The sequence below is a fragment of the Camellia sinensis genome, chromosome 6, assembly GCF_055761805.1.
Source record: "Camellia sinensis isolate YWXY chromosome 6, ASM5576180v1, whole genome shotgun sequence".
Lineage (NCBI taxonomy): Eukaryota > Viridiplantae > Streptophyta > Magnoliopsida > Ericales > Theaceae > Camellia > Camellia sinensis.
The window spans coordinates 44,759,281-44,831,369 of NC_138966.1; the positions used below are offsets into that span (position 1 = coordinate 44,759,281).

Here is a 72,089-nt window from a genome sequence, read left to right on the forward strand (position 1 = left end):
TGCCATAGAAATCGGCGCCGTACCAGGCACTAAATCAATAGAGAACTCTATCTCTCGGTAAGGTGGCAAACTAACAAGATCTTCGGGAAAGACATCCGAATACTCACAAACCACCCTCGGTAACACAATCTGGGTCTCATCACACTCACTACTCTCAAAGCTAGCAAGTAGACCACTAAGCTCACTTCGCCCTCGCGAATCAAACCCCGGTGGCAAAACACTACCAACCCGGTCTCCCAAGAAATGGAACCACTCCCCGCTCAAGGTACACAACGTAACCCTCTGGCGGTAGCAATCAATAACAGCCCGGTATGACGATAACCAGTTCATACCCAAAATAGCATCAAAACCCTTCATGGGCATGACAACAAACGGAAAAGGAAGCCTATAATCGGCGACCTCTATATCACATCCTCTAACACCCTGTTTCAGAATCAACTCACCACCCAAAGGCGATACCACACAAATAGGAGATGCTAACTGTGCTAACTCCAATTCCAAAACAGATGCAAATGCAGCAGATACAAAAGAATGAGATGCACCCGTGTCTATCAACACATTAGCAACTGAGTTGCAAAACAGAAAAGTACCTCTCACTACTGATGGAGCCGGTACTAAATCCTGCGCGGTAACAGCATACACGCGCCCCGTAGGCCCCTGGTCTACCTGCTCACCTCTCGGAGCAAAAGACTGCTGCACAGACTGGGATGACGAAGCTCCCGGATTGGCCCTCGAGGCCTGCACAGACTGAGCTGGTTGAAAACCCTGCGTCTGCCTAGAACCAGACGCTCCCGAAGTGGCACTCAACTGTGGGCAAAACCTCTTCATGTGCCCAGGTTGTCCACACTGAAAACAAGTCAAGAGCTGCCCCCTGCCCAAACTCTGACTCTGCGGTCTAGCTGAAGAAGAAGCAGCTTTCTGACCCCCACCCTTCTGCGGGCAAACAGAAACCTTGTGACCCAACTGGCCACACTAGTAACAAGTGAATTCTCCCTGACTGCCTCTCCCCGAGCCTACACTCGGCACTGGAAAGGTCGATCTAGAGACTGCACCCTGAGACTGCTGAGGGTTATAACCCTTCTGTCTCCTGCCATCACCCTGACTATCCTGGCTCCTCTTGGAGCCTCTCTGACCCTCATCCTCCTCCTGCATCATAAGCTCCATATGAGCTGCAGCATCCACTAGGTGTCTATACTCTCGAATGTAAGACCCACCAATTCTCAACTTGAGGCCCCGCCTCAACTTCCGCTCAAACTCATAACAACGGCGTTCCTCAGACGCCACCAGTTCAGGTGCGAACCTGGACAGACTGGTAAAAGTAGCCTCAAACTCGGCCACTGACAAGCCCTGCTGATTAAGCCGGCTAAACTGATCCCTCAGCTTCTCCCTAGCTGCTGCTGATAAAAACCTCTCCTGAAAAGCATTCACAAACGCCTCCCAAGTACCACCAACACGAGCTTTCTCGTACTTCCACCATTGACCCGCATCTCCCTTCAGCTGGAAGGATGCCAAGGTCACTTTCAGTGCTCCGTCCTCGATGCCAAGCATCTCAAACGTCTTCGTTGTCTGTTCGAGCCATTCATCTGCCTTAAGCGGCTCTTTAGAATCCCCGATAAACTCGTCCGGATTACACCGAAAGAACTCCCTCTTCAAGAAGGAAGGCCCTGTCTCAGCTGCCTGATTCCCAGCTCTAAGAATACCTAAAGCTCCTGCTATCTCTCTGGCCAAGGCACCCATAGCCTGCTGACCTACTGGCTCGGCCACATTGGCCTGCCCAACTCCCTCCTGCACTGCCGGGATCTCACCCTGTAACGGTACTTCCTGCCTCGCAGGTCTACCACGCCTAGCACCTCTTCCTCGTCCTGACATCCTAATAAAGGCAACACAGAACGTTAGCACATTCATAGGTGTGCCGAAACTAATCACTCACGTCCTAATGCATGGACAACTGTAATTCACTCCACATAAGCACATAAACACATAAGCACTTACGAACTTCATTTCCGGATAATGATAGTCCCGAGACGTTACTAGAGTTCCGGTTAGAAACAGCATTGATCAAGTGCTTTTCCAACAAGACTCCCAGAAACTCAAGGATCCAATCAACATCCTAGAAATTAAATCCCATACCCACATAGTCACATAAGCATGTTATCAAATAAGCACATAGCATATGGTACTACATCTAAGTCTCTGTCAAGCGAGACAAACCCATTGTGATCCTAATCACTTCCCACGTACCCAAAGTATTCGAGCCCGGTACGCTCTGATACCAAGTTGTAACGCCCTCAAAATAATAACAATAAACCCATCAGATAAGACATAAGTATTACATGTTAACCTCATAACAAAATGCCCTACGGGCTTACAGCTTTCCAAGTTAACACTTGGTTACAACAAAGAGTTCTAACTCGTTTACACATTAAGCCCTTGGCTTGAAATTACATGTAATACATCAAAAGTAAAACGACAAAACTATGCCCGCCACTAGCCTCCCAGCTACGTCCTTGGAGGTGGCATGCTTCCTGTACCTGAAAATGATATTCCCATATAGGGTGAGCCACAGCCCAGTAGAAATACACTAAACCAACCATGGACAATGACTAAAACATTAGCAATTGATAGTTGGTCAACACTGATTCAATCACATAAATTACATATTTATGTCAACGACTTACAAGTCCCAATTACTTTTCATTTTCCCTTTTTCAACAGATAAGCATGCTAGCTCTATCATCATTTCCACAGATATGTATAAAAACTATATCTCACATTCAGATAAGCATAAAAGCTATATCCACATTCTCAACAGATATGTATATCAACAATATCCACAGATAAGCATACAAGCTGTATCCACACTCTACAACAGATATGTATATCAACAATATCCACAGATAAGCATACAAGCTGTATCCACACTTCACTTCACAAAGATAAGCATATGAGCTCTATCTTCACTTCTCTAGACAAGCATATGAGCTCTGTCTACGGAGTACATCCCCTATCTCCTCCAAATACCTATCCGGTTTAGAGGTCCATCCCCTATCTTCCCCTAAACCGCGGAGTACATCCCCTATCTCCTCCTCTACACATAACGTATATAAACACATTGGTTCTATATACAATCACACAATACAAACAATTAATGTATTCTAGCAACTGTCAAGTTCCATAACACATTCCATTGATTAGTTTCAGTTTGCCTAATCAACATACATTGTCTACAACAATCACGACTATCCTCCACCGATAGCCCAAAGCAGTTATTTCTAAAACAGAACATAAATGCACAATTGGATATTCAATCAACATTTCATTTCCTCATTTCTCACCAATTAATTATCCCAATTAATTAAACAATGTAATTAGGCCATTTTCCATAATTACCATTTCAACCCTTAGGTCCCATTTTCGTCAATGATTCAACAATCATTCTATTTTTCTATGCCAAACATGCATCTAGGTTTATTATGAATAAAACCCCAACTTTTGTAAAATTACACAAAAGCCCCAAACCTTCACAAAATTACCAAACCAAGCCCAACATCTCAAAATACCAAAATTTAAAGACAAAACCCATAGAGAGGAGTAGGTTATCCCTACCTCAAATTCGGAGTCCCAAAGGAGAAGACGACAAAACCCAACGTGCTCCAAAACCCGAGATTTTCAGATTAAAATGATGCCCTCGACGATCAACAACTTTTTTGTAAAGGCCAAAGGTGAGTAAATCACTCCTACTAGATCAAAACCTAGAGAGAAGGTAGAGTCTAGAGTGAGAGGCTCAACAATGGTGATTTTGGAAAAGTAAGAGAGAGAAGAGAAAGTGAAAAAGTGATTTGAAAAGTCACAATTTCGGGACTTAAACCCAGTCTTCCGCTCGAGCGTAAAACACCCCGCTCGAGCGGCCACTCACAGACTTCCGCTCGAGCGGCCAACCTCCCGCTCGAGCGCAGAATGCTCTCGCCCAGCACTTTTGCAGAACCAGGCCTCCGCTCGAGCTCCCAACCCTACGCTCGAGCTCACAACACTGCACAACAAGATACTGGATGGATGTAATCTACGCTCGAGCGCCAACACCTCCGCTCGAGCGTACAGGCCAAAAATCTGGGCAACTAGTTTTGGTTTCTAAACTCAACCAACCTGTAACAAACCCGCTCAACACATCCTATAACTCAAATACAAAGTAAGAAAGGATGTAAACAAGATAATAAACAACTACCAACATCCACGGACACATGTCCGGATCACTATACAACAAGGGTAAACCCGGGATCGCTCTATATAAAATATGTAACATTCCCACAAACTGGCATAAAAAAATGTTCAGAATTTTTGTGGTTGATGTTGCAAAAAATTTTGTGACTTGGCTACGATATTTTTTGTTATGCCAATTTGTGGCAATGTTACATATTTTGTGTTTGATGTTACAAAATTTTGTCATAAAGTTATACATTTCTATGGTAAAGTGCATATGGCTTGCACCCTAAAGAGGTGCACACCACAACATTTCCCCAATTGTAAATAATCGAAGCTAATAAAGCTGACGTGACACAGAATGTTCATGGAACCTTTCATAAAGCACACCACTAGGTGCACAACACAACAACTCTACCTCTTCTTCACCCCAAACATCATTACATATTAGTGCTAAATTTTATAAATATTAATCATTAAAATCTTAAATTTTTTTCAAGAAAATTAGAAAGAGGTCCTCCGTATATGTTTGTATAAGAGTTTTAAGTACAACAAAATTTTGGGCATACAATCCTCATAATAGGGGAGAAATATACCATCACAAAGGCTATCAAACTTTTATCTATCGGAGTTGAACCTGAAACCTCACACCACAAAAGGTAATATACAACCATTAAGTCAAATGCCCTAGTTGTTAGGTTGCATTAGTTAAAAATTTATTGAAAAAACTACTGTTTATTGTATAACATTTTAACTTAATAAGTAATTTAGTAAAAGGCATATATATGATTCTATGATGTATAAAATGGAAACAAATCCAAATAGGAAACACATCGAACTACTTTATCTGCTCTTTCATTTTCACGCTTTCTTGGTTGTTTTATCCAACCTTCTTCGTGCTCTTCCATCGTCAGCTAGTGTAACAAAAAGATATGAGGTAATTAATGAAATTGAATAAATGTGCAATGATTCTAGATCTTCAAAGTTAATTTAACAAGCAAGAACGTTTTTAATGAATCTCATTGATAATATACAAAAAATAAATATATAAAAAAAATAAAACAAGATGTTATTGCTTAATTATAACATAAAAATGACCCTTTTTTCACATTGTCTTCTCCAAAATTGTCTATCAATTCATTTCTTTTGTATTAGTTGACGTGTGTATTGATGATGGATTAGTAATACCATATATGCCATAGAAAATAAGAAGGTAAAGCTTCTCTCTCTATTTCTCTCTTTCTCTTTCTCTTTCTCTTTCTCTTGGTGTTGTTCTCTAAAATGGACGAATGCATTAATAGAGAGAGAGACGAATGTATTATCACACAGAGAGAGAGAGAGAGAGAGAGAGACAAAGAGAGAATCCTGACCTTCTCATTTTCCATGCCATGTATGGTATTACTAATTCATAATTAATACAAACATTAACTAATACAAAAGAAATGAATTGATGGACAATTTTGGAGAAGGCAATGTGAAAAAAGGGTCATTTTTATGTGATAATTAGGCAATAACACCTTGTTTTATTTTATTTATTTATTTTGTGTATGTTATCAAATGCAATTCACTAAAGGCATCATTACTTGCTAAATTAACTTGAATATCTAGAATCATTGTACATTTATTCAATCCCATTAATTACCTCATATATTTTGTTATATTAGTTGACGATGGAGGAGCACGAAGAAGGTTGGATAGAACAATCAAGAAAGCGCGAAAATGAAATAACAGATAAAGTAGTTGGATGTGTTTCTTATTTGGATTTGTTGCCATTTTATACATCACAGAATCATATACATGCCTTTTACTAAATTACATATTAAGTTAAAATGTTATACAAAACATAGTAGTTCTTTTAATAAATTTTCATTTAATGCAACCTAACAACTAGGGCATTTGGCCTAATGGTTGTGCAACACCTTTTGTGGTGTGAGGTCTCGGGTTCAAATCGTATAGGTAGGAGTTTGATTCCCTTTGTAATGGTTTATTTCTCCCCAATTATGGGGTTTTTGAGAGTGCAATGCAAGTGACTGTGATAGCGTGTAACTACTATAATGACAAATCAGTAGTAAACCCTCCTCGGCTAATCTATTGCAACACTAAATCGAGCTTGGCATTGACTTCCACGCTATTAGGCTCCAATTTTTTCAATCTTGCATTCAATTCCTTATTGATTCTCTTTTGCTCTTCAAGCTCCCTTCTAGTTTCCTCATTTTCTATCTCAAGAGTAGCACCAGATAATGTTGTACTAGACTTCAAACCACGTCTTGAAACCACTTATGTAGCCTGACCTACGCTCAAACACCTCAATGGAAAGCTACTTATCAAATAGTGGGCCAAATCCATCTTCTAAAGCTTTATTCTCCTGCTCTTTAAGTTTTATCTGCAGTTGTTCATAAGATAAAATAAAACTAATTGTCCATATATATATAGCATTTGTTTTCTTTAGATTCACTTCTAGTGCCTTAGGCAAGTAATCATGAACATGAAAATACTTAAACAACATAGAAAATCTTACATGTCTAATGTTAGCTTCATTGTGCACTCATGCTTGCCTGTGTGTTTGGTGATACAAATAACAATTCAAGGCTCCTTTTCATTTTTGTCCTGCTGTCAAAACCTTTATAGTTAGTACCCTACGGAGTACATATATCACCAAATAATTAAAAAAAATTAAAAAAGAAGAAGAAGAAAAGAATGATAACATGTTCCAAAATCACAATCAATTTTTTTGTATGACAAAGATAATATTTCTAACAAGAACCATTAACATTTGTTAATCTTAAGACACAAAATAGACAATATGGCAGTCACTTGAGAGTAAATAAAGAATTGCAAATTCTTAAAAATAGGTTGTTAATTTATACCTCATCATATTGCATCTTTACAAATGCTGTTGAGCCAACAGTGTGGAGGACTTTTAGTTCTAAATGATCTTTCTTGTTTTTCTCACATTTCTTCTGCATGAAAGGTAAAAATGTATTCAAACATAGAACTAACAACCCAAACAAAAAAAAAAAAAAACATAAAATAAGACAAAAAAAAGAAGAAAAAAAAAAGAAGAAAAAAAGAAGAAGAAATGGGCCCTCTAACAAGAAGTGGCAGGAAGAAGTAATAACTATTGTTAAATCATATTACAGTAAAGAATATACTCTTTGAAGAAAACCTCTCTCTCTCTCTCTCTCTCTCTCTCTCTCTCTCTCTCTTACTTTTCAGCAACTAAATTATAGCTCATAATAAATAGTTTAAGCCTCTAAGCTTAAAATTCAACTCCTAAATAAGTTAATTCAACAATTAAATCGAATTTCTAACAGATGTAAACATGGTATTAACTTATAAGTTAATTCAACAATTAAATCCATTTCTACTAGATGCATAAATGGTATTAGCTTATAAAGATCAATTTTAACATCTAACTTCTAAAAAATAATTTCAATATTTAAAATTTAAAACATTATCTGGTACGTCTCATACCATAATTCACACAAGTAGCGTCACACCTCTTTTTCCATATATTCATGTGAAAAACTTCTAAAATGTTGGTGTAGATCATAACGGTAGTTCTTGTTCTAGAGAGAGAGAGAGAGAGAGAGAGAGAGAGAGATCTGATCTCACTATTAAAAGCTTTGGCAACCATGCAATGGCTGCTTCTTGACGAAAAACATGGTTACAGTACAAGATCGATATCCAAGATACAATGCTATAAATAGCTAGATCTGAATGATGGGAATGAAGATCGGCGATGGTAAAGGAGGTTGGTGAATTGTAGCGGTAGATCCATGAAAATAGAGTGTAGATCAAATATGGTAAGAGTATAAATTAACAACGATGAAGTATAGATCGATGATAGTTGAGGTGGTTAGTGAATGGTAGCGGTAGATTGGATGATGATGTTTTTTGTGTTTTAAATGGATTTTGTTAAATTATAAAGTATTACAATTATATATTTTTGAGTTATTGCGATGGTTTCTCCTTCTCCCCTTGGAGAAAATATAGAAAGAAAAGAAAAAGAGTTTTAAGGTTTAGATATGATACTTTTGAAAAGATTTAGATGTGATACTTTTTAAGAGTTGTAATGGTTTCTTCATTCTTGAATTTTTATTTTATTTTATTTTTTTGACCGGGAAGAAAATCTTCATTGTAAAATTGATAAAAGATCGGATCAATCTGGTACTGCGATATCACAAGATCTCAAAATATGAGATTTAAGCCTCCATAGATGAGGGAAAAAAGCCTTCACATGGAAGGGAAACAAGCATTTACACAAGAAGGATTATTCCATTAACAAACTAAAAATTAATAAAATCAAACCCAAAAAAATCAGATCCAAGTTGTTACCAAACTCATCTAAAACTCCACTACTCAACAACCTTCACCTTGGAATCTAAAAGCCCCATCTTCGCTAGTCAAGAGAGAACATTGAGGTTGAGCACATTATCCATCATTGATTTTTGGACTGTGAGAAGATCTTAAGTTAGACTTTAAAGTTTTTGGCTCAAGGGTGGAGAAGGTAAGGCAGTAATGGTCAGATTGGTGAAGTAAACATTAGATTTGATGGAGGATCGAAAAGATGAAGAAAAAAGGGAGATCGAAGAATTGGGGAACCACCATCTCCCTCTCCTCTTGGAGAAAAATATAGAAAGAAAAGACAAAGAGTTTAAGATACTTTTGAAAAGGTTAGTAACAATCCTTCATTCTTGATTTAAGTAAATGTAATAATTATACATGTAATTAGAATTTGTGTGGGTATCACCAAATAAAAAAAAAATTATAAGTACTCACTATTTTGTCAACAAAATACAAAAATAGAAAATTAGAATTTTATACAAATGGTCTTATTTTAAAATTTTGGCTAGAGCTCCCACCAACTCAAGACCGGGCATGATGTAGTAGTGACATTTTCATAATTTATAATCATCTTGGTGAGTTCTTTATTTTAAAATGATAAACTCCCAATGCAATAACCATATCATTCTATATATATATACTAGTGTATGCCCATTCCTAAAGGCACAGCGTAAATAATGTTTTGTTTGAATAATTTTCATTTATCATTCTCTCTTAAGTTAGGAATTTTGAGAATCAAGTATACCAAAAATTTTTTTTTGCCATGACACACAAAAAATGAATAGATAGCATGCATTTGAGCAAGAGGATCCCCTTTATTATAGACACAACCTCAAAATAAAAGGAACAACAAAATGGTGTTGTCCCTTTGGAGCACTCCATACCAATACGAAAATAGTGTTCTTGATCAAAATCTAAATAGCAAACACCTTCAAATGTCTACCTCTCAAACCAAACCAAACCAAATAACATAGGTTACACCTATAAAACAACAAACAAAATCATATTGTAGACACCCCATTTTTTACTGTCCCCGAGACTTGGACGTCATTGCTCATGCACTCGATGATTGTGACTATTTGTGCTTGTTTTAGGGCCCGAAGTCCTCAGTGGAATGCCCTATCTTAGAGCCTTCAAACCCTATCCATTATGTGCCCTGTTTTGGTCCAAAACCTTCAAGCTTGCAACCCCTGGTGGCTGCTGGCCACCAATTCAGGTTGCTGGCCACCAGTGTCTTTTTCCAGATATTTTGTTGACAGTTGTTCCAACTATTGGCACAATTGGTCTCTTCTCCATACACGTGTATGGATGGATTTTTCTCAGCCAAATGCTTGTTTATATATATATATATGGGATCTCCTCCCCCATTTTTAAAGGTTAGAAATTTTGGAACAAAAATCTCTCTCTCTCTACATTTCTTTCTCTCTCTTGCAAATTTGTACACACTTGCCTAGTTACACTACACTTTTGCATATATTTCCTTAACCAAAGTTGATCATTTTTTAGCTGAGGTTCCTTGAAGCCATCTTGGAGCTCTTGAAGGTGGTTTTAACTTGAGTTAGTGCTTAGAATTGTTCTTTTCTTCAAGAGGTCTAATACTTGTCTTTTAAGCTTGCTTTGTATGCTTGTTTTTCTATCTCTTTCCACAATTTTTGGGCTGTTCTTGGGCCATAAAAAATTCTGCTTTTGTGGGCAAAAATTGGTGTTTTAAGCCATTTAAGGTTAGGGGGGTATCTCACCCTTCTTTATTCCTTGCTTTTAAGGCTTTTTCACCTTTGTTTCCCAACTTCAAACTATCTTTTCTTGGGCTTTTAGCACTGAATTTTAGAGCATTTTCAGTGAGAAAAATCATGTTTTGAAGTCCAAAATTAGAGGGGTTAGCCTCCCCTCCTTGTGTCTTGCTTGCTAGCCTAGTTAGCACCATGTGTTAGCTTAATTTTCTAGCCTTTTGTAGTTTAATTCCAGTATGTTTTAGATTCTATTTTAGACTATTTTAACTATGTTTTTGGTTGTTTATTGCCTGAGTCTTGTTTTGCATGCCTCTAGTGTAATAGTTCTTACAAGCTTGGTATTTTAGACCTTTAAACACCACTTGTTTGAGTTGATTGCATGTTTTAGTGCTTTTCTTACTTCATTTCAGCACTCATAATCTCTGCAATCTCCCTCATTTATTCACTCTTTAATTGCTATGAGGGTTGTTTCAACCTTAGGATAGTTTAAGCTTGAGATTGAGGTTCATTGCTTAATGGTTTAATCCTTTTTTGAGGGTTCATTACCAATGGCATGACATCTCTCTCTTGCCTTAAACTACCCCTTATTTGACACTTCCTTCCCTTTAGAGGACTTCTCACCAATGGACTTAATTGGTTAAAAAATGGTTGGTAAGTTAAAAGGGGTAAACAAAATGGAAACTAAAATTGTGCAAGATAAGATTTGGTTATGTTTTGATGTGTTCAATCGGACGTTAATTGAACACAAGGAAAATTGGGGTATTTCATACTCAAAGTGATGAAATGTGTCAAGTTTCCAAGGTCTCCATTGCCCTTGATCATGCATGATAGGGTGATGGTCTTTTTGGTCTTATTTATGCATTTATTAACTTGTACATCTTGGTTCCTTAGCCATCATGCAATGAAATTACTTGACTGATGGTTTAAGGACCAAGAGTGTCACTTCTTTGAGATGTTTTGATGATAAGGAGAGATACACAGTACAAACAACCTATGAGAATACCCTCTCTTTGCCGTATTTACTCTCTGTTGCACCAAAAAAAATGAGTCATCAATGGCCGGCCGGCCATCACTGTTGGACGGCAACCCCTCAATGGTGGCTGGCCGACCACCAATTCTGGCCTGCCGACCACCAGTGAAATTTGGGCAGTGTGGTTGTGAAGCATGGCAAAGTTGATTTGGAGAAGGAAACAGTGCAAGGGTTGTGAAAACAGAGGCTTTAGAGGGCAGACACCTGATATTCTTCGGGTGGAAACGAGCATGCATGGGCCTCCCTCGCTTCTCGGGACTAGTTAGCTAGTTAATTAGTTTAAATTAGCATTTAATTATGCATTTGTTGTAAATTGATTAGTTATAGCTAATTGTAGACCGCCCGAGAACTCCCTGCTCTGCGCGCGAGGGCGTGAATTCGTTTGTTCTTAGCTACTACAAGTTCGTACTCATGTCACGGTTCTGAATCTAATCTCACAAAGTGCAATGTAAGACTAATAAATCACCAAAGAGTCCAAATCCGGCAAATCATTTTGGAAAACTGATCTTTATAAAGAAGTGCCAAACATGGACTGCTTTACCAGATACAGAGTCGCCACCTAAATGTTTTAATTTAGGGAAATTTAGGAAACCCTGACTTGTGCCTAAGGCCACGTGTCCGTCATCACCAAAGTTGCCTCAGCTCGGGAAGTTGGGTACGAGAGGGGAAGGTCATGCAATGAGCACCCCCGCTCGCCCGATCAAAGATCAGCCTTTACTAACATGATATTTTGTTTTTGAAAACACATGTGTTCTTATTCTGGTTATTAAACTAGAATTACTATGTGATGCGCACAACATACAAGTATAGACTAGATCGCCTAAGTTGGAACAAAACATTGCATATTCGTTTGTTTGAAAACGGTTTGAAGTTGCTACTCGCAAGTAGGCTAAGACGCGGATTTTGATGAATTGTTCCAATTCAAGCAATCCAACCTTCACCCACAGGCATTCAGGCAGTTAATCACTTAAGCAGTTAGCCTCATGGCAAGCATGCTAACATGGAAATCAATAACACACATGCAGTATGCTAAAGCGTAAACACTCACAGTGTACTCCGAGCCAAAACAGAGAACTAGTTAGAAATCATACATGATCCTAGTTCATGTTAAGATGACTAATGCAACACATGCAAAAATGCAACTAGAATAGGCTCGGCTATCCTAAGATGGCCTGTGAAATGCAACTTGATAACATGATGTTGAACACGTATTCAAGTAAATGTATTGAAATACAATGTAGTTAGTATGATGCGCCAAGCCCGGTGCATGCAATATAGATGAATGAATGCACACATGCGAAGTATAAGGATGCTAATCGAAATATGCCCTAAGACTAACCATCGTAAGCGGTTAAGTAAAAGGGAGAAAGAAATGGGGGTTGGAAGACATGCATCACACACACACACGCTTATTACAACAGTTGGCCCTCTCGATGGAGGGTCCGAATAAGAAGCTAACTAGCTAATCTAAGCTAATTAAACTAATTATTACAAAACGAAGCTAATTAACTAATCCTAGTTAACTAACTATTACAAAACAATCTCATTAGCTAACTACACTAACTAATTCAACACAAACAAATAGCGAAAGGCATTAACTATTTAAGTACAGAACCCAAAGCATAAACTAGCTAAGGAAAGCAGTAGAAAATGGTCCTTGGGATGAGGAGCATATGCATGCTCGGTCGCCTCGTTCGGAAATCCGTCGCGATGCCCCAACTTGCCTCTGTTTGTTACTGTTCTCAGAAACTTGTACCAAGCTCCAGATAGCTTCTAACTCACCTTGGGAACCTGTATGAGGGTGGCTGACCAGTTATTGATGTGGGAGACCAACTGCCGACCACTTTTCTTTGCTGCAGACCTGAAAAAGTGGTCGGCCAGCCACTTTTTCTAGTTGGCCGACCAGTTGTTGCTGCACTTCTTCAGTTTGCTACAACAGAGAGCAAGAAAGGGCATGGCAATGTATTTGCAACATATGTGTGCACAACCACCCTCCCTATCATTTCATGAGCTCAAGGGAGTGCGGTTCTCGACCCTCGGGCCACCAATCACGCATCTCAATGCATGATGACCGAGAAGCCAAGATTGCACGAATCAATGTGAATGAATGCACACATAACACATAAATGCCTTTAACTCTATCATGATTGATCAAGAGTGTCGGCGACCGAGAATTGAGGCACGTTTCATACTTCGAGTATGAAACGTCCATCATTTCTCGTGCTTGAATTAACACTTAACCCGAACAAATGCAATGCAACTAAGGCATGCAAACATGTAATGCAAGATGGTATGCACAATGTGAAGAACATGAGCAACTTATCAATGCTAAGGACATGCATACTCAATGCAAGGCAATGTAAGCAACCTATCAATGCTAATGGCATGCATACTCAATGCAGGGCAACATGGCATACATAATGCAATGTAACGTGGCATACACAATGCTCAATGGACTTAAACCAAAATGGACAAATCTCAATCGTGCCCAAATCAGTGGCCATAATGCTAAAAAGATGGCATGAAGATCAAGGCAAGCATGCTCAATGCAATGACCCATTGACTAAGCATAAGAGCACAACTCTCAAGAGTGCCCAAGGCGCGACAAATGTGGAAGTGTAACAACACCATAGGCACTGAAATTAGGTATGAAATAATGCCAAATCAGTCAAACAACACAAGCATGGCATGCTAGGGTCCTTAAGGCATAAGGCTAGCAAGGAGGACTACAAAGGGGGCATGCAATGCATGGCACAAATGCATGAACCAAACATGGATAGAGCTCACATAGGTCTAAACAAGGACCAAAACATGCTAAGATGGGAGCTCAAAAGTCTAGGCATGCGAGCATACAAGCTAGGCCATAAGCTAGGCAACAATGTATAACCCTTAAAGGAAGTCAAAGCACGAAAGAAATGGGAACATGGCAATGCTACATGCTCTGAAATGTCATGTTAAGTGATGCCAAATGATCTAAACAACACAAATGTTGCATGCTATGGTGCTCAAAACTCGAAGCTAGCATGGGCATTTGTACTACAACTGTGCAATACATGAAGCATATGGCAAATGCAACCCAAAACAGTCCTAGAGCATGTCAAAATGATGCTAAAACATGTATGGAAGGAAGCCAAAACAAGCTAGCATGAAAGGCATAAGGCATGATGCATACAAGGCCAAAAAGAAGGATTACACTATACCTATCAAGACCAAGCATGAGATGACTTAACTAACAAAAATCAAAGTTATATCATGGCAAAATAACCCCAAAACCACACTAAAATGATAGCTCGCAAGCTTAGGCATGAAGACATACACAATGACTCATGTTAAGGGCATAAAGCACCAACTCTCCAAAGCATGGAAAGAGTGACAAAAGTGAGTGTATGGCAACACTATATGGACTGAAATAACATTTCAAATGATGCCAAATCATGGAAATAGTCCAACCAATGCATGCTAGTGGACTCAATACACAAAGCTAACAAGCTAGAATGCACTATAGCTATACAAAGCATGGCATGTATGACCAAAACAATACAAATCAGACCTAGAGCATGCTAAAACATGGACAAAAGCTTGCTATAGTTAAGCTAAAAGCATGCTAGAATGATGATCAAAAGCATGATACACATTAGGCTAATTCATGGAAATGCACTACAAGTGCAAGGAGTATGCAAGGGGCCATCAAACCAAACCTTAGCAGAGGTATATCGTGGCAAAACAACACCAAGAACATGCTGAAATAGAATCAAATCATGCTAGACAGGCATGCTACTTCATGAAGCATACAAGACTAGTTTGTGAGAAATACACTACAAGTGTATAAGGCATGTATGAGGTGACAAAACCAAGTAAAAAAAGTGGTATGCCATGCTAAAATAAGGCCTAAAATAGGCTGAGATATGGCCAACACAAGCTTAACAAACATGCTTAAACATGAGGCATACAAAGCAAGCATACAAAACATAAGGAGAGGGGATGACCCTCTCCTATTTGGGACCTCAAAACACCATTTCCACCACTGAAATTCCTCTAAGTTTTAGTCATGAGAAGGCCAAAACAAGGTGGTCCCAATAGCTTAAAAAGATGGCACAAGAACAAGGCCAAACCACCCCCAATACAGAAGTGACCTTAAACAAACATGCTAAGGACTAAAAATCAGAACTTTTTGTAGTAGAAAGTCAAGCCAAAAACATCATGCAAGTAGGGCCAAAAGCTTAAGCAAAAATAAGGGTTTAAGAGGTTAGTTTCTCACCCTTGTAGAACAACTCTAGAGCAACAACTCCAGCAGCTTTTTCTGACCAAAATCGGTCCAAAAACTTCAAAAACAACTTCAAGGGACCTCAGCTCCAAGAGTATGGTGTTTGAATGTGTGTTTGTGTGTTAAAGTGTGAAGAATATGCACTTTTGAACACAAATATGAAGAGAATGTGCAAGATAGATACAAAGGTGTATGTATAACTCTCAAGCACAAAATTTTGAACCTGGAGGAGGGGGGAGGTTCTCCTTTATAGAGAACAAGCCTCAAGCTTGTTGAGGAAGCTAAGGGCTTAAAGTCATCCCTCCATACACGTGTATGGAGGATGGCTTCTGTGCTTTCCAGCTGTCACAATTGGCAAGAAAATATCTCCAAAAATGTGATGAAAAGCAGCCGACCACTTGAAGTGGTCAGCCAGCTACTTTGACTGGTCAGCCAACCACCTTAAGTGGTCTGCTAGGAATAAAAGTGGTCGGCCATGGTGGGAGGTGGTCTGCACATTGAAAGAAAGCCAAAGGTGTTGTGGCCGACCACTTTTGATGGTCCAAAAACCAAGAAGACCAGTTGGTCGACCAGAAAATTGGCTAGCGGGAAGAAAAGTGGTCTCCAAGGGGAAAAACTGGTCTCCCACCCTTGTACCACCTCCTAAATAAGGAAAACAAGGTTTGTACCAAAAACAAACCAAAAAGGATGTAAGACGAAAGTTCGGGAGGCAAGGCGCGCAGTTGTAAGCCTCGAAAACTAGTCTACCAACACCAAAAGTGGTCTCCCGGACCACAGTGTCCCTCTAGGCAGAGGCAACAAAGCATGGTTCAAAAACCAAGCCAAATGGAGAACGTTAAGCAGTCCCAAGACAAGGCACGCGGCCGAAGGCTCTGAAAATCGAAAACTAGTCTCCAAGCAGGAAAAGTGGTCTACGACCACAAAGAGGTGGTCTACAGACCACTCCCTCCCTCCAGGGAAGAGAAAACAAGGTTCGGTCCACAAACCAAGCCAAAGCATAAAGAGTTCAAAGGCCTGAAGGCAGGGCACTCAGCCGAAAACACTGGAAACTCGAACGAGCACAACATGCACAATCACCGAGCGCTCAATTGATGACATCTGAGTCTTAAGGTCGGTCAAAAATGGGGTGTCTACACTAATTAGTTTACTCATTTAATTATCTTAGATTAATTAAATTAGTTTGTGTTGTAATATTTAATTAGTTTAGCCTAGTTAAATCCATGTTTAATTAGCTTAGATAGTTAATTAATTATTCATTCAATTTTTGTAATAATTAACTTAATTAGCTTAGCTAGCTTATTCGTTTGGACTCTCTTTCGTAAGAGTGTAATGTAATAATGCGTATTTTTTCCAACCCACGTCTTTCTCTCTTTTATTTATTTGCTTTTGATTATTAGATTAGGGACATGTTTGAATTAGCATACCTTATGCTTGCATCCATTCATCTTGTATTGCATGCACCGAGGCTAGACGCATCATTCAAACTGCATTGTCATTTCAATATTTCTTTGAACACATTCTTAGACCGCATGTTGTTAAATTGATCCATATGCCATACTAGTAGCCGAGCCTATTAGTTGCATTTTCACATGTGTTGCATTAGTCATTTAGCATAGTTAGGAATATGCATTTTTCTAACTAGTTTCTTTTCTTAGCTTGGAGTTCTAGGTGAGTTTTTTGTACTTTAGCATACTTGCATGAGTGTGAGTGATTGCCATGTCTAGCATGCTTGCCATGAGGCTAAGTGCTTACTTGCTAAACTGCTTGAATGCCTATACATGAAGGCTTGTTGTTTGAATTGGAACGATTCAATAAATGTACGTTATTTTAAGCCCACTTTGTTGAATAGGAAATTCGCAAACTTTAAGGCCACTTGAGGTGGCAAAATCAAACCCTTTTCACAAAACAAACATGAAATTGAGTTGTTCTAATTCAGGAAAACTAGCCTATACTTGTTTATGTGCATCACATAGTAATGCTAGCCTAATAACCGGAACAAGAGCACATAATGTTGATAAAAATCATATCATGATTAGTAGAGGCCGATCTTTGATCGAGCGAGTGGGGGTGCTCAATTTATGACATTCTCCTCTCGTACCTAAGTTCCTAAGCCAAGACAACTTTGGTAATGACAGACACGTGGCCTTTAGCACGAGTCATGGGTTTCCTAAATTTTTCCAAAATAAAAAAATATTTAGGCGGCGATACTGTATCTGGCAAAGCAGTCCAATTTTGGTATTTTTTATCCTAAAATCAATTTTTCAAAACGATTTGTCAGATTTGGACTCTTTGGTTTTTATCAATTTCACATTGCATTTGTGAGATTAGATTCAGAACCGCGGGAGTCCAAACTGTAGGGCTTCTTTCGAACCTTCTGAAAGGGGGCGCAAAAAAGCCGAGCTACACATATGTTCCAAATGAGTACAGATCATGAATTTGGAAAGGAATTTGAAAAAAAAAAAAAAAAAAAAAAAAAAAAAAAAAAAAAAGGGAGGTAAGGGGAATGTCAATGAAATATAAGCTAAATTTTTGTATCCATTTCTCTCACCTTTCCCTTTTACAATGCAAGGGAAGGGAAGCCTCCATCTCTTTACAATGAGGTTACTTCTTTACAACTACCAATAAGTAACCAAACAAATGTGATATCACAACCCACAAATATGAGTGCCAAAAAAGCACAAAATAATTTCTATGAGCATATAGAAAAACAAACCAAGCACTCTTGCTAGGGTTATTACATTAACACCTCCCCCCCCCCCAAAAAAAAAAAATAAATAAATAAATACATAAATAATAAAAATACAATACAACACACTAAACCAAGCATGCCAATCAGTTACTAATAATCATGCTAGAAAAAGGCAATGCAAAAACAAATTTTCAATGTCTTTCTAAAAAAAATTCAATTATCTCAACTATCTCAAATTTTCTTGGTCTTTTCCACTATCCAATCTAATAGATATCTTTCCCTCCATCTATGATTCCCATCAATAGGCAGTAAATAGCAATTAATCACAATCACTCTGATCAAAAAATAAAATAAAATACAATCACTGTTTCAACCTGCCATAGTGAGTGACAATTTTTTAACATGAAAAACCCAATCACTCTTGCAAGTAAAATCTATTATATCATCACAATTAGATGACAATGTTGCAGCAAACAAAGATAACTCCTCATGGAGTTGAAAACAAAGTAATAAAAAAAATTTAAAAAAAAATAAGTAATAAAATAAGAATGAGAAGGGAATGAAAACAAAGAAAAATTCTAGCACTTGAAAACAAAATCAACAACCATGGGTACATTAATGGGTTTTAGAGGGAGAAAGCACACATGGGTACATTTCTTTGAAGTATAAACTTAGATATGCCAACTCAGGAAAGAAATTTCAGTACACACAGTACCTCTAACTATGGTAGGGAGCACACATGAGTACATTTTTTGATCTTGAAACTTTGCCCCTACAGTCAGAAATTTCAATATACACATTTCAATACACAGTTACAATGTCAATTTCTATTTAGTGCCAAAAGGAGTTATCAAAGTTCATCGATGTGGCTTCCACTAAGAAACTATGATATATCACATAGTAGAAGATTAACTAACACATCCATATAAAGAGAGAAAGAGAAAGATTTACTGACCAAGAAAAAGGCTATCTCTTTGATAACCTTTGAATTGGCTATAACATGGATATCTTTAGTTTCACAATGCGAGGAGCTGCCATTTAAAAATCAGCTATCTGTTTGATAACCTTCCAAACCACAAAATCCCCAAAGTGAAGCACACCAACTAATGTAATCCAAAAAGAGTGCACCAACTAATAAAAACCCAAAGATATCAAAAATTAACAACCAACATAAGTGAAGAAGAAAAGAAATACAAATTAATGGAAACCAAAACTTTTCAACATGAATGTCCATAATCACATAATTAGACCAAAACAATTAAAACAATCTATATATAAAATAACTTGGTGTATGCACAAAGACACACAAAATAAAAGAGCTTGGCTGTACCAAAATAGGCAAAATACCGATAATGAAATTCTCAAGTTTAAATAGAGATGAAAGAGGAACGGTGTAATTCATAACCCATATCTAGATTAATTAGTGGGTGAATCTCTGTTGACCTCTACTACCCCTGCAAAGTTTCCAAATCCAAAAACCCAATCTCTAGTTTTCAGAAAATGTAAGGTTATTTCATCTAGTTCTCAACTACAATGGAAAGAAACAAATAAATAGAAATTGATAAGACATGGATCATTAGTTCAGCTATCCTTGTCATGTGCAAATTTAAACTTCTAGGAACACTCTGTTTTCTCAACAGCCATAAAAATTAAATCAAAACAGAGTTAAAACTAATAGCAAAACAAATAGCAAAATAGGTTTAATAGTTAGTAATCAAAAAGAGAGAGAATGGGAGAGGCAAAACAAACAGACACAGCCATACCCAACGCAGCCCCATCCCTCCCCCCCCCAAAAAAAAAAAAAAAAAAACAGTCACAGGCATTAGCCAAAAAAAAAAATAGCCATCAACATAATCAACTGCGACCAAAAAAAAAATACTGAAATTACTAACTGAATGCGAGTTCGAAGGGAGCAGCGTCAGTGGTACTGAAACAACATAATCAACACGACATAATCAACAACATGTTAGGATCAAAATGTAATTGTAATTTGTGAAGTATGTGAAGGACAAAATTTGAATAAAATAAAACAACAAAAACATCTAATAATTTATTTTCTATAATAAACTAAAGCACGTGACAGCCTGATTAACGGTTTGTAGCATGTGGAAATTAATAATTTATTTTCTATACTAACATATTAATGTCTTTGCAACATTCAAAGGACAATGACAACAATTTCATTAGGCTTTTGTTCATTCCACTTTCAAACTGATCCTAAAACAACCAAAATGAAAATGAAGAAACTGCAATGCCTTTATCACTATTCTCCAAAAGGAAAATAGGTTTAAAACTGATAACAAAACAGAGTTAAAATTGATAGCAAAACTGAGAAAGAAAGGGAGTGGAAAAACAAAGAGAGAGAGAATGGGAGAGGAGAGGCAAAACAAACAGACACAGGCCAAGAAATTCTAGACAAACCCCAAGAATTCCATGACTAAACCTTTGGATCGTACAAGAAAGTAAAATTTTCTATAAACGACAGACTATCTTGATAATGAATTAAAATCAATCAAAAAATTTTGTGATTTTTTTCTTTTCAAAGAGTAAGGATTGAATTCACTGGAAAACATGAAACTCGAATGAATACAATACTCCAATTTATTAGTAATCCAAATAAACTCCAAATTCAGAAAATTTATTAACCGATAGAAAAAGTTGTTTATAGAAACAGAGCATTGATTTCCCAAGGACATAAACCCTGAATTTTGCCAACAGCCTCACTCAAAAACTTCATAGTAAAACAATCCAATTTTAACCCAAAAATAAAACATTTCATAGCACCAACACTTCAAACATTCCGAGAAAAAAAAATTGCAAAAAATGTAAACACGCAAACTTCATACTCAATTACTCTTCTTTTTTTTTTTTTTTTGGGTACTTAACAAATAGAGATAGAGAGAAATTAAGAGAAAGAGAAATCAAATTACCTGGTGGTCGAGTTGATTGAACCGTGGTAGCCAGTTCCAGCGGTACAACGATGATGTGGTTGTGGCTGGAACACATAGCTAGGCTTTAGAAATCTGGAAAATGAGAGCCAAATAGAGATAGAGAGAGAGGAAGAGAAAGTGTAGATAAATATACATACATTTACAATCAACACATTTTCTTCTTCTTTGAGAAAGAGAATCAGATTCGTTGTTGAACATGTCGGATTTTAGAGAATAAGCTCTGACCGAGACTTCCTTGTCGTCTTGAACTCTCTGTGTGGTTTCACATCATTGAGGTGTTGAAGAGTTGAAGTTGATCTGGGCCCCACCACTATGTGCGGCGGAGCGAAACTCCGTCGCTTTGAGAGAAATGCATAAGTACGGTGAAGATCAGTCCACCACAATCACCGATGAACTTTAACAACTACTAGTGTACAGATCTCTGTTCGGCAGAGATTCTCTGAGGCGGTGGTGGTGAAATCATCAATTGTCTATATGTTATAGTAGAGGAGGAGTGTGTGAGAGCTATGGATCTCACGAACGATGGCGATAGTGGATCTAGATCTAAAAGCAACGACATCGAAACAGCAGCACCATCGAACGGTGAACACAGAAGAGAGCAGCAAACGCAGACTACGGCACTATTACAGAAAAGAGAAGTGGATGAAGTGATTGTGAAGGAGGCGGTGGTTCTGGTAACGGTAGTGCGACAGCGGCGTTAGGGCAGGTTTGGCCGCCTCGGGGGAGAGAGAGAGAGAGAAAGAATGTGTGTGTGTGTGTGTGTGTGTAAACACAACATCCATCTCTTTCTTTGTACTACAACCTCTTGAGAGAGGTTCACCGTAGAGGGAGTTAAAAAGTGAACGTGGAGAGAGGGAGTTGAAGAGACGTGTTTGGCAGACGTGAAAGAGAGAGAGAGAGAGAGCAGAGGGTGTTTGGGCGGGAAAAAAATTGATCTCAATCATTAGATATTGATTAGGAATCATCTCAGCCATTCAAACGAAATGTATCTCTGATACATTTTATATATTTTCAAAAATCGTTCTACTTTATTATATAGATATATAAAAACATATATTTATTTTTTCTGTTTGTATAAAATTATAGTTGTTTTATTATTTTTCTCTATTGTCTTCACCCAACCACTAATAATTGGACAAATTACAAATACAACTCATGAAATTTACTTCAAATATAAATTGTCCCATATGGTTCTGAAAATTACATCTCACCCCTTAAAGTTTCTAATTTCGTAACAAATGGCTAATTTTATTAATAAATTATCAACTTAATTAACAATTTTTAATGATGTCAAAATTTTATTTTAATTAATAATTCAAATAATTTTATTATTGAATATGAGAATAGTTAAAAATTTTATTTTTTTAGTTAATTCTGTTTTTTTTTTTTTTAATAAGGGGGTATTTGTAACTTTTCAAATTATAAAGGACAATTTCTACTTTAAACAAACCTCAAGTGGTGTATTTTTATTTGGGAATGGCTTGTCTCCAGTTGAAATTTCAATTGGACCAGACAATTGAGATCTCTGACCAATAAGAGTTATTAAATGGAAAACTTTTACCAGTCAGAGTATTTGAAAAAATTCAACTAGGCCATATTTTCATAAATTCTTACCGGTAAGAGTCTTCTATTTAATGATTCTTACCAATCAGAGACCCCAACTGTCTTGTTTAGGTCAACTTTTAACTGGAGACAAGCCAAATCTTTTTTATTTTACCGTTAATAATTTTATGTAACTAATTTTTTCCAATTGTGCATCAAATAGGTGAGATCCTATTGAACCGGTCCAAACCCTTTTCATTTGGTAAAGATTTGTTTAATAAAACATTCATACAAAATAATTCAAGATTGTCAAACAAATTATATAATTATTTAATCAATTTAAATTATTTTACATGAATCCCCCACAAAATAAACCATATAAAATCATCAAAACAATCTACAAAACAACAATGATTTATCCCACTAAAAACATCACCACTAATAGCACTAATGCATTAAAAAGGTAAAAAAAAAAAAATACAACTCCAAGACCAAAACATCACATCATTAATGACGGGACCCACTGCCACCTAATTAGTGGGAGCACTAATTAGTGCTCCCAAGCATTTTAGATTCACCAAACCCAACGTCACCCCTCCAATCAAATTGCCAACAGACAATTCCATTTCATAATTTTTTACACAATCGATACTTTTAGATCTCTTACGCCATCAGGCAAATACGTTTTTAATAATGATTCATTCCACTAAAATATCACCATTAATAGTACTAATACATTAAAAAAAATAAAAAAATAAAAAATAAAAACACAATTCTAAGACCAAAACATCACATCATTAATGGCGAGACCCACTACCACCTAATTAGTGGGAGCACTAATTAGTGCTCCCAAGCATTTTTCATGCGTTTTTAGCCCCATTTCTTCTTTCCAATATGAATTTAATTATTGTTAATTCAGACTGCATGATTTAAATAGTGGAGAGTAAGCAACCAAATACCTTTATTTATAGAGTAATGCTAGAGACTCCAAATATTCTACCAAAAGTTTTACCAAATGTCTCACATGGGTGTGGGACCTACACAATGTGGGTCTCATGTGGGTCCCACACCCATGTGAGACATTTGGTAAAACTTTTAATAGAATTTTTGAGGTTTCTAGCATTTTTGTTTATTTTATCATACAAATTTTGAAGGGAAAATTACCCTACAGCAGATTCAGAAGATATCAATCACAAATTAATAGGGAATTTTTGAAAATTTCAACAACAATGACGAGTAAAAAATATATTACGAAGACATGAAATATTAGGGTTGGTTTAGGATGTTTTAAAAAAGTGTATTTTTTGACTTATTAGTTTATATGGGTTGGGTTTGGGTTGGATTTGATGTGATTTGTTAGAGAGGTGATATGATTTAAATAGAATGATGTGACTTAAATAGAATAGTAACTTTTTGACTTTTTGACTTTTTTAAGTTATGCCAAACCAACCCTTAATATTTGTTTACCATTTTATCCTTAACTCTCAAATCTTTCTCATCTCACGACACCCTTACACACTCACCAAGACACACCTCACACACATCACAATTCTCTCTCTCTCCATTCTTCACAGCATAGTCCTCCTCGTCTTTTCTCTCTCTCTCTCTCTCTCTCTCTCTCTCTCTCTCTCTCATCACATCACCCACCTTATTATATAATTAAAAAATAAAACAAATTTTATTCTATTTTATTTAAGTAAATTATAAATACATTATTGAGATTTGTTTGAAATATGAATTACACTTTATAATTTAAAAAACTATAAATACCTCCCTATTAAAATTTTTTATTTAACAGAATTAATTGAAAAAATAAAATTTCTAACTGTTCACCTATACAATAATAAAATTATCTGAATTATTAATTGAAATAAAATTTTAATATTATTAAAAACTGTTAATTAACTTTAAAATTTATTAATAAAAAGATCTATTTGTTATGAAATTAGAAACCTTAGGAGTATAATGTAATTTTTAGAACCATATGAAGTAATTTGTAATTTAAGTAAATCTCAGATGGTGCATTTGTAATTTACCCATTTTATTTTAATAAAATAAATTCTGGAAATCTCTAGGTATATGTCTACCAGTAGACTATACAAACACTGGGAATCTCTAGGTATGTGCCTACCAGTAGGCTATACAAGCACTACCAAAGCCATTTTACCGGTACTAATCAGAAGAATCGGCACCTAACCACGTGGGTTTCTAGACTTTCACCAAAGATTCACAAGCCAACATAATAACCACAACCACATCCCCTCACCAGATTCACCAAGGTATTCACCCATTTTTTTCTCAAAACAATACATTTTCAATATTTAAGTGTGATACAATGCTCAATACAGGATGTATGAGTAATTAGTTTCAATTCACCTAATTCTCATGCAATTTCTACAACAATTAAAGTTATCCTCCACCGATAACCCAAAACAAATATTTTTATTCAATAGATAATTTCTAACAAAAGATATAATTTTATCATTTTCAAGGTGGAAGTGATATTATATATCCAACTCCACCATCATCATCAACATACACATTCATTCCATTCTTTCAAAACCCAACATCATTTTTCATTTTCTTTCACAACCAAATATCTATGATTTTATAACAACACCTTCATTTACTTTTAGAATCAATTTTAAGTAAAGAAATCCACTATATTAACACATCTCGCCCATAAACACATCTGCACAATCTTTTTCAAGAACTCATTTGAAAATCCCTCTTTTATATTTTAAAATTAAACCCTAGGTTTAACCTAAAATCTGTAACGCCCCGAAAATATTACAATAAGATCATCTCACAACAAATATTAATTAATAACAAATGACTGAATATAATATCCTTCCGCTCATGAGGTTTCATCTCTTTACAAAAGTGTAACACATGCAGTAATACATTCACAAGTTCTAACCCTGAATCTATAGCATGTGTCATCAGTACAAGATATGAAATAAGAGTAAACAAATATGGTAATGCCCTATTGGCTACAACTTTCCAAGACGGTACTTGGTTACAACAAAAATGAGTTTAAACTCAATACAAATAAAGCCCTAGGCTTGTATAAAATAAATACAACAATAACAAAAACAGAAGCTCATGGCTTCCAGTCCTCCCAAGCTATTGCCTTGGCAGAGGTATGTCATCAGCACTAGAAAATAGTTTTCCACATAGGGTGAGTCAAAATCCAGTAAAGATACAATAACAGAGTATATGAATCTTAACAAAATTATATGGTGAATGCATATGCATATGCAATGCTCGTGTCAAAACCTTTTATATCTCTTTCCAAAACCATGTAATGCCAAGTTCACGTCTCAAATTTATGAATTTATTTCCTTTACAATAGAAAACAGGGCAGTAGATACAACACTGGCAATCTCTAGGACGTGTCTGCAAGTAGGCTACAAGCACTACCAATTTGTCATTTTTACCGGTATTAACCGAAAGGCTTGACACCTAACCGCACAAGTTTCTAGACTTTCACCAAGGACACATAGGCCAACATAATATCACAACTACACTCCTACCCAAATTCACCAAGGTATTCATCCATTTTTTTCAAAACAACAATATTTTCAACGTGTTAAATATGTCACAATGCTCAATGAAAATGGTTGAGAAAATAGTTTCAATTCACGTAATTTCTACAACAATTATAGCTATCCTCCACCGATAGCCCAAAAAAGATATCTCTAAATAAATAAATAATTTTCAACATAGATATATTTTCTAACATTTCCAATTATGAATGATAATTCATATCTAACTTCGCCACCATTATCATCATTGTTCCAATTCCATAAAACAAACATCAATTCCATTTTCTCTTTACAAAAAATCAAATTCTCACAATTTAGGACAAAAACCCCCTTTCTTTAAAAATCAATGTCCATGGATAAAACCCACCATTTATCACAACCTAACCATTTTTACAAAGCCACAATTATATACAAGAGCCCAATTTGAAAACCCCTCTTTTGATTTCAAAACCAAACCCCAAGTTTTATCCAAAAATCCCCAAATCATTTTCTTGTTTGGAAAAGCAAATAACTAAGTAAAAAATCATAAAAATGGTTAAAGTAATCCCTACCTCAAAGACAAGAATCAAGAAGAATTAGAGTTGAAACTTGACGAAGCCGAAAACGAACTTTGCTCCAATCAAAACGAAGCTCTAAGTGAGCTCTGCCTTTTTATCAAAGGAGCTATGATGTAGAAATCAACGGATCAATATGTATTTGAGTTTTAGACAGGGTTTCTAGAGAGAGAGAGAATAAGTGAATCTAGGTTTTGGAGTGTTTTAGAGAGAGAGAGAGAGAGAGAGAGAGAGAGATGAGCAAATGACTCAAAAGTGACCCCCTTCAGACTGATATACGCACAGATCGCTCGAGTGCAGAAATGATAGCTTGAGCGACCAGACACGGCGAAGACACCGCTCAAGCACAAAAATGGTCACTCGAGCATACAATGCATTCTCTTAGTAATTCAGACTTGCAAAAGTTCGCTCGATCGCCAGAAGAGCCGCTTGAGCGTAGATATTAAGCTCTCAGTAGTTTGCAGGCTGTAAAAGGCCGCTCGAGTGCAAGAAGTGTCGCTCAAGCGAACAGGCAAAATTCTGGGTAATCAACTCTTTGAAAAACAAGCTACCCACTTGTTCTAAATATGACAATGATACTCCAATAGCCAAACTCAATGAAGTACAAGATGAATAAGGAGTTGAACAACCAATAAGACGAGGGAATTTCGAATCCAAAACAATAAACGGGCTGAGTCCAAACTAGAGTTGTTATAAAATCTCCAAATCACTAGATTCTTTCAATAAGCAAATAGCTAACGTAAAAATCATACCGAAGGTTAAAGAAATCCCTACCTCAAGAATAGAAGACAAGAGAGAGCAAATGTTGAAATTTGGTGGAGCCAAAAAAAAACATCTCCTCTGATTAAAACAAAACTCTTGACGTGCTCTACCTTTTTATCCAAAGGACTAGGGTGAAGAAATCAATAGATTGGAAGTATTTGGAGCTTAAATGCAAGAACTGGAGAGAAAGAGTGAAGATCTAGGGTTTTAGAATGTTTAGAGAGAGAAAAAAATTAAAAATTAACTCAAAAAAACCTTTTTCCCAAACTGATTTGCATATAGACCGCTCGAGCGACCAAAAACACAGCACAATAACCCTTCTTAGAAACTCAGACCTGCAAAAGACCGCTCAAATGCAGGAAAAACTGCTCTAGGGAAGATACTCCACTTCCATAAGTTTTGCAAACTGTAAAAAAACGCTTGAGTGCAATAAAGAACCGCTCAAGCGCACAAGTAAAAATCTGGACAACAACTCCTTGAAAAGTTAACCCCCAACATGTTCCAAATACAGCAGTAACTCCAAAACAACCAAACTCCACTAGCAACAAGATAAGAATGAAATGAACAATAGTTATAGATATGGATGTCCGGATTCAAAAGTAAGAAATGAAAATGGGTTGAGTTTAAACCAGAATCGTTATACAAACTATTCATATTATCGTAGTACATATAAATTTTTATTCATGTCAAATCATCACTCATTGTATAACTTTTTTTTTTTTCCCTTTCCTATATATTAAAGTGAATTTTGAGAAAAAATAAGGACTCCATTAACGTAATATAGTAAACGATATAAATTTAACATAATTACATTTAGTTCCCTTATTTTAATTTGTGTAAGCACAAAATAAATAAAGTAAGATATATAATTTATTTAAAAATGATGACAATATTATTTTTTCATCCATATAACTAAGTCTTGATGAAAATTAAATATTATTGTTAGTAATGGGCGCCCATGTGGCATGACCATTTGTATTTGAATTTGAATCTTATCCAAATAGGTTTTGAAATTGAATTCAAACCTATTTAGGATAACCACTCAGGATACAGATATTATCTCCATTAACTGATATAGATAGATAATAATAACATATTATATATCTGGTATATGAGTTATGGGTGAAAAAAAAGAGAGAAACAACGTATGATCTGAGTTTTACCCATATACTGACTCTCTCCCAAGAAACAACGATCAAAGTCATTTGCACTGTGATTTGTGTGGGTGATATTCAATCTGTGATATCACTTCACTGCTGGGTTGGTTTATCAGACTCTGGAAGCACGTGATTTATCCACGAGGTTCTATCATAAAAAAGGTATGATCTAAATATTTTATCCGCTGCATGTTTTATACTTTGATTTACATTGGTATCAGAGCCATAAATATGGGTATTTTCGTGCTTATTTTTGTGCATTAAAATATGTGTATATTTTTTATATAAATATATATACATGTATATGCATGAATATTAATGGAGGAGGAAGATGAAGTGCACGGTTTTTTTTTTTTTTTTTGTATTTTAACTCTATTAGATTGAGAGAGTGATATACCTCAATTTTATGTTGTTTAAATGTCATTTTTAATGCCATAAATATTTTCATTTTGAAAAAAGGAGTCTGGCAGTACAAAAATCGGACCAGAAAGCACCCTGGAAGGCGGCACGTGCAGACCACGCGCCACCTATCGTCGTGAGCCGTTTTCCACGCGTCCCACGCGCAGCCACGCGCTCCCACGCGCCGGATGCCCTGCTGACGCGCCTGCACGCGCCATCACGCGCGCGTCAGCGACGCTGTCCACGCACGTGCGCCCTCCGCGCCACGCACGCGCGCCGTGCTCTGAGCCGCGGGTTGAGCCGCGCACCAAGCCGCGGGCTAAGCCGCGCTCCGAGCCGCGCCGAGCCGCTCCTTGAGCCGACTCGCGCCGAGTTGCGCTGAGCGGCGGCGAGCCGAGCCGAGCCGTTTTTCCTGCCTGACTTGGCTCTAAGGCTCTGTTTTTTTTTTTTAATTCTGAATTGCGTTAATTGGCCATAATTTATTCGTTATAGCTTTGTTTTAAGCATGGTTGGTACCTTTAGACTCATAATTAAATTTTATATCTTCTGTAAAATCTTGAAAATTTTATGAAAATAAAAAATATTTTTCCTGAAAAAATAATGCATTATTTTTGCTTTAAAATGCATTTGGTGTTGCATGATTAACTTTCTAGGGCTGAATTTTTTATTGTAGACTATTGATGTAGTTTACTATTTACTGGTATAGTTATAGCATTTTATCAGATTCTGGAATATTTATTTCTAATTTTATGTGTGTTTATTAGTTATTTAAAATTTCAGAAAATACCAGAAAATTCCAGAAAATTTCAGTATGATATACTTTCTGTTATGGCATAATTTAAATATTAAATACAGCATATTTTTTGGGTTTGTAATATGTTGTAATTAGAGGAGCATGATTATTTATTTATTTATTAGAATTCCATTATTAAATGAATATAGCATGAGTTATTTGTAAATTTACATTAAGATGCTATTGTATGGAATTTATCATGCTTTGTATATGCCATAGTCAGTGGGAGGTTATTCGGTTGAGAGAAATCTTTGTAGATTAACTCCCGAAAACCAATATTTTGCGCATAAATTAAACTAAATTTTGGATAATTGTCACTTGTGGCGCAAGAGATGATTACGAACATAGCGGATTTTTGATCTTGCAACTTGTGTAATATTGTCACTATTTAATTTAGATTTTTGCGGCAAAATTATATTATGCTAATCAAATTAATCCTAATACGAATTTCTCTCTAAATTGATTTAGCTTATGGAAGTTAATTTGGTTGACCTAGACTTAGTAAAGATGTTCAAATGTGAACAAACTAATCACATTCTTTAGATAAGCAAAAGTCTTTGAGACTTTAGGTCAAACCTTAATTGAGCCAAAGTAAGGAAACATGACTCAAAGTCGCCGTGGTTTTGTTGCCTTGTTTGGCATAATAAAAACTAATGTGTGCGCTATGGTTAGCGGCACGCTACGTAGTTTTGGTTGGCGAGTTTTGGAGTTATGAAATTAGCAAGCCCTCAATAGATCTGTATATGATCTTGACTATTGAGCTGCGCGGATTGACTTTGTAATTTGACTTGTAAATAATGTTACATCATTGGATGAAGTAACATTCATGAGTCACGTCATCCAAGAAATGCGAGCTTAAATAAATTAGTCATTAAGTGTAAGACGAGTAGCCAGTTTGAGCAGTGTTTTGCTCTCTACCCAATTATTGGGAGTGGATGGAGCAAAAAATTTCGTGCACTATAATAGTGTGCGTTGAAATATCACGTGAAGTTAAAAGATTAGCGCTTAGAAGCTGCAAAATCTATTAACACTAAGTGAAAAGATTAGCGCTTAGTGGCTGCAAAATCTATTAACATTGCCAACTTGTCTAAGTCTGGACACTTACTGTTTCCACACTTGAGTGTGAGACATGGATGAGGTGCTTCTTTGTGTGATTCCTTTACTAGGCTAACGTTTTAAATAACATTTACCACTAAGCGCAAACATTGCAGCATAGTAATGAAAAGGTCAAGGCCGACAAGGTTGTTATGACTCTAAGAATTTGACGCATCGCTTGTGAGAGCATTGTGTTGAAATTAGACTCTTTAGCCTCATCCGCTTTTAAGTTACTTCAGGAGCTGCCATAGGTGATAGCTTATTCTCTCCTTCTTGTGGATAGTAGAATTAATTGCAAGTAACTATGAAGCGAGAAATAGATATGGCAAGAGGAGTATCGTCATCTTTCAACTAGATGTATTAAAGTATATGGAGAATAAAATTGACTTGAAGGTGTAGGGGATTAGCACTTACTTGTTAAATTTGCGACTTAGGCGCAGTTGATATCTCCATGACATCTTTTTATGATCTAATGAATATGAATTAGTCCTGAGTCATTACCTAGTTGGGCTTAAACCTTTTAAACTTATCTTCGAGAACTCACACATTAAGATGATTAGGAATTAGTTTATGACATTGGTCATGAACCAGTGGCTTATTATACTTAATCACATTAATGAGATGATGACACAATGGTTTGAGTAGGCCTTATCGGGCCCACTCGCTTATGACATCCTACTCTTATATGAATGTGTAACTTTGTTCGCAATGGGTGCGCACAAGTAAGTAGGAAAGCCATAGAAGGTCATTTGTTTTGGCACATTTAGTCCACTATGATATTTTGTGACTAGATATGTGTGAGGGTATGATAGCTAAGCCTCAATCTCGACACATTTATAGATTACGATACGCATCTGAGTCAAGACTATTTGATCTCCCATAAGTCAAAAGTTTTGAGATGATTTTTGACATTGCACATATGAGGTCGAGATCAATTAGATAAGAGTTTTTTGTGCTTTTAGTTTTGACCAAGGTGGCGAGTATCTATTTGAGTTATTTTTCAGAAAAACTCTGTGAAGAGAGATGGATGCTTAGAAAATTGATTATTCCTAGTACTCAACAACACAATGGTGTAGTAGAGAGGAATTAAATATTGTTAATGTTAGGTGGATAATGGCGCAAAATGTTTCCCAATTGGAAATTGCACTAGTTTGTTGCCTATATCCCTAACTAAGTGCCCTCCATATCAGATTTTACACTCCATTTTGAGTAAGAGGTTAGCGGAGAGCCATCAATGGGCGATCTGTAACCGTTAAGCAGCTTATCTTTATTTTACTTCTCATAAGATTGCGAAGTTAAGACCTAGGGTTCTATAGCGCATTATTGTATGCTATCTTGTAAACACAAAGGGTCGTGTGGCGCATTATTGTATGCGGACATGCAAACCCTCCGGGTCATGTGCATATAGGTAAGCAGCTTTGTGGTAGTGTAACTAAGTCACATAAAGTTTTATTAGTAAAGGTGACGTGAATAGAGTTTTCGGAACTCTATAAGATGGAGAATTCCAAGCATAGCGCTCTATGTAGCCTAGTTGAGAATGGAAAGAAATTTCTAATATCCTAGGGACAGTGGGAGCGATGTGCCTACTAATGAATTACTCCATTAGAGAAGAATACTCTACATTCTTAGTTGCGTGGTAGCGAATGCGAAAATTTTCCACGTCATCACTGGGTGATTGAGAGGGAAACATTCATGATTGCTCCGCAAGATGATAAAGAGCCTAGGATAATGCCTAAGGCTCTAGTCCCCTATTTTTAGAAAGTGGATCAATGTTGCGCAGTTTAAGACAAAGTCTTTGAGGATTAACCATTTTTTATAATTTGGTTGACTTTCCATTATGACGCAAAACTGTTATAAAGTTATGCGTAATTTGGATAGTCATTGTTGAGGCATAAGGCTCGCTAGATACCGAAAAGTCGCACCATTGAGGAAAGTGTAGACCATGAGAAGACTTCCTCCTGGGAGTGAGGTTATTTTGACTTAGGCTATGATTGACATAAGTTCGGAACATTGATTTGTGGATATTGTGACCCAACATTCTCGTTAGAGAATTATATAAGTAGATCTGTAGGGATTTACCTTTTGCTTTTATGGTGAAAAGTTAGGAGCGCAAAAAGGTTGCTAGCTCTAATAAATCTTTTACAGCCTAAAACAGTTATCCAAATAGTGGTTCTTAGATTTCGTCAAGCCATGATAGGCCAACGATGATCGATGAAGACCACTGAGGCATGATCAATGGTCAAAAAAATAAGTTTTTCCTTACTTAGTCATTATGAGCCAGGAATTTATAAGGTTGTCGCCACCTAGGGTGGGCAGTCCTCTATTTTAGATATGATGGACATGGGTGATGTAATTTATATGCTCGGATGTATGATCCTTAGGGATTGTTTTAGGAAAATTCTCGGTTTGTCTTCGATGACTTACATAGAGAATATCCTAGAATGATTCTAGATGCAAAATTACAAATCCATTGACCTACCTATCGGTAAAAGCCAGAGCCTTAGCTATTGAGTGAATCCTCGGATTGTCTTTGGGAGAAACAGATTACCTATATTCCTTGATCTTTTCTTTGTTGTGGGAGCCTAAAGTACGCTATGTGGGCGTATTCGGCATGATAAGTGTTATCTTTGGTAAATGGTCAACTGAGTTGTTTAGACATTGACCTTGCTCATTAGACTGTGGATAAAATGCTTTACTAGTAGTATATTAATTTGCTCATTGTAAGATTCAATGCGCTAGTTGGGCGCATCTGTGCTAGTTGGGCGCACTAAGAATGAACGCAAATTGGTCACCAAAATATCTTTAGAGAAGTTATTGCGCAAGAGGTAGTGATCTTAAATCATTTCATGTGAGGCGCACATGGTAGATTCCGTTGTATATACTTATCGCAAGAGGTGCTGATAAGGCTTATGTTTGGAATCTATAATTGCGCAAGCTGTGGTCAATTTTTTTTTAAAATCGATCACTTATTTTGAGATGATGGGATGTTGACACTATTATGGTTTGTGTCATAATGATTAGCGGATGATGATGTCAGCAGGCAAGATTGGCTCACTCACACAAGCAATCGCCCTTGGCGTTTGGGAGCGAGCAAGGATGAGACTGGTGGTTTATTTTTATTTGGAGCCAAGAGAGGCTTAAATTATCCACTATGTATGTCGCCTTGGTTATAACCAAGATTAGGTCGTGTTAAGGACCAAACATGGATGTTAGTACCCACTTTCCATGTTGTGCCTGTTATGATTAGCCAGATGCGAGATCTCATTTGGCGCCTAGAAGGCGAGCAAATAGAGAATTCAGGTTAGGCGCTAGAAAGCGACTAGACTAATATCTGTACGGTGTATCGAGTATGACGTCACTCTTTATGGAAGAGTTACTCCACCGTAGCATGTATTCATACTATATGTGCTTGGCGACCAAGTAATGAGGTGAGAGAATGGATCCCTGCTTCCTCACCGTGTGAGTCTTACGTGTCATTATTGATATGACTTTCATTTATGTACCCTTTTGTGATTTTTGACTATGTCATAAGGTAAGGGGTTGATGTTCTGCTACTTTGGTATGTTGCCTGCGGTCATGCATGATTCGGCCTTAAGGGACATCACTGGGAAAGCGGTCAATCCTAAACTAAATGACATGAGTGCAAAGGGAAGATCATCTAGTATTACACCATTGTTGTATATTCACTGCCGGCAACTCACATCGCTCTATATGAGAGGCGAATTGAGTGTGAATATATTGCAAGAATTGAGAGGGTCAAACATGCTCCTTTTAAGGGATTAGAGATGTTTTTTTTGGACCGGTGTAATTAGATGGATCTGGGGTATATAAGACACTATTTTTGTTCTTTTTGGGTTGATATCTCTATGCTGACTCATTTTGAGTTTCTAGTATAGAGCTCCCACATGCAGGTGTTCTCAGCAGTCGCACGGTGCAGTGGCTAGTATGAGATTGTTTATTTTTGGGAGATTGAGATAGAGATGTGGCAGTGTCATGCCAACTCATGTGCGAGTGGGAGATGTTAGTAATGGGCGCCCATGTGGCATGACCATTTGTATTTGAATTTGAATTTTATCCAAATAGGTTTTGAAATTGAATTCAAACCTATTTAGGATAACCACTCAAGATACATATATTATCTCCATTAACTGATATAGATAGATAATAATAACATATTATATATCTGGTATATGAGTTATGGGTGAAAAAAAAGAGAGAAACAACGTATGATCTGAGTTTTACCTATATACTGACTCTCTCCCAAGAAACAACGATCAAAGTCATTTGCACTGTGATTTGTGTGGATGATATTCAATCTGTGATATCACTTCACTGGGTTGGTTTATCAGACTCTGAAAGCACGTGATTTATCCACGAGATTCTATCATCAAAAAAGTATGATCTAAATATTTTATCCGCCGCATGTTTTATACTTTGATTTATAATTATACAAACTAAATTAAGTATTAAAAGCATCTTCTCTACTAAGCCACGGCTCCCGATGGTCTAATTGTAAAATGAGATGAGTAGCGGGATGTGTGTGCTGAGGAGGGAGATGAGGACTACGCTGTCGAGAGTGGAGAGAGAGAGAGAGCAGAACTATGATGTGTGTGACGTGTGCATGTGAGATGAGAAAGATTTAACAGTTAAGGGTAAAATAGTAAATACGAATGTTTCATATTTTTGTAATATATTTTTCACTTGTCATTCCTGTTGAAATTTAAAAAAAATTCTCACTGATTTGTGGTTTACATCATCTGCTGAACCCACCGATTATTTCACCAATTTTCAATCCGCTCTGAATTCTGATCACCAAACGAGCCCATCATTTCATCTTCTTTATCCAAAGTCAAAAACCCATCTCTCTCGCTCTCTCTCACACACACACACCCCTTCAAACATGCCTCTTTTAGTTCTGATGGTGATCTTGATACTTCTCTCAATCCTCTTAATAAAATTCATACACTCAATCATATGGATCCCACTGAAGTTTCAACAACACTTCAGGAAGCAAGGCATAGGGGGGCCTAGCTACCGTCCGATTATCGGAAACTCGGCCGAAATCAGACGGCGTATGATCGCGGAAGCTGAATCGAGGCCGATATCGTTCAACCATGATATAGTTGGGAGGGCGATTCCGCACTACTACAACTGGTCAAGGGTTTATGGGAAGACATTTCTGTACTGGTTCGGACCGAAGCCGCGATTGGCTATAGCCGAACCGGAGATGATTAAGGAGGTGTTGCTGAATAAGAATGGGTCGTTTGACAAGGTTGGGTTCAACCCATTGTCTAGGTTGCTCTTTGGACAAGGACTTGTTGGGTTAACTGGTGACAACTGGGCCCTTCATAGGAGAATTACAAGCCAGGCTTTCAACATGGAGACAGTTAAGGTCATCCCTCCTCATCTCTCTCTCTCTCTCTCTCTCTCTCTCTCTCAAAATCTATCTAGTAATTTGGATTGATTATGATAGGATTCCCTATCCTTTAATCATTATATCATTTTAATTTTTATAATTTTAATTGTTTCAATTTTAATTTTAAATTTATAATTTTATTTTAATTTGATTCAATTGATTACAATTCTAAATATTTCTTTATAATGTATTATATTTTTTAAGGTAAAGTTATAAATTTACTCAACTCAATTCATCTCAAATGAATGTTGAGTTAATTTCAATTAATTTAGTGATAACTTTTATAAAAATAAAAAAAAAATACTAATGATATTATCAATTGTATCAAACTTACACAAAATTTAAAATTAAATGTCAAAATTAAACCAATAAAGATTATAATGACCAAAATAACACAAGAGGTAAAATATAGAGACTATTAATATAATTTGTCCTTATTATTATTATAATTTTATATGATTTTCTTAAAATACTTCTATAGTAGTTATATTGGTAATTATGCTTTAAATTCAGGGTTTTTTTTTTTTTTTCAAATCTCTCAATTTTTGATTTTTTTAAATTAATTTCAATTTTTAAATTTTGAATTCAATTATATAATTTACAATCTTATTTTTGAAACAAAGTGATGATATGTGCGCGGATCACATGTGCAATCACTTCCGATACTATTATAAATAGAGGTACAACTTGGGCGGGTTTGGTTAGATTGGGAGGTTGTTCAAGCTCAGCTCAAGTTATACTGAGACCTGCCTAGGTCCGCCCAAACCTGAATTGTAACCGGAGGTTGCCTGCCCAAATCCAACCCCGAGTTAAATTCGAATTCCCTAAATTACCCAAATTGTAAATGAATTTTAGTTTTTTTTTTAAAGCTACATTATTAAATTATTAAAATTTGACTTTATATATATATATATATATATATATTTATAGAAAATTATTAATATTATCAAAACAAATAATTTATATGATGTAAGAGAGATGCAGCTATATTAGTCTTTACAATTTATGAGTGAAAATAAAAAATAAAAAATAAAAGGTAAGATTTTATATTATTTGTATATATAATATATATTTAATATGATTTAATAATCTAAATTACTTTAATATCATGTAATAACTAATAATTTATATGTATATTTAATATTTTTATATATCTATATATGTATAATTCGGGTTTCGGGTTGCTCGGGTTGTTTGAAGTTTTTGCCCAAGCCCGCCCAAATTTAATTTAGGCTTCTAAATTTTTGCCCAAGCCCATACCGAATTTGAAAATATCGTCCAAGTCCTTAAAAAATTCAGGCTAGATTCGAGTTGCTCAGGTTGAGCCCGTTCAAGTCGCATCCCTAATTATAAAGCCAACACTGTTGTTGCTGTTTGTGTCACAAAGTTTTATTTTTCAATAATAGTTGTTAGTAGCTGGCTTCCCTTCGGTTGTTGGGTCTGGGAGGTCCATCACGGATCTCGTTTCGATAATCTGAACCGTTCAATGTATAGAACTCGTCGAGTATTATATACTTGTAAAAGATCTCGTTGATTGAATATCAATAGTTACGTGATCAAATCAGTTTTGTATAAAAAAATAGATAGTGAAAAATTAAACGGTTGACTGAAATCTGATCCGATGAGATAGCTATCGATATCCAATGAACGTGATTTTTTATAAGCATATAATACTTGACAAATTTTACACATTGAATGGTTCAAATTATCAAAATAAAACCCATGATAAGTCCACACCGACCCAACAGCACCCTCTAATCCGTGATCGGACTTGAGGGAAGCCCAGCCCTAATAGTTATATCATTATTTACTTTTTTTTTCTTTCATTATTTACTTTTTTTTTCTTTAAAGAATAATACTCTTAATTGTCTCTAATACTGTATGATCTTTTTAGTTGTACCCGTAGTGTGCTTATATATATATGTGTGTGTGTATGTGTGTGTGTGTGTAGGAGTGTAAAAACGATCCGTCGGCAGCTCGGGGTGGGCCCGCACGTTTAGGCTCGAGCCCGAGCCTCGCCCAAGACCCTAGGCTAGAGCCTAGGCCATCATTTTATAGCCCGGCCTAGCCAGGCCCATCAACCTGCTTAAGGCCCATTCAAGGCCCGGCCTGCACCAAGGCCCAGTGTTTTTTTAGTGAAAAATAATAAAATTTTGATAGAAAAATAGAACAAACAAAAAAAAAAATTATTCAGGCCGCCCAAGCCCAGGCCTGCCGGCCCCCAAATATCTCCTAGGCCTGGGCCTAATTTTCTGATTTGTGGGCTGGCCCGATCTGGCCCGAATTTTGACAGGGAGCCCACGAGGCCTGACATGGACCGGCCCGAGCCCGAGCCCTTCCCAAGCCGGCCAAATTTACACCCCTATGTGTGTGTGTCATGCATGTTTTGGGGTCATTCTAGAATACACTCTCTCAAATGGGGTATACCGTATGCAACGGCTAAATTATTTTTAATTATAATTAAAAATAATAATAATGAATTATAATTAACAATATAATGAGTTATAATTAAATCACAATATGTCACAATTAGGACGTATGATACACACTCTAAAATACATACTAAGGGTTGTTTTGAGAAATTGGTTAAAAACTGATTTTTTGACCTTTTTTTAAAAATGTATTAAAAAAATAGAGATGTAATATAACTCAAAATAAGTTAACAGTCAAAAATTGGCTAACCTTGTTCCCAAATTGGCCCTAAATCAATATTTAAAAATTTAATGAAAAAAAAAAAAACCGAAGTTTTATTCAAACTTGAACAATCATTTATTTGGAATATATATATAGCAAAAAAATGTGTTTATGGATGTATTTTATCATACATAAGGATAAAACGGTGGAACATAATTTAAGAAAATAAGGAAATAAGAAAAGTTCGAACGATAGTAATGTGTGATCATATTTTAGTATGACATCTTATATAAGCATGAATCACATTATGTGATGAGTCCCACAAAATAAGTTACAATATTTGTTAGGTAAAATATAAAACTTATTAAATGATATAATTAGTGCAATCGAAGAGTATTTTCAATGGTTCATGATATTTTGACATTGTTAAAGTCATAATTTGACTAACAGCAATACCAAATGTCAAATTATAACACGGTGGTGTCATAGTAGTCACATGTTATTTTGGCACAATGTCAATAACTTCTCCTCTATTTTTTAGGTAGTGTTTGGATTTGATTTTTTTTGTGATTTTTTTAAAAATTTATTTATTTTACTTTTTTAGGTTCTACACAACTAAATGAAAAAAATAAATAAATAATTGAAAAAAAATTATCCATTGGTTCATTCATTTTGTGTGTTGAAATGTATTTTGGGTTTATTTAAACTTGACATGAAATATGTCGAGAGACTGAGAGTACAATCGAAAGAAGATGAGGTGGTAAATTTGGCAAAATCAAATCTTATGCTAAATTTAACATAAGATTTTGCATTACTATATTTTAGTAGACAAAATAGCACACCAATGGAGACCTATTTTTCACAACTGTTGTTATATTTTGGCAATGGCAGCTCTAATGGCATATCATTTGATATGCTCTAAGATGCTATCTATATTATGCTACTTTGGGAATTTGGTTTTAACCTATTTTAAATTACATCACATCTCTATTTTTTTTATACGTTTTTTTTTTAAAATAAAAATCAATAAATCACGTTTTAACCAACTTTCCAAAACAATATATTAAGGAAAAGAGGATTTGTAATAAAAAGGAATGTGAGAGCTCCACATGCTCAACATGAATTTTTAAAATTTTTGAATTATTGTAAAAGCAAAAAAAAAAAAAAAAAAAGACATGTCTTAAAATGATTGGTTGATTAAATATTTTTTAATATCACTAATATCACCCATTTTTGTTCCTAAATTAACTCCAGCTTTATTGTATAACTATATTATTGATACCATATATAGGTACTCTAACCTTTTAAATTTATATTTCTAAATTAACTCCTAAATATTTTCAAATGGTAAAGAATTTATATAAAAAAACTATATTAATATTTTAATATCTTTGATTTTTTATTTTTTTTAAATTACTAGTCTTTAAATGTTTGGTCTTCATGTAATATTTTTAGTGTTGCATAAACTTCTTTAACACCACATCAATGAATGTGGTATTAAAATATTTGTAATTACACATTTAAATTTCTTTGTACACTTAGATGTAAACTAATATCTATCCCTAAATATAAATTTTATAATGCATGTGGTGGGCGTGGAAAAAAAATTAAGGGATTGTTTAGGGTGTTCTAAATAAGTGTACTTTTTGTCTTTTTGGACTAAAAAATTAAGGAAGAAAATATAGATGTTTAGGTTAATTTTTTGACTTTTTATGGAAAAATGTGTAATAAAAAATTGTAAAAATTGATTTGTAGAAAAAAATTAAGATTGGGAGTTGTGCAGCCGTAATTGTTGACTTTTGGTAAATAGTGTTAACTCTTTAACTTTTTAAATAACTTTTTAACTTTTTGACTTTTCTTAGACATGCCAAACTTGGCCTAAGTGTGTGTAATTTGGAACTCTTGTGATATTAGTCACATTCCTTAATAACCCTATATCTTTAACTCCTAAATATTTTCAAATGATACGGAATTTATATTACAAAATCATATTAATATTTTAGTATCTTTGAATTTTTTTATTTTTTTAATTAAGAGCCTTCAAAGTATTTGGTCTTTAAATTAGGAGCGTTCAATTGATTTTTACCAACTGTTTTACAAATTGAATAATCAATTTATTAGGTTGAATCCAAGGTAGGGTTAGAACAAGGTATATTTTTAGTAGTGGCGGTGACGTGGTGGTAGTGATAGTGATGATAGTGGTGGTGGTGATAGCGGCGACAGTGGCATGGTAGTGGTGGTAGTAGTGGTAGTCAATTTATAATAGATATATCAATGCTTATGTTTAGTATTTATAAATTTAATAAGAATTACGTAAATATGATATGATTTTTTTTAAAAAATTAAGTTTTAGTTTATATTTTAATAGGCACTTAACTTTTTAAGTGATATCAATTATGGTTATTAAACTAGCTTAATTGATTATCACTTAATACATTTAGTCTTAAGTGCTGAATCAAGTTATCAAACGTCCTCTAAAATAAGAGTAATTATTCAGTAATTCCGGAGTATAGACACGTGATATTTCATAGCATTGTAATTAGTAGAGAAGGTGAGTAGGTGGAGTATTATGTTAGTGATTAGAAAATATGAAGGGATATATTGAATGATGATTGGGTAAGGAGTATATACATCTGATACTCCAGAAACAATGAATATTTTTTCCTAAAATAATGCTTTAATGATTATGTTAGAGGGAAATTAGTGTAAAGGATGATTTGACTAGATTCTATGTCATATATAACTCAACTCTAATTCCAAAATCAAACTATTATCCATTCTTACATGAAAATTATAAGGAAAACTATACTTTTATGCAATATGATTTATTAATATATCATTGGCCAAACTTTGACATAGAATAAACTAAAATTAAAAACTTATAGATGTATTTTTGTTTTATCGTTAATGTAATTTTTGTAATTTATTCTTTTTTTTCATAAATAAATAAAGTCCCTCCAATGAAAATGGTTAAAATTTAATTAATTCTAAATTATTTTTCTTATACATATCAACAAATTTTATGTTATTATTTAATTTCAAAATTAAATTTTAATTATTTATTTAAACCGTGGTACCACGGGTACACGGGTAGCATATATGATACCAAAATGCAATACTTCACTGCAGTCAACTTAAACATTGTTTATTCACTAAAACATATATAAAAAGGACAAAACATCAACTTTGAGACCAATAATGAATTTTTAGTTGTTTTGGAAACTATGTTTAAAGTTAGACTTTTTAATTTTATTTTTTTTTTGTTTGATTTTTTTTTTTGAAAAATTATGTAAAAAATAAGAGACCTATGTTTATGGGACTTCTTCATGAGGCCTTTTTAAATTGGTGGGCTTCCTATTTTATAAGGTGGGCTTTTTGCAGTAGGGGGCTTTAGGTGGCGGCCTAACTTGCCTAGTGTTATGGCCACCTTATTATTTAGCATGACTAAGTTTTATTATACAATGTGGTTGTATATACCCAATTATATGTGTTTACGGTATCTTTAAATTAAAGTTTTAATTACAAATTTAAAGTTAAAAAAAATTTGAAATTTAAAATCCAACAACTAATATTTAAAATAAAAAAAAAATCAATTTATTAGCTTAATTTCAAACTTACATGAAATTTTTATAAATATTAATAATTAAAATCTTAAATGTTTTCAAGAAAATTAGATATATATATATATATATATATATGTTTGTGTAAGAGTTGAAGTACAACAAAATTTTGGGCATACAATTCCCATAATGGGAGAGAAATAAACCATTACAGAGGCTATCAAACTCCCATCTATAGGAGTTGAACCTAAGACGTGCTACACAATCATTAAGTCAAATGCCATAGTTGTTAGGATGCATTATTTAAAAAGTTATAAAAAAAATTACTGTTTATTGCATTACATTTTAACTTAATAAGTAATCAAAAATGTTTTAGGCCCCCTTTCCCCCCACCCCCTTTGACCCCCTCTCTCTCATTGGTCACATTTTCTTTTCATTTTTCTTTTTTTTCCTGCTCCTCCAATCACCACCCGCCACGTGTGTGTTGGGGGGCGGGGGTGGGGTGGTGATTGGAGGGAATCTCTATCATGGTTCATAAGTAATTTAGTAAAAGGCATGTATATGATTCTGTGATGTATAAAATGGAAACAAATCCAAATAGGAATCACATCCAACTACTTTATCTGCTCTTTCATTTTCGCCCTTTCTTAGTTGTTTTATCCAACCTTCTTTGCGCTCCTCCATCATCAGCTTGCATAACAAAAAGATATGAGGTAGTTAATGAGATTGAATAAATGTGCTTCAATTCTAGACATTCAAAGTTAATTTAACAAGCAATGACGTTTTTAATGAATTGCATTGATAATATACGCAAAATAAATATAAAAAATTAAAACAAGATGTTATTGCCTAATTATCACATAACAACGTTCCTTTTTTCGCATTGTCTTTTCCAAAATTGTCTATCAATATTTCTTTTGTATTAGTTGACGTTTGTATTAATTATGGATAGGGCTGCAAACGAGCCGAGCCGAGCCGAGCTTTAGTGTGTTTGGGTTTGTTTATTAAGATTTTAACGAGCTCGAGTTTGAGCTCGAGCTGAATAAAAATTTAATGAATCGAGCTCGAGCCGAGTTGGCTTAGGCTCGACTCGAGCTCAAGCCTGTTCACGAACCTTAACGAGTCAAAAAATTTATAAATTCATACTTGCATGTGAGACTAAAGTTACAATTAAAACTTTGATTATGCAATTATATATACAATATATGTAAACATACTAAAAAAAAGTCCATATTATACTAAAATAATATCTACTAACACTATTATATAAATATACTATCTATAGTTAAGTATTATTTACATTTATATTTTTTAAATATATAAATAGCATATTTCTCTTATTTTTTATACATAATTTTATATTATTTAATATATAAATAATAAATATTAAACAAGCCAGCTAACGAGTCGAGCTTACGAGCCGAGCTTTAGACTGTTTGGGCTTGTTTATTAAAAATTTAACGAGTTCGAGCTCAAGCTCGAACGGCAAAAAAAAATAAACGAATCGAATTCGAACGAGCTCTTACCGAGCCGAGCTCGAGCTTGTTCATGAACGGCTCTGTTCATTTGCAGCCCTAATTATAGATTAGTAATACCATATATGCCATAGAAAATGAGAAGGTAAAGCTTTTCTCTCGGTCTCTCTCCCTCTCTCCCTTGGTGGTGTTCTCTAAGCTGGACGAAGGCATTACCAAGGAGAGAGAGAGAGAAGGCTTACCTTCCTATTTTTCATGCCATATATGGTATTACTAATTCATAATTAATACAAACATCGACTAATACATAAGAAATTGAATTGATGGACAATTTTGGAGAAGACAATGTGAAAAAAGGGTCATTTTTATGTGATAATTAGGCAATAACACCTCATTTTATTTTATTTATCTATTTTGTGTATGTTATCAAAAGCAATTCACTAAAAACATCATTACTTACTAAATTAACTTTGAGTATCTAGAATCATGGCATATTTATTCAATCTTAATTACCTCATATCTTTTGTTATATCAGCTGACGATGGAGGAGCACAAAGAAGGTTGGATAGAACAACCAAGAAAGCGCAAAAATGAAATAGCATATAAAGTAGTTGAATGTCTTATTTGGATTTGTTGCCATTTTATACATCACAAAATCATATACATGCCTTCTACTAAATTACTTATTAAATTAAAATGTTATACAACAAATAGTAGTTATTTTAATAACTTTCCATTTAATGCAACCTTCCAGCCAAGGCATTTGAACTAATGATTGTGCAATACCTTTTGTGGTGTGAGGTCTCGGGTTCAAATCCTATAGGTAGGAGTTTGATTCCCTTTGTAATGGTTTATTTCTCCCCCATTTTGGGGTTTATGAGAGTGCAATGCAAGTGACTGTGATAGCATGTAACTACTATGATGAAAAATTAGTATAAAACCTCCCCGGCTAATCTATTGCAACACCAAATCAAGCTTGGCATTCACTTCCATGCTATTACACTCCAGTTTTTGCAATCTTGCAATCTATTCCTTATTGATTCTTCATTGCTCTTCAAGCTCTCTTCTAGTTTCCTCATTTTCTATCTCAAGAGTAGCACGAGTACATCAACCAGATAATGTTGTACTAGGCTTCAAACCATGTCTTCGAACCACTTATGTAGCCCGACCTACGCTCAAAAACCTCAATGGAAAGTTGTTCGTCAAATAGTGAGCCAAATCCATCTTCTAAAGCTTTATTCTCATGCTCTTTAAGTTTTCTCTACAGTTGTTCATAAGATGAAATAAAACTAATTGTCCATATATATATAGCATTTGTTTTCTTTACATTCAATTCTAGTGCCTTAGGCAAGTAATCATGAACAGGAAAATACTTAAATAACATTAAAAAATCTTACATGTGTAATGTCAGCTTCATTGTGCACTCATGCTTGCCTTTTTTAACTAAAATGTGTTTTGTGACACAAATTAACAAGTCTAGGCTCCTTTCCATTCTTGTCCTGCTATCAAAATCTTTATAGTTAGTATCCTATGGAGTACATATATCACCGATTAAAAAAAATTAAAAAAGAAAAAAGGAAAGAATGATAACATGTTCCAAAATCACAATCATTTTTTTTTATGACAAAGATAATACTCCTAACAAGAACCCTTAACATTTGTTAATCTTAAGAGACAAGACAATATAGCAGTCACTTGAGAGTAAATAAAGAATTGCTAATTCTTAACATAGGTTGTTAATTTATGCCTCATCATATTGCACCATTACAAATGTTGTGGAGCCAATAGTGTGGAGGACTTTCAGTTCTAAATGATGTTTGTTGTTTTTCTCACATTTCTTCTGCATCAAGTGTAAAAATGTATTCAAACATAGAACTAACAACCAAACCAAAAAACATAAAATAAGACAAAAAAACAAGAAAAAAGAAATGGGCCATCTGACAAGAAGTAGCCGGAAGAAGTTAATAACTGTTGTTAAATCATATTACAGTAAAGAATATACTCTTTGAACAAAACCTCTCTCTCTCTCTCTCTCTCTCTCTCTCTCTCTCTCTTCAAAAACTAGAATCAGACTACTTAAAATTATAGCTCCTAATAAATAGTTTAAGCCTCTAAACACAAAATTCAACTCCTAAATAAGTTAATTCAACAATTAAATCGAATTTCTAACAGATGCAAACATGGTATTAACTTATAATTTAAATCCATTTCTACTAGATGCAGAAATGGTATAAGCTTATAAAGATCAATTTCAATATCTGACTTCTAAAAAATAATTTCAATATTTAAAATTTAAAACATTATCTAGTACATCTCATCAGACCACAATTCACACAAGTAGCGTCATACCTCTTTTTCCATATCTTCATGTGGGTTTGCAAGGGTTGGTTCCATTGTTGGAAAACTTCTAAAATGTTGGTGTAAATCATAATAGTAGTTCTTGTACTAGAGAGAGAGAGAGAGAGAGAGAGAGACCTTGTCTCACTATTAAGAGCTCCGGCAATCATGTAATGGCTGCATCTTGACGGAAAACATGGTTACAGTACAAGATCGGCATCCAAGATACAATGGTATAAATAGCTAGATCTGAATGGCGGAAGTAAAGATCGGCGACGGTAGAGGTGGGTGGTGAATGGCAACGGTAGATCGGCGAAAATAGAGTGTAGATCGAATATGGTAGAGTGTAGATTAGTGGCGGTGAAGTGTAGATCAATGACGGTTGAGGTGGTTGGTGAATGATAACTGTAGATCAGCAACGATGGAGTCAGTTGGTGAACTATGGTGGTGCCCGGTTCTTGACGACAGTGGTAGTGGTAGTAGCCAATAGCAATGTGGGACTCTTAGAGAAAACATAGTTACAGTACAAGATCGACATCCAAGATATAATGTTATAAATAGCTAGATCTAAATGGTAAAAGTGAAGATCGGCGACAATAGAGGTGGTTGGTGAATGGTAGTGGTAGATCAGCGAAAATAGAGTGTGGATCAAAGATGATAGAGTGTAGATTAGCGACAATAAAGTGTAGATCGATGATGGTTGAGGTGGTTGGTAAATGGTAGTGGCAGATCGACAACGATGGAGGTAGTTGGTGAACTATGGTGGTGCCGGGTAGCTGGCGACGGTGGTGGTGGCAGTGGCCAATAATGGTGTGAAACTTTTAGAGAAAACATGGTTACAGTACAAGATTGATATCCAAGATACAATGTTATAAGTAGCTAGATCTAAATGGTGGAAATGAAGATCGGCGATGGTAGAGATGGTTGGTGAATGGTAAGTAAATCGGTGAAAATAGAGTGTAAATCAAAGATAGTATAGTGTAGATTAGCAACGACAAAGTGTAGATCGATGACGATTGAGATGGTTTGTGAATGGTAGTAGTGGATCAGCAACAATGGAGGTAGTTGGTGTACTATAATGGTGCCCGGTGGCTGGCTGGTGACGGTGGCCAATAGCGGTGTGAGACTCTTTAAAGAAATAGTAGAAAGAGAGAGAAAGAGAGAGAGAGAGAGCTATTTTTTTGGCCTTCACAAAATATGTAATGAGAGTATGATACATATTTTTGGATTTTTTTTTTTTTTTTTTTTTTTTGCGCATTTAAAAATTATATAGGACCTATAGGTATTTTAGTCCATTGAATAGGTTCCACTCGTAATTTTACCTAAAAAAATTCATACAGAATCTATTACTGGAATGATTTAACAAAGGGCTAGTCCTAAGACAAGACAGCCCAAATTTTAACAAAATCGAGGCCTCTAGTTAATTTTAACTTTTAAAGTATTAGTGGGCTAAAAAATATTCAGTCCAATTAATCTAAGCTCTAATCTAAATTAAAGAATCTATATAGATTATCAACAATGATTCATCCTCCCTTTTTCTCCCACCCCCTTTGACCCCCTCTCTCTCTCATTGGTTACATTTTCTTTTTCTTTTTTTTCCTGCTCCTCCAATCACCACCCGTCACGTGGCAAATGGGGTGAGGGGGTGACCCCCAAAAGGAGGTCCCAAGCATTATTCATAGATTATATAATCTTGACTAGTAATTTTGCATCTAAAAGGGTGAGAAGAATAATATTTAATTGATACTTTGTTGTAGTTAGTTAAATTATTATGTAGTATCATAACTTTAAAATTTCATTTAATATATATATATATATATATATTATTGATTGGATGATGATGTTTTTTGTGTTTTAAATGGATTTTGTTAAATTATAAGGTATTACAATTATATATTTTTGAGTTATTGTAATGGTTTCTTCATTCTTGAATTTTTTTTCTTAATCGGAAAGAAAACCTTCATTGCAAAATTGATAAAAGATCGGATCAATCTAGTGCAGTGATATCATAAAATCTCAAAAAATGAGATATAAGCCTCTATAGAGGAGGGGAAAAAGCCCTCACAAGGAAAGGAAACAAAAATCTATACAAGAATGATTATTACATTAACAAACTAAAAATTAAACAAATCATACTGAAAAAAATCAGATCCACGTCGTCACCAAACTCATCTAAAACTTCACTAATTCGCAACCTTCAACTTAGAATCTAAAGACCCCACCTTTGTTGGTCAAGATAGAACATTGAAGTTGAAATAGTCGCTTATAATGAAACAAATGCATTATCTGTCGTTGGTTTTCGAACAATGAGAAGATCTTAAGCCAGACCTTAATGTTTTGGGTTTGAGAATGGAGAAGGTAAGGCGGTAATGGTCGGACTGGTGAGGTAAACATTAGATCTGAAGGAGAGGGAGATCGAAGAATTGTGGAACCACCATCTCCTTGTCCCCTTGGAGAAAAATCTAGAAAGGAAAGAAACAGAGTTTTAAGGTTTAGATATGATACTTTTGAAAGGGTTTCATTCTTAATTTAAGTAAATGTAATAAGGATACATGTGAGTAGAATACCAAATGTCAAATTATAACACAATGGTGTCAAAGTGGCCACATATCATTTTGGCACAATGTCAATAACTTTTTCTCTGTTTTAGGTAGTGTTTGGATTTGATTTTTTTTGTGAACTTTTTTCAAATAATTTAATTTAATTTAAATATTTTTTATTACTTTTTTAGGTTCTACACAACTAGATGAACCAAAAAAGAGAAAATAAAAGATTTTGCACTACTACATTTTAGTAGATACAATAGCACACCAATTGAGAACTATTTTCACAATTATTGTCATATTTTGGTAAAGGCAGTTCCAATGGCATGTGCTATATATATGCTACCAAAATGTAATACTTAACTGCAGTCAACTTTACTGAAACATATATACAAAGGACGAAACATCAACTTTGAGACCTATATATGTCTTTGTACTCCTATTCAATCCATAGTATGGTCAATAAAATTGGTCTTTGTGAATAAATATATACGCTTGTATGGGACTTCTTCATGAGGCCTTTTTAAATTGGTGGGCTTCCTAATTTATTGAGGTGCGCTTTGTTTAGTAGGGGGCCTTATATTATTTAGCATGATTTAAGTTTTATTATATGATGTGATTATATGTATATCTAATTATATGTGTTTACCGTGTTTTTAAATTAAGGTTTCAATTACAAATTTGAAGTTAAAAAAGTTAAAAATTTGAAATCCAATAACTAATATTTAAAAAAATTCAATATATTATCTTAATTTCAAACTTACATGAAATAAAAAAAATAAATAAAAATTTATTGATTAGTATTTTATGATGGAATGTCTTTAAATTGTATTTTTAATTAAATTATTTTAATATGACAGTTAAAATTTTTTAAACAAATAGTATTAATTTGATTAAAATTGTATTAAAAAATAAATGACGCCACATTTTTTAAATCACATAGTAATTTCAAAATCATCAATGACCAAATATTCATAGTGCTAAATATCGTGCTAAAATTTAGCAAAATATCCTTATCGTCCTAAAATTTGGAATCAGCCCAACTCCAACGCTACTCTTTATTTTTCATTAGCTAAAGTACAAAACAAGAATACTCTTTAATTTATCTAAGTACTTTTTAAAGAAATGCTATTTAGTTTATCTAACTATATTTTTCTATGTGTTCTCACGCTCCACTTTATTTTATCTATATATCCTCACAAATTGTTTAAAGAGCCTCCGAAAGCTCTCTAAATATAGCTAGCTTGGAAATTTTTTTGTTAAAATGACTAGTCGCTAGTCTAATTAGAGGAGATAAAATAGGATGAGACTATTTATAATAGCCAACATGCCTCTTTTAAAAAGTCCATTAGAAATGCTCTCATTATAAAATCACATCAGTTTATATAATATTTATTAATTACTATTACATTTTAAAACTTATTATTGAATGTTCATTTTTCTTTGCATAACTATTATTGTAACTAAGATGGATTTATTACCTTTACTAGTTGGGGCAATTGATAAGTAGTGTTTATATTTTGCAGAGACTTAAATAAGCGGGTTTGTTTTTCTTGCTTGACCTTTAACAAGTAATGTTCTATTACGCCTCTATTATTGAGGCCCAATAGACTATAAGAGTGTTTTTTTTATTTATTTGGGCCTTTGGACAAAGAATATTTTATAGGCCTTTTAGATAAATTGTTGGGCCTTTAGAAATATTAATGGAGGAAGAGATTTGTTTAGAAGGAGAACAAGAGGCAGTAGACGTAGTTATTAAGAAAGTGAACATTTAAAATGTTAAATAAATAATTAACAAGGAATAGTAAACTATATGAACATTGCTAGCAAAAATAAAAAAAAATAAAAAAAAAACAATATGAACATTGTGAGTGTCATTCTTCTAGTTTAGTTAAAAGAAGGAAAACAAAAGGATTTTAGAAAATGATGGTAAACAAAACAAAAACACAGGAGCACATCAGAGCAACTTGAGAGGTAGGCTTGGCTAAACATATTTTGCCATAAACTTTGCATTAACACCACTTGGCAAAAAATTGTAACACCTGTCCTACATTGAAAGTTTGCATGGGTGATCTTGGGCATATAAAGTACCACTACCTTGCTACTAAATAACTTGGATTTAAGCTTTTGGGTATTGTTGGTCGACCCACAAGTTACTTGGGCCAATACGTAGTGGGTATCAGAGTCAACCCATGCACACAATCATGTGGGCCACTTATTCTGGGCTGGCCACAAGCTTGTCGTGGTATTCTGATTGATTATAGACCCTCGCGAGGATGCGAGAATTTATAAGTGAGGGAGTTTGTAACACCATGTCCTACATCGGAAGTTTGCATGGGTGATCTCACTACCTTGACTTAAGCTTTTGGATATTGTTGGTCGACCCACAAATTACTTGGGCCAGTAAGTAGTGAGGCGTTACAAAAATACTTTGCACTAGTCCAATGCATACTTTGCACTAGTCCAATGCAAATTTAACGTTAGTTTTGCGGTTAAAACTATTAATATTTGATATTGTTTATGGCAGGGTTGGGTGCCAGAAATTGTGGCTAGTACCATGAAGATGTTACAGAAGTGGGAGGCTGAAAAAGGAGGGAGGGATGAATTTGAGTTGGAGGTGCACAAACAACTTCATGAGCTCTCTGCGGATATCATATCTAGGACGGCTTTCGGGAGTAGTTTTGAAAAAGGAAAGCGCATTTTTGAATTACAAGAACGCCAAACAATTCTAGTGTTACAAGCCATAAGGAGTGTCTACATTCCTGGATTTAGGTGACTATTAACTTCAACCCTTCAATTGCTCATCACCTTATTGTTACAATTGCCATCAACTTTGTGATAAAGATATGCGTGCCTAATTTTCTACATAATTTACACACTCTACGTGTGTCAAATATTAGGTAGAAAATTAAGGGAAAATTTAACCAAAATCCCTCCATTAGACCCTTATTTGATAAAAAGGACAATTCAATTTGTTTTGCTTCATAAACCCCCTAAGGAAGAAACGTATAATTGAGTAAGGACAGAGTAAAATTTCTTTCTTTTTTTCTTGGACAATATTGCTCATGCATATATATATATATATATATATATATATAGAACTCTTTTGACGAGGAACACTTTTATTTTATTTTTACTAGTTTAAAAATGTTGTGTATGTGTATTTTTGGTTGGTTCATCTAGTATGTACTCTGTTTTTTGTAACAATAAAATGTTATTGTGAACCAGAGTAAAATGTTATTGTTTACGTCAATTTCGACGGTATTTTTTTTTTTTTTTTTTTTTACGAATTTTATAGTCAACATGAATTTTGTCTGATAGATGTTGATGAGAGGGTTTTAAAAATACTAATTTTAGTAAAAACTGGCATTTAGATCAAAAATTATATTATCTTAAATTTTAAAATTTAAATTACTCACTAAATATATTTTGATAATAGTGGTATTTGTTGAAATTTTCAAGGAAAACTTTTTGTATTTGTCCTTAATACATTAAAATTTTATTATAAGGACGTTTTGATCAAATCTCCCAAAATTAAGTAACTCAAGCATTGCCCCAACTTTATTGTATTGCTATCATAGTTGTTTCATCTAAATTAATCTTGATTATTAAAAGCACTAATTTTCTTATTTCCTTTTCATTTTAATTTTTTTTAATTTTTTTTCAGCTTTTTACCGAATATTGTTCAATTTAATGTCAAAATTTGTTGGAAAATGTTTTTTCCCCCTAATTTCAACCCCTGAATCCCCCAAATGAGATAGGAGAGAAAGAGAAGAGAGGGGAAGAGGAGGAGCCCGCCGTCGCCCTCCGCCTGATCGTCGCCCTCCGTCGCTCGTCGCAGCAGCTCCAGCTCGTCGCAGCAACCCCGCTCGTCGCAGCTCCGCCTCTGCCTCGCAGCTCCCGTCTCTGCCTCCAGCCCGATTATGTTGGCTCCCTCCCCTCCAGCTCTTCTTCTTCTTCTTCTCCTTCTTCCTCCTCCTTCCTTCTCTTCCTCTGATTCTCTTCTTCTGAAAAAAAAAATAAAAATAAAAATAAAAAACGACGTCGTTTTTGAATTCGGGGGATTCGGGGGGCTGCCTTTCGAGCTACGTAGCACGACTCAAATTTTTTACCTTTTAGACTTGTCTTAAACTAGATAACAATTATTTTTATTTTATCTAAAAAAAAAAAATTTAGAACAAAAAAGGTCCACTAAAGATGAAATTATATTTGTATGCAAAAGCCTCTAAAACCTTTTTTTTTAACTATTGTGTTTTTGAAAATTTCAAATTTCTAAGGTCGTTAAGTCTCGACGTACCTAAAAAATGAAGGTTAAAAAGCCTGATTTTTGTCTTTTAAAAAAAAAAGGTTAACAAAAAACAAAAGCAAAAAAAGAACAACTGTTTGGTCACCCATTCAGCTTTTATCAACATAATTACTCATAAATTGCGTTTAATAGTTTATTAAATTATTAATGTCATAAAGAGAAATTGTTAGCATTAGGAGTTGGCCCATCAAAAAGTCCAAACATATGGCCTTTTTTTTTTTTAGTTGTTGGAAGTTTATGTTTAAAATTAAAACCCCTACTTTTATGTCACTACAAAACAAAACAATTGAAGGTAATTTACAGCAAACGGATTGTGAAGTTTGTCTAATTATTCAGCTATTTTACAAATGCTTTACTAGAAATCCTGAATAAATTCAAGGGTCTTGATTTTCTTAATTTAAGAAAATCTTGTTTTCTGTGATTTCTCAAAACACTTTTTATACATATGCAGGTTCTTGCCCACTAAGAAGAACAGAATGAGGCAGCAGTTGGAGAAGGAAACTCGAGAATCAATAAGGACACTAATTATTAACAACAAAACTAGAGAAAATCCAAAAAGTCTACTTTCTTTGTTGTTGTCTGTCCATAAGAATCAGGATGGGGAAGAAGAGAGATTAGGAGTGGAAGAAATCATAGATGAATGTAAGACATTTTACTTTGCAGGAAAGGAAACCACTGCCAATCTTTTGACTTGGGCACTTCTGCTGCTAGCATTACATCAAGAATGGCAGAGCAAGGCTCGAGAAGAAGTGTTTTGCATTTGCACGGATAGTGAGCTCCCGACTGTTGCGAATTTAAATGACTTCAAGATTGTAAGTTCAATTTATAGTTTTTCTTAGTTAGCTTGCCAATTGTTTTGGAGCGTTTCAAGCCTACTTCATATTTTTGTTATCATTTTAATTTTCGATTTTTTGTTTTTATTCTTATTTTTCATGTTTTTTGGAAACAAAAACAAAAAATTCGAAAACACTCTGATTATTGACATTGTTTTCATTTTAGTGCATAAAAATAAACTTAAAGGCTTTTCCTAAAAAATGGAGTGATTTCTTTTCTTTTCTTTTTTCAAAAACAATTTGCTAAGTTTTCCACGTCAATTTTATGTTTTTATAACAGAAAAATTAAAAATGGTATGTTTGGTACTATTTTCATTTCTTTATTTTCGTTTTTTGTGTTTTCAAAAAAATTTAAAATACCCATCATTTTCGAATTGATTTCACCCTTTTGTGCAAAAAAAATTGAAAGCAACTTTTAGTTTTGCCTAGAAGGGGTTGATTTCATTAAAAAAAAAAAATCCTAAAACAGTTTCCAGAAACAGTTCATCCAAATAATATATATTGTGTTTCGAGAAAATTTAAAACGCAAACACAATTGTTGACAAATTTTGATCATATTAGGTTAATAGTGAATTTCATCACGTCGTACTCAAACGACTACGTCCGATTCCATGACAAAGTCTAATTGTCATTTGACTCCATTAAAGCAAGTTTCCAAAACGAACATAATGCAAGAATCTTGTCCATGAAATAGAGTTAAAATTGAAGAATTACGAGAACATGATCCAATTCCATGGCAAAGTCTAATTGTCATTTGACTCCGCTAAAGTAAGTTTGCAAAAACAACACAATGCAAGAATCTTGTCCATGAAATAGAGTCCAAATTGGAGAATTACAAGAACATGACAATAACATCATATCCATTAATTATTCGCCATGAAAAAGAGTCCAAAATAAAGGATTTGAGAAGCGAACAACTACATGCATTAAATATAAGCTTTCCTAACCAACTTAATATCTTAATTAATCTTTGTTCTCTATTTGGGCACACATAGCATAAGTCACCATTAATATTTCTTAATTACCAACATTTATTATACTTTTGGCAGGTGAGCATGATACTAAATGAAACATTGCGACTTTACCCTCCAGCAGTGATGTTGATGAGGCAAACATCCAAAAATGTGAAGCTAGGCGGGCTCGACATTCCAGCTAACACCCAACTCTATCTGGCCATGACTGCTGTTCATCATGAAACTGAGATATGGGGAGCAGATGCTAATGAGTTCAATCCTTTGAGATTTACCGAGTCTCGAAAGCATCTCGCGGCATTCTTTCCATTTGGTTTGGGTGCCAGAATTTGTGTAGGTCAAAATTTGGCTGTAATGGAAGCCAAAATTGTTTTAGCTATGATCATCCGACGATATACTTTCTCAATATCACCCTCATATGTTCATGCCCCAATTCAGTACATGACCTTGCAACCTCAACATGGTGCACACATTCTCTTCAGGAACATTACAAGTTGAATTTTTGTCTGAAAGAATGTTTAGTTTTATTGTTGTTTGGATCTAGTAAAATTTCACTGTCTTGTACATGTATAATTTGCTATGTTTGACATTGTAAGACATGAATTTGGTGGATTAAGCGAATAGTACAGTCAACTTGTGGGAGTTCCATAGTCTTTTATAGAATTTTTATTTTTTATTTTTTATTTTTTTTTATGTTAATCTATAGCTAGGTGATAATACATTAATCTTTTTGCGAGTTCTATCATTTTCTATGTTTTTTCGTTCACCCCTACTTACAGTGACACGGCTTAGTTTGCTTTTAGACTTGAACTTTTATCAAAAAAATATATAATATATATACAAAAACAAGTATTCAACACTTAAAATTTGTTGATTAGATTCATATTGAGTATGGTTTATACCTCATTTGAGATGGCTTTATAGGCTCATTTCACTTAAAAAAGTTTCAAATCATTTACCATTTTCATTCTTATCAAAAAGCCAACTTAAATCACTTACAACAGTAAAAAGCTATAAATATGTTAAATAAATTGACTTTTTTAAGTATTAGCTTATTTGTGGGCTTATTTTAAACTAATAAACTTCCATACCAAACCAAATGAGTATATTTAAATTTGGATAATTTTTAAATATATATATATATATATTGATACATAACATTTTTTAAGGAGAAAAAAAAAACCACTCTTTTCATGAATTTCAAGTGGCCGTATAGAGAAAATAACACCCAAACAAGTTGGCCCACTGACCTGGAAATTTCAAATACATTCAATTTCTTTGATGCATTTATGTGTACAAAACTTTCTCCTTGTGATACAAAGTATATAATGCATGTGATGAGTAAAACTTTCTCCCTAAGATACAGAGTATATAATACATGTAATTAGTGTAAAATAAATAAATAAAATGAAATCAGAGTATTTAGAGAAGTTCTTGAACTAAAATTTGGGTTAGATAATAGCATGACCAAATTATATCATCCAATGGAGAGAACACCAAAAAAAATATTGACCATGAATACTACACTAGATAAGGACATGGTCACATTTGAATTTCACATTGGTCATGTTTGATTCACAAGATTAATAGTGAAGTATTAATAATCCTATTAAATTAGTGTAGTATTCACTATCCAATTGCATTAATATCAATTAGATTAATAATCTCACCCCTACCCCATTACTAATAATTCTACAAATTTATTGGATTAATTATCCATTGGATTAATAATCCTAAACCAAAATGTTAAAACAAGCATAGGATAATTGGGACCACGGATTAATAATCTCAATCCCATGCTCTAATCCACCCAACTAAACATGCCCGTTGGGTACTATTCAGGGTGTGTCGGGTGATTGTTGTACAAATGGAATCGAAGCTTCCAACATTCCAGTAACCTTCTAGGAGCAACAACCTGCACATTGGAGTGCATCTTAGTATTGCTTGACCAAATGTTTGGCTAGCTCTTCAATGTTGAAATCAATGATCGAAAAATTAGAGGGTAAAAAGCAAGGTAACGTAGAGAATTAGAATTCAGAGTGTCTCTTTCATTTGTAGAAGATGAGAGCTATCTTTTATAGGGTTTGCATCCCTAACTCTCCAAGAACAACATCAGGATCATTGTTTAACATGCCTCCCCTACTTGGTTTATGATCATTCTTAGACATGGGAACTACCATTCTATTATGCAGAATATTCACAAGACAATCTGTTATCCCATATGATCGAACTTTCTCATTTTAGTCTCGTAAAATCCTTGAGGCTTCATATAACTTGTAACTCTAGATGAGTGAACCCTATCTAGCTTGCCCAGGAACCTTGGTCAGTATTCATTTATGCCTTGCTTCACCTACGACTAGTGTTGCTAGGTAATGAGCTTAGCCCAGTCTAGCCAAGTCCACATTAGCATGCAGTAGTTCGCCCTTTAATCCTTGTCCACTCACACTCATTAGATTGCAATAGATTGGCTCGAGGCCATAGCTTACTTAGCCGAAGGCCCCATGCATGCTCATACCCAGGCAGGAAAGACTATGGTACACACTTTTGTATATCATATACATATTGTACACAAAAGATTATTATCCCCCACATAAATGGAATTTGACGGAGAGAAAATGTAACAACATGATCTAATTACAGAAAGTACAGAAATTGAAAATATTCTACAAAGGATAGGTAGTTTTTGGCTTTGAACCTTCCCTTGTGAGACACTATTGGATTTACTAGCTAACTAGTGAACATGATGTTTTGAACTGTTCAGCCGTTTGTGTAAACCAAGACAATAGAACTCACACAGTATATCTCCAGACACAGTTTAGTTCTCACTATTGTGTTCATTTTGGCCCTGAACAACCTAGTATTTCATGAGTGCTCTAGAGAATTGTAGCCCTCCACAAATTTCATAGAATCGGCCTAGTTCACACTCACATAGGTGATTGTTATAAAGAGTATCCTGCTATACTCCACTAGGTATACCTAGATATAAGAATCATTAAAAGTTTTACTTAACCTAAACCGTTGCAAATATCACTATTTCATCATAGAAATGGGTAGGAGTTGGACTCCCCATTGATCCTTCTGAGTCATTCACAACTCCATTGTCCCTTTGAACTTAGATCTTGAGATCTCCAGTCAACTAGGTTAGGTTGCCGTTGGGATAACTCTTATTTAATAGGCTTAAGTCCCATTCCCATCGATGAATTCTCAACTAGCTCTCTTGCTAACCCTTTTGTTAGTGGATCCGCTATGTTGTCTTTAGACTTCACATATTCAATGGAAACAATTCCATTACAAAGTAATTGTCTCACGGTGTTATGTTGACGACGAATGTGACGTGACTTACCGTTATACATATGACTCTGTGCTCTACCAATTACTAATTGACTATCACAATGTATGCATATAGCAGGCACCGATTTTGGCCACATTGAAACATCTTCAAGGAAGTGACGAAGTCATTTTGCTTCTTCCCCAGCTTTATCTAAAGCTATGAATTCTGATTCCATAGTAGACTTAGCAATGCAAGTCTGTTTGGAAGACTTCTAAGATATAGCCGCCCCACCAAGAGTAAAGACATACCCACTGGTGGACTTCGAGTCTCTATATCCGGTATCCAATTTGCATCACAATATCCTTCAAGTACTGCTGAATATCTAATATAATTAAGCCCAATGTTACGAGTAAATCAGAGATAGCTAAGAACCCTTATAATAGCTTTCCAGTGTTCTACTCTTGAATTACTCGTATATCTACTTAATTTACTTACTGCATAAGCTATATTTGGGTGAGTGCAGTTGATCAAGGACATTAAGCTTCCAATAATGTGGGCATACTCTAATTGAGAAATACTTTCCTGTACATTCTTAGAAAGAAACAAATTAACATTCACAGATGTTCTAGCAAGATGATCATCATCTTTGCTAAATTTGTTAAGTATTTTCTTAATGTAATGAGATTGTGACAAAGCATAACCTTCCGATGTTTTGGTAGTTTTCATATCAAGAATTACATCAGCAATGCCCATGTCCTTCATATCAAAATGTTTATTCAATATTTTCTTGGTAGTTTTAATCATGTCATTATGTGGTGAAGTGGTTTGGAAATACTCTCTGGATCCAATGGGACGCTCGTGATCCTCAGCTGTTAACCTTAAAAAGAATGAACACTCCGGCCGGGGGTGCCGGAATTAGCACTCCGACGCATAAGTCAGTGTATACTCTCTTGATTGCTTGTATCTTAAGTTAAGCATACCAAATCTCACATACCTCTCTCCGGATGATGTTCTTCTATTTATATCTTTTTCTTTCTTGGGTTTCAGGGGGGCCCATCTTCAATTCGTCGTATAACTATTTACTCAGCTCCCTCTGTTGCATACCGCTCTTTACTTGTGTAACGCCCTCAAAATAATAACATTAAACCCAACAAATAAGACATGCATTGATATTCAAAAGTTCCACATTCTTTCATTTATCAGAGTTTCATTACAAAAAGTATTACATGTTAACAACAAAAGCAAATGCCCTACAGCCTTACAGCTTTCCAAGTTAACACTTGGTTACAACAAAAGAGTACTAACTCATACACATTAAGCCCTTGGCTTGTATTTACATGTAATACATCAAAAAGTAAAACAACAACATTATGTCTGCCTTTAGCCTCCCAAGCTAAGTCCTTGGAGGTGGCATGCTTCCTGCACCTGAAAATGATATTCCCATATAGGGTGAGCCACAGCCCAGTAGAAATACACTAAACCAACCATGAACAATGACTAAAATATTAGCAATTGATAGATGGCCAACACTGATACAATCACATAAATCACATATTTATGTCATACGACTTATGAGTCCAAGTTTCCTTTCATTTTCCCTTTTTCAACGGATAGACATATAAGCACTACCCACATTCTCAACAGATATGTATAACAACAATATCCACAGATAAGCATATAAGCTATATCCACATTCTACAACAGATATATATAACAACAATATCCACAGATAAGCATATAAGCTATATCCACATTCTACAACAGATATGTATAACCACAATATCCACAAATAAGCATATAAGCTATATCCACACTTCACAAAGATAAGCATATAAGCTCTATCTTCACTTCTCTAGACAGGCATATGAGCTGTATCTACGGAGTTCATCCCCTATCTTCTCCCAACACTATCCGGTTTAGAGGTACATCCCCTATCTTCCCCTAAACCGCGGAGTACATCCCCCATCTCCTCCTCTACACATAACGTATACAAACACATTGGTTCTATATACAATCACTCAATACATATAGTTAATGTATTCTATCAACCGTCAAGTTCCATGACACACTTCATTGATTAGTTTCAGTTTGCCTAATCATCATGCATTGTCTACAACAATCACGACTATCCTCCACCGATAGCCCCAAGCAGTTATTTCTAAACAGAAAATAAATACATAATGGATGTTCAATCAACATTTCATTTCCTCATTCTTCTCAATTAATTATCCCAATTAATTAAACAATGTAATTAGGTCAATTCCCATAATTAACATTTCAACCCTTAGGTTCCATTTTCATCAATAATTCAACATTCATTCCATTTCTCTATGCCAAACATGCATCTAGGTTTATTATGAGTAAAACCCCAACTTTTGTAAAATTGCACAAAAGTCCCAAACTTTCACAAAATTACCAAACCAACCCCAACATCTCAAAATACCAAAATTTAAAGACAAAATCCATAGAGAGGAGTAGGATATCCCTACCTCGAAGTTTGAGCCAAAAAGGAGATGAAGACTCGAAGACCAACGTGCTCCAAATTCAAACTTTTTCAGATTAAAACAAAGCTCTCAATGCCCTCTATCTTTTTAACAAAGGCCCTAGGCTAGATTCACACTCTAGGGAGATCAATTTTTAGAGAGAATATAAGTGTAGAGAGAGAGAGTCTCGGATCTATGGTTTGATCAAAAAAAGAAAGTGAAAAAGTGATGTTTAAAACGCTACTGTCCGCTGATATAAAACACGCTCGCTCGAGCGAAGCCTTCGTCGCTCGAGCGACCAGACACAGAAAACTCTCGCTCGAGCCAAGAAGTCCTCGCTCGAGCCAAAAACTCAAACCTTCAGGTCTGCAACCAGAAGCACGCTCGAGCGACATACCTCTCGCTCGAGCGAAGAACAAACCCAGACCGCTCGAGCCAAGAAAAGCTCGCTCGAGCCAAGAAATACAACTCTCAGGTCCAGAACCAGACGCCATCGCTCGCTCGAGCGAAGCCACTCTGGCTCGACCCACCAGACACAAACTCAACTCTCGCTCGAGTGACAAACTCCTCGCTCGAGCAAAGGGCCAAAAATCTGGGCAGCAACACTAGGCTCCCAAACTTAACCAACCTGAAACAAACCTGCCCAACACATCCTATAACTCAATATACAAAGTAGAGAGGATGCAAATAAGATAATAAACAACTGCCAACATCCACGGACACATGTCCGGATCACTGTACAACAAAGGTAAACCCGGGATCGCTATAACTTGGCCCCTGACTCAACTGGTTATTTGGCCGAATAGGGTACTGCCAAATTTATATATATAAGATGGGGCCGAATGCGATATACGAATCTCGACTCTCCAGGAACAACTATTCAGCCTCTTTATGTGCCCCGATATTCGGCCCCCACAATTGCCCCCCCAACACCCCACTAACAACAGTTAACTGGTGTGTTTGGTTTCGAACTCGAAAAGTCAGAGTCGAAATTCGACGGCTAACCTCATTCCAACGCGGATGTCAGAGCACACATCTTCATGTCGTCATTTCAACTTCCCGCCCCTTCGTACGCTTCCATTTATTGTGATTTAAAATTTTGTCGTCTTTTCGAATACATACACATTTTTGGATGCTTGAAGTTTTTGGACTGCCTTCCGACTCACCTCTGCAACTTCCCTTTTAGGAATGGCAATGGGACGGGGCAGGGCCGGGGACTACCCCCCGTCCCCGATCCCTAATGTACGCCCCGTCCCCATCCCCGATCCCTGACGGGGACCCATAGCCGGGCCCCATCCCCGACCCCGAATAATCCCTGGTGGTTTTTTTTTTTTTTATATGTAAAAATCTGTAAATGGATTAAAAACATCCTAAAGCATCCATTTATAAAACATCCTGAAAATCCATTGACATCCTGAAGCAATGGATTAAAAATCTGTAAATGGATTAAAAATCTGAAGCAACATACAAAACATCCTGAAGCAAAATAGTAATTTGTAAAAATTTGTAAACTCATTTACAAAACATCCTGAAGCAAAATACAAAACATCAGTAAACATCCATTTAAATCTCGTAGCAACATCCTGAAAATTCAGCATCCATTACATCCATTACATCTTGAAAATTCAGCATCCATTACATCCTGTAGCAACATTCTGAAAATTCAACATCCATTACATCCTGAAAGTTCAGCAGCCCATACACAATCCACACACAAAACATCTTGTAGCAACAAAATAACACAAACAAAACATTTGTCCAGCAGCCCACACACACAAGAAAATTCAACAAGTAGCAAAGAGAATAATTAATCCCAAGCACAACCCGCAAAGGATAGGTTACCCAAAAATTAAAATTAAAAATAAAAATAAAAAATATCCATTACAACATAAAAAATCAAATACATTGTTTCTCCAATACCTATACAAACCACACAACTTTCATCATCTCCTTCAACTTGAATTCCTGTTAAATAACAAAAGGAAAAAAACAAATAATTAATACTAATAATAAAATGTAAAAAATGTTAACAATTAAAACAAAAAGATGACAACTAACACAAAAGTGGCACATGACTGATCCGACTCGATCTCATCATCATCATATATAGTTGCATAGCCCACCGATTCCAATGTTGAATTTCCTAAAAAGTAAAGAATATAAATTCAGTATTGAAATTATTCCATGGTAATATAAATAATAAAAAGTGAAATAATAATATGTAAATTGGATGAAATAATACCTTTCATCTCTGCGCCCCACAACCAACTTTGTGCACACATTAATGCTTCTAATGTGTTTGGATGAAGTCTACTACGATGTGGACTCACCAACCTTCCACTAGTACTAAATGTTGACTCAGAAGCAACAGTGGATACAGGAATAGCTAAAATGTCCCTAGCTATTGCCTGTAAGGTCAGATACTTTGGTCCACTAGCTTTCCACCAATTCAAAACATCAAAACCTGAAGTTCTTGGCAAAACATCATCTTCTAGATAATGGTCCAACTCTGATCTTACATTCTTCATTTTTTTACTTCTCTTTCTACTAATAAACAAATCAAATTCTGAAAGGGTCTCTATAACAATTTCTGAATGAGTAGAAGAGTCACCAACAACATCGGTCTCCATACCAACTCGGTGTTGATACTCTTGCAACAAATCATAACAAATATGACGAACCCTATCAACTTCATCTTCAGCTTTGTCTCCATAAAGTTTTTCAAAATAAAACTCCAATACACTTATCTTATACCTAGGATCAAGTACAACTGCAACTCCAATAACACCATGTATTACTAACCAATATTTATCAAATTTTTCCACCATTTTTGATGCCATTGTTCTGATCACTTCAATTTCATAAGAGAGCCATTGAGACATTGTCATCCTAATCTCACATAAAGCTGGGAAACAAACATTGGTTGTGGGATACTTTGTACCAGAAAACAACTCAGTGATAGAAAAAAAAACCTTAAACCTCCCACTAATCTCTCTAGCAAACTCCCATTCTTGCTCAGTTGGCACAGTCTTATATTGGGGCTCTCTAATTTTCAACCTAGAAAAGACATCCTTATACAATAAAGTTGTCTGAAGCATCAAGTAGGTTGAATTCCACCTAGTTGCACAATCAAGTCCTAATTTCTTAGTATGTGGAATACGCAATTAGTTGACTATTTCTTCAAATTTTTCTAGTCTTTTTGGTGTTGCTGTCCAATAAGCTACACTCTCTCGAATTTTCTCCACACCAACTCATATGACATCCAATCCATCTTTCACTATCAAATTCAAAATATGCGCACAGCAACGCATATGAAACAAAGTACCACCCAACAAAAGCGATGAATTACTTAACTTATCCATCAACATGGTAATCATGGCATCATTTGTGGAGCAATCATCAACAGTAACAGTCGAGGTTTTTCTATTAATATTCCAATCCATCATACACTCAAGCAAAATATCACAAAGAACTTCTTTTGTATGTGGACATGGAACGTAAAAAAACCTAAAATATGATATTCATAAACAAGTATTAATAACATGCAAATTGAACTGAATAAGATAGAATTTTTAAATGATTTACAAATTTACAAAAATATACCTCAAAATGCGACTTTGCAATGTCCATGAATCATCAATAAAGTGTGCGGTGACAGCCATGAATCCTTTCTTTTGATTGCTAGTAGTCCACATATCAGTTGTGATTGCCACCCTACTTTTATTACGCTCCACCAAACTCAATGTCTTCACCCTCTCATAATCATAAATCTTTAAAATATCACTCTTTATCGTATTTCGAGAAGGCACTTTAAACAATGGTTGAAGTGCTGCTGAATATCGTTTAAAACCAACATGGTCTACGATAGAGAGGGGATATTCATGCAAGATTATAGCATGTGACAACTCTTTCCTAGCAAAATCTTGATCAAAAATATAAGAATTCATTTTTGGACTCTCTCTACTAAAGTTGTTAGTTAACACTTTTTGCCTCATGTCCATCATTTTTTTCCTAGTACAACTCTTATGGTGATCATGCAAATGCCTAGTTCCATTTTTTGAACCACCTCCAAGATGCTTATTGCAATAATTACATATTGCCTTCCACACCCCATTGACTTGTTGTTTTTTAAAATGTTCCCACACAACACTAGGTTTTCTTTTAGTTCCTTCACAAGTAGTATTAGACTCTTCTTCTAAATCAATAACATGTTGATTAGAAAGGGGAGACGGTGAGTTCGTAGGTGCGTTTGTAGCTGGCGATGAATGTTGTGACGCGTCACTCTCAAATGGTACTTGAGAGTTAACGGGTACTTCAGAGTTAACTAGTGCTTCAAAGTTAACATCTGACATTTTTAACCTTTATGAAAATAATATGGATTGAATTAATATTAACAGAGCCAACATAAAAGTAGATTACTGGAACTGAGAAACAAATTAATAATAACTAAGCTAATGGATTGAATTAATGGAATTGAATTGAATTGGGACATTTCTTTCTTTGTTTTCTTTCTTTTAGATGAATGGAATTGAATTGGGACATGTACCAATAAGATCTTCAATAATATAAAAAATTAACTACTCATCATCTTCAATAATATAAAATAAACAGAAACAATAAAATACTAATAATTACTCATGATCAAAAAATACTAGAGCCAAAAATTTAAACTGTTTGTTAACACTGAAAACAAACCCATACTAACAAGGTCAAACAACATCTCAAAAAATGTGTCAACCTGACACAGTGCAAAGGAAATAAGCAAAGGGTTTTAAATGATTGGTGAAAAAAAAAATACTCATTCTATACAGGATAGAATATACTGACAGTGATAGCAATGAACACAAAATGATAAACCCAATACATCCACACACAGCTGAATCAATGTCGTATAATATTAAACAGCTTTCTACGTGGTTCATAGCAACAAATAGATGGTGAATTTTATACATCCAACAAGAAAGCATGCTCAAGCAAACAAGAATGGTCACGGTAATATACACAATGCACGTAGAGAAAGGTAGCAGGACATGAATTTCGTTAGTGTGCATAGTCAAAACATAGAACAACCTACAGACACCTGCTATGAGAGACAGAGAGAGAGATTTTTATTTTTTTTAAGGTCTTAAAGAGATTTCCAGTACCAAGCATCTGCAATTCAAAATTTTGCAAAACTAACACTTGACGTTGTCCCCGGCATTTAAACCCAAATTCAATTAGTTGTATCTCAAATTTCCCTAAGCAAACACGTTACATGATCATGTGAATCACAAACACAAAGACTGAGCAACACATCTACCTCTGAATTAATGAAACTCCAATAATTGAAAACAAGATATACATGAATCAGATCAACAGAGCAAAAAAAGACTAATCTTGACCAATTAACGACAGGTTTGTTCCGAAGCAAAAACTAAATAGATAAAATAGACAAAATAGATAAAATAGATAGATCAATAAACATGAATTAGATCAACAGAGCAAAAAAAAAACTAATATACAGATCAACATATATGTATATATTATATCAGATCAATAAGATATACATGAATCAGATCAACAAAGCAAAAAAAAAAACTAATCTTGACCAATAAACAGATCAATAAACAGATCTATAGATAAAATAGATAGATCTATAAATTTCGAAGGAAAAAAAAAACAGAGGTTAAACCCTAGAACGAAATCCCTAGAGAGAGAGAGAGAGAGAGAGAGAGAGAGGTACTTAAACAGAGAGAGTAGCGACGGTGAGGGAGGTCGGTAGTGACGGAGGAGCGGCGGTGAGGAAGAGAAAGCAGCAGCGGTGAAGGAGCGACGGAGGAACGACAGAGGTGAGGCGGTAAGGGAGGCTCGGTGGCGACGGAGGATCGCCGGTGAGGAGAGAGGCGCGGCGGTGAGAGAAAGAGAGAGGGAGAGATCAAACCAGTGGTGGTGGCGAGCGAGAAAGAGAGAGGAGCGAACAGAACAGATGCAGAGCACCGTATGAGTATGTATGTATCTGAGTGTGTGTGTGTGTCTCAAACCCTAGACAAACACAAGCATATATATATGCAGGGACAAAATGGCAATTTCACCTCGGGGATTAAGCGGGGCGGGAGGCGGGACCGGGGCCGGGTCCGGGTCTAAAACACCTATCCCTATCCCCGGCCCGGATATTATCGAGGATGAATTTTTTAATACCATCCCCGACTCGCCGGGGACATTTTTCGGTGAATAACCACTTAATTCGGGGTCGGGGGGTCGGGTCACCGTCGGGTCGGTTTCAGATTGCCATCCCTATTCCCTTTATCCTTCGTTGTCCTCTCCGTTTCTTGTAAGTTCTCTTCCTCTTTGCTTTGAATCCCTTTTCTTGGTTTGTTTTTAGTTTAGCATACTCCTATAGGCTGACGAAAATGGCAAAGCATTTAAAAGACCTTCTCTCCGCAGATCAAGTCTCTGGCTTTCGACGCCATTTTTCTATTCCCGATGACGTCTGTCTGTCACTTGTGACTGACGGCACCCTTGGCATGGAGAGGGATGATGAAAACACAATCGTCTTCCCTCTCTTATAAATCGCAGAGGGAGGAGTCCATTTCCCCCTTCACCCATTCCTTAGGGCTGTCCTTCGCCATTGGAGTCTAATCCCTTCCCAACCCAATGTCAACTTTTTTAGAATCGTGATGGGGATTATAGAGTTAAACCGTCACCTTAGGATTAATCACGGCATACCTGCTATTCGGCATTGTTATGCCTTGGCCAAGTCTTCTGGCCGGCATGGACGCTACTTTCTTAGGGCCAAGGACACCGACCATTAATTAGTGACTATGCTTTCCAGCTCTGGTAAACAAGTCGATGATGTTATGGTCGTTGTCTGAGGTAATTGGGAATTCGGCGAAGGTGAAGACCGCCTAGATCCTATTCCTAGACGGAGGGACGAACCAGGCGGCCGTATAGCTCCTTGCGTTTATTTTTCTTATATTTACAAGGCTTTATTTTTGCAGTCTCATGGCTTTGTTTGTGCAGGAAACGATTTGAAGAAAGTTTTGATTTCAACCGATGACGCCGTTCTTACAGAAATTAAAGTTGCACTCAAATACTTCGGCCGTCCAAGTCTTCAAAAACAAGGGAGGGCTGCCCACATTCTTCTTCGATACGAGTTGACGTATACGACGTTTTCGGTGGCAGAAAACATCCCAATTCCAAGGGGTAAAGAGTTTCTCACGGCTCTTGTTTTAACCAACTTCAAAAACTTACGACAAGTTGGTTTCGACGGATCCGACTCAGAGTGGGTGGAAGTAGCTAAGGTCGCTGAAGAGTTAGACCAGTCCGAAGCTGAAGTAGATGAGGCTTTGAAGTTGGCCTTTGAGGAAGCCGACCTTAATTCAGCCAATCCTCCGTCCACTTCAAGCCGAGGGGACCTTCCCTTCAACGGCATTTTTACTGGTTTAGAAGACCTTCCCGACGCGTACAACGAAGACATGGCCGGGTTGTCACTCACATAACTCGCTAAAAAGAAAAACGCGGAAAGACTGGCCGTGCGGCGGAGAGTAGAGGCCATTCGATCTGAAGTGCCACCCGCCGCTAAGGTTGAGCCTTCCTTGCCTGTTATTGAGGAGGAGACAGCTCAAACCCGAAATGCCGAGTCGGAACCGGTTGTGCAGGCGAATCAGGAGGCCGAGCGAAGGGTGGAGAAACGTCCTGCCGAGTTTGAGGCCGGCTCTGAAGAAAATCCGGCTGACAAACGGCCGCACTTAGAGGATTCAGATGTGGTTGTGCCTTTTGTCATTCAACCAAAGATAAAAAAACATACCGATCTCCTCTGACGCATCGGCTATGAAAGACCCAGCCGTGGCATTGAGCATGGCTTCGTCGGTCTCATTGCCGGCAGACAAGGCGGTTTTTCGGGTGGAGCCGGATCTGTTGGCGATAGCATTAGCCGCTCAATCGGCTCTTCTGGTATATAACTTGATCTTGTCTTTCCTTTTTATGCATATATTGTTTTGGTTTTAATTTCCTATTTTACAGACGGTTGGAAGGATAGCCAAGATAGGCCGTCGCCAGCATGACGCCATCGAACGAATTGGCCGTTTACAATCGAAAGTTAAGGGCCAAAGGAGCAGGGCCGAGTTCAAAGCAGCGCGGGCGAAGATGAAAGCTGCATGGGCCGAGGCCGAGATGAAAAGGGCGAGAAATTCAGACCAACTCAGATTGGCCACCGAGGAGAGGGCAAACGCAAGCCAAGATGGGCTCAAGTTAGCCCAAGAGGCGATTGCCAAACTGGAGGCTGGCTTGGAAGAATCGAAGAAGGCGAAAGAAGTAGCCGACTCTAAGGCTTCCAAGGCGTACGAGGCTGGGCAAAGCGCTACCCTCGCAAATTATGTGGAAGAAGTCCCCAAATTTGAGAATCGAGGATTCAAACACGGCTGGCTCAAAGCCCTTGCTGCTACTAATGTGACATTAGCTATACCGATTCCATACGAGCAAGTGGATGTTGAACCGCTGGAGTCTGACTCCGATGATTGATTAGGGCGACACTTTAGTTGTTTTTGTTTATGAATTTTGAATGTATTGTTGTAGTTTTTCATGTAGTAGTTTTTATGTGTAAAATGGCTACAGTTTTTAAATTTTTGCTAGGCATTTCCATGCAAACTTTTGGCTTTTTGTTTCGTTGTTTTCACATGTAAAATGGCTACAGTCTGTGCCCAATTTACTAATGAAAATTTCCTTTGTACTTTGCTATTATTTGTGCTTAATTTTGCTATTGATAAATAGTATTGCTTTTTGTTACTTTGGATAAAACATTCGTGTACGGTTGCCGATTAGATAACTAGGCAATTTAGTAATTTATCCTCTTCGACTAGCCGATCAGATTAATAAATCTGCCCTTGCTCCAGCTAATTCATGAGCTCCAAAAGCCGAATATCATTAGTTTATGGAGTGGCTGCGGCACAGATCGATCGGCATCGGGCCTAGATATTTGGCCGATCAAATTAATAAATCTGCTCTTGCCCCAGCCAATGTATGAACTCCAAAAGCTGAATATCATTAGTTCATGGAGTGGCTGCGGCACAGATCGATCGGCATCGAGCCTAGATATTTGGCCGATCAAATTAATAAATCTGCCCTTGCCCCAGCCAATGTATGAACTCCGAAAGCCGAATATCATTAGTTCATGGAGTGGTTGCAACACAGATCGATCGGCATCGGGCCTAGATATTTGGCCGATCAGATTAATAAATCTGTCCTTGCCCCAGCCAATGTATGAACTCCGAAAGTCGAATCTCATTAGTTCATAGAGTGGCTGCAGCACAGATCAATCGGCATCGGGCCTACATATTTGGCCGATCAGATTAATAAATCTGCCCTTGCCCCAGCCAATGTATGAACTCTGAAAGCCGAATATCATTAGTTCATAGAGTGGCTGCGGCGCGGATCGATCGACATTGGGCCTTTGGAGCAGCATTAATGAAATCGCATCGGACCAATCTGTTGCGAAAGGTTAGAGAAGTGCGAATGTCAAATAGACTATTCTTCAACAGCAGAGGAGAAGGGCGGACGTTGGCTGAACTTGACACTGAAATGAATCGTAGCAGCGAGCCCACACGCACGGGAAGTAGGACGTCCAGGGAACGGGAAAAACGTCAGCCCCCAAGTCGTCGATGTAGATCACCTCGAAGGGAAAAACAACAACGGGACAGCTCCCCTCAACGACAACCAAGAAATGAGTCCGATGCGACGCTGCGACCATTGAGTTTTACAATTTTTGTGGGGAATAAACCGATGACGGAGGCAGACTCTATTGTTCACGACCCAAGTGTAGCAATCGAGTTTGCTCGACAGATTTTTCCACCAGAAGTCCAACAGTCGATGGTTAGTTGACAGGATTTCGGAGTGTTTCGAAAGGGCATCCACGGAGCAATAAAAGGGCTATATACCGCCTACGAAGTTGGCATGCGTCTGCACACCGCGCGGCGGGAGATAGAGAAGAAGGACGAACGAATTCAAAACCTGGAGGCTCAGGCAGAGAAGGCCGAGCGTGAGCTGAGGAAGGCCCAAACTGCTGTGCCGCGCGCGGCCGGACAATCTAACCCGGTCGTGGAGGAAAGAGTGACCCAACAGCTGATCAGTCATGCGATTGCCGATCGAGATATGGCAAGCATGTTTGCAGTTGGGAATGCAAGGTCCATGGGTTATAAAAAAGGCTTCCACGACGGCCGGAAAGTCAGGATACAAAAGACCAAGGAGAAACTCGCAGAGGAGGTGTGCCGATGTGAGAACCGGGGCTTTAGACACGGGTGGATTAAGGCTCTCCAAGCCGCAGAGGCTCTCCAAGAATCAGGAGTTGAATCGGCGTCGCCATTATACCAACGTCATTACTATCCTTTTGGCGCTTTTGAAATTGAGAAGAGCGATGACGAGGGTGACGCCGAATAGAGTTGAACATATTGTAAATGCTCCAACGTAGATTGGGCGTCAACTATGTATGTATTTATTGGTTAATTTAATAAAATACTATGTTTTAACTGTTTGAGTGCTTTAAGCATTTAATGAAATACGGTTCGTGCAGGCTCAACGTGATTAAGCATTTCATTTTGAATGTTTGCATGCTTTAATGTGTATATAGTTTTTGTCGGCTCAATCTTAATAAAACATTTCATTTTGAATGTTTGTATGCTTTAATTTTGGCCGTGTACTACAATATTCACGAAGGGCGCTCCGAATCCGGATTCTTATTTGGCTCAAACGTGACCTGCACGGATGGGGCACTAAATTCAGAGGCTTTTTGTCTTGGCCAATCGTGATATCCACGAAGGGCGCTTTAAATCTGAAGTCTTATTCGGCCCAAACGTGACCCGCACGGATGGGGCTCCGAATTCGGAGGCTTTTTGTCTTGGCCAATCGTGATATCCACGAAGGGCGCTCCGAATCTAGAGTCTTATTTGGCCCAAACATGACCTGCACGGATGGGGTTCCGAATTCGGAGGCTTTTTGTCTTAGCCAATTGTGATATCCACGAAGGGCGCTCCGAATCTAGAATCTTATTCAGCCCAAACGTGACCTACACGGATGGGGCTCCGAATTCGGAGGCTTTTTATCTTGGTTAATCGTGATATCCACGAAGGGCGCTCCGAATCCGGAGTCTTATTCGGCCCAAACATGACCTGTACGGATGGGGTTCCGAATTCGGAGGCTTTTTGTCTTGGCCAATCGTGATATCCACGAAGG

General features: G+C 36.0%; 1 protein-coding gene across 1 annotated transcript; it reads left to right on the forward strand.

Moving 5' to 3' along the window:
• Positions 1-35,551: 35,551 nt before the first annotated feature.
• Positions 35,552-55,724, forward strand: LOC114286633 (cytochrome P450 734A1). Its single transcript, XM_028229813.2, has 4 exons — positions 35,552-36,450; positions 51,551-51,795; positions 53,781-54,141; positions 55,212-55,724. Exons 1-4 carry the CDS (start codon positions 35,959-35,961, stop codon positions 55,629-55,631), a joined length of 1,518 nt encoding a protein of 505 aa, XP_028085614.2. The 5' UTR covers positions 35,552-35,958; the 3' UTR covers positions 55,632-55,724.
• The last annotated feature ends 16,365 nt before the right edge of the window (positions 55,725-72,089 follow it).

What these genes read in the sequence shown, in the direction of transcription:
- LOC114286633 (XM_028229813.2), top strand. Translation starts at nt 35,959, where the DNA reads ATGCCTCTTTTAGTTCTGATGGTGATCTTGATACTTCTCTCAATCCTC. An exon ending in TCAACATGGAGACAGTTAAG is followed by an intron (nt 36,451 to 51,550) that starts GTCATCCCTCCT and finishes TGTTTATGGCAG; the next exon opens with GGTTGGGTGCCAGAAATTGT. An exon ending in GTCTACATTCCTGGATTTAG is followed by an intron (nt 51,796 to 53,780) that starts GTGACTATTAAC and finishes ATACATATGCAG; the next exon opens with GTTCTTGCCCACTAAGAAGA.